Here is a 72,089-nt window from a genome sequence, read left to right as displayed (position 1 = left end):
GGGTTGGATGTCCTACTACACGACGTCCTACCACTGGCTACTGTGTCTTTCTTAGACGTAATCTCATCTCATAATGTGCTAAGAAACAATATACCATTTCACACTCGAGCACTAAAGCTGAATCATGCTATGACCAACACTATCGTAAAACTTAAATGGTTGACCATATCCTTCATGATATGCACATTCTAATTATATCTCTACATATGCTCTATTATGATAATCTTAGTGCTTTTCATATAACAATCACTTTCGTCTTCCATACCCACAACAAACATATTAAAATTGATTATCATTTTGTACACGAACATGTAGCTCTTGGAAAACTTATTACATATCATATTCCCACTTATAGTCAAATTGCTAATCTGTTTACTAAGCCGATGTCCAAAGCTACTCTTCTTTGTTTTTAGGGAAAACTTTGCCTATAGCCTCAACAATGTTTGAGGAAGGGTATTAACAATCATAGAACAATTGTAGCAAGCAACAACATCATTTCTCCTTCATCCTCATATAGCTCATTAACACCTCTACAACATCAATAAAAAATAGCAACAGAAGACAACATCAACACAACAACATGACATTACAACAACAATAACACAACACCTTTATCCTTGTCAGCAACCAATCTTAATTAACTCATATCATGCCAACATCCAGGATTGTAGGGATAATTACTCCAACGGTACTATTAAGAATGGTAATCAATCATACATGGAAACCATATCCGTGGTAGATCAATTACAAATCAATAAGGAATCAACACCTATCTCAAAGAAACCAACGACTACTTATCATACATGGAAACTACAGTTGTGGCAGATTAGAAACAAATCAATCTATATAAATAAAGCATCCTGTAATCATAAAAAGAAATAAAGTTATAGAAAGGAAATAGTTACCATCATCTACATGCTCCTTGCAAGAAAAAGTTAATATGATTTTAGATAAGGAGTAGTTTCAGATAATAGTTGCAGAGATTACACCACCTACCAGTCTGAAACTCTCATCAATTCAACACTCCATAGATTACACACTTGAATTCGAATTTGAGGATAAAGATTATGTTATGTCACCCTATAACAGCAAAAATAATGAGGTTGATAAAGTTAAACCTTTAGTTAAAAGGAAATTATAATTGGATGATGTGAGTATCATTTATCACTAATGTATTGCAGGCTAGCAATGAACGATGCTTTATCTCAAGATACTGACATGAATAGATCTTTGGATTTGTTTTTGGAAATAAAGGCTAATGATTCAATAGCTTTGTTATCTAGTTCAGATAAATAATAGATAAATGCTAGCCCTGGTTAAAGGAAAATTTGATAACAAAGCCATTTTTAGTTTGGCCTTTGGTATATTATAGGTATTTGGTTAGCTAGAAACAATATGGTGCTTTTGGAAGATTCTACTAATTAGGATATTGTCTTTAAGCTGGTTTTTTTACCGCCTGACACTTTAGCTGGAAACAATTGAAGGAAACTACCATTATATAGGAATGGACTTGCTCAGGAGTTTAGATGGGGTCCTTCTTTGGTCAAATTAGTAAGGCATTTCAGTGTTGTTCATTTGTATGTTTTTTTGGTATATAACTTATTCTATGTTTGTTTTTCTTTTATGTCTTCCTTTTCTTTTTGAATGAAACTGTTGTATTCTTTTTTTACTTGCTAGTTTGGCCATTGTCTTTTTGGCACTAGTAAAAATTAATAAAATCTTCTCATCTATTATAAAATAAAATGTCACTTCCCTTCCCTCTTGTTTAATTTAGACGCGCTAGTATATGGAAGGAACTACCATAATTAAGCGGCGTGTGGGGGCTCCTCCCACCTTTTTAGCCCAACTTCTTGATGTCGTTGAAATTATGATGGAATGCGATTTCTATGAACACAATGTGTGTAATCAATGAATCTTTAGCGTGTCTTTAGGGATCTATTTTTCTTTTCTCTCGTTTTCCTTTCTCCTTCCTTGATTCTTGTGCCTATTTCCTCTTTGTTACATAAAGGGTTTCCTTTTTAACCCAACTCAATCTTAGTTCCTTCATTTCCAATCATTTGTTAAATAAAAATTCAAAATAATTTTTGCAAATCAGGCGTGAACTCAATATCAGGATGTTTATCTGACATTATGAGAGTCCGCTATTAAACTGATTTAATTAAATTATAAAGTCAATTCTCAATCAAGATATTTGTGAATGGTCCAACTTAGAAAACAAAAACTATGATCATGCAAAAAAAAAAAAAGATGAAAAAAAAGCCATAAGTTTTAATCAAACTATAAAATTAATTCTCAATTAAGATATTTGTGAATGGTATGAACCGGAAAACAAAAACTATGGTCATGCAACAAAGAAAAAAAGGGAAAAAAAAAAGTTAATTGAGACAGTAAAATACCTATGCCAATTAGTTTTATTCTTGTAATGCACAATAATTTCATTTCAATTAAAGTTGTTGAACACCAAGAAGACTCCAAATCGATCTGACTGTATATTAGATAGAAACCAGTGTTAGTCCAAGGCTTTTTTATTCAATAGATCATAAGTTTTTCACAGAGAAAAATAGGGCCATTTTCCCGTCCAGCAAGGAGCAAAACTAGGATCATTTAATTTAAGATTTGCTTAAGACATAAGATTGTTGGGACCATTATACAAGATTGTAAACATCATATTCTTTTTTAAAAACATAATGTTTTTATAATTATTCCAGCCTAATATGTAATGTCCTTTTGATTTAAATTGGATTGCGTTGCTTTAAAAGAAACAAAAGGTAATTATCAAGCAAATTGTAGAATGGTGATTATAATTAATAACTATAGTTTATTCATATTTATCATATGTAATGAATAATCAACTTAGCTAATTTTTATGTATAATTTTTTTTATTAAACTCAGCTTATCAATTAGGTGACTATATAAACAAATTAGGTGGAAAAAATCAAAATCCCATCATATTCATGAGATCTTAATTAGATTCAATATACCTTCTTGGAAACAAAATCAAAAACCTACTTTTCAATCCGATGTTTAGAGTATGGAATTCATTACAAAGATTAGGGTTTAGAGTATGTTAATCAAAGATATTTCAAGTAAAAACTGTCTATTCAATTATAAGAAAAAAAATAAAAATTATTTGACATAGATTAAGCAGGAAAAACCTATTGGCAAAAAAATAAAAGGCATTTGAAAAAATAGAAAGATAAAAAGCTACAAAAAAAAAGCTTTCATAAAAATATCAAACTTAAATTATTTTAAGAAAAGTTATTAATTTTGGTTCAGTTCAAGGTTTGGATCATATATTAAATATTAATCCAAATTAACTTGGATCAATTTAAAATAATATTTTTTAAAAATAAAAAAAAAAAAATATTATTTTTTAAAAATATTTAAAATATTTAAATTAATTAATTTTTTGTTAAATTACAAGTTAAGCATATTAACTTTCATATAATTTAATTTAAAATCTAATCCAAATCCGTGTTATCCATTGCTGTATTACTGTTTGTTGATTTTTTCACTTTTAACTTTTTGGCATGGAGGTGTGAAAGTGGGGTGGAGTAGCAAGTTTTTCTCCTTCTAACGCTTCAAACTCAAGCAAAGAAAGGTTTGATGAGGCAGAGCTTTCTGACTAAGACAATCACACGTGTCGTACGTGTTGTCTTGAACAGTTGAACATCAACTCGAGTACACTATCCTACCCAAAGAAAAAAAAAAATGTATCACAACATTAATTAAATGAATTTTTTTTTAAAAAAAACTCTAAAGTCAAAATAAAATAAAATAATCCATGTAGCCAAAGTCCATCTGGGTTAGGGGAGGTCGAGTTGTATATAAATAAGTAGGTAGTGTCCATGATAGTTTAGCCTTGCTAGTTGCTTGTCTTTCAAAGAGGAAGAAGAGTCCCTCATTATCAGCTTTTCTTTCTGTCTTCGAGATCTTAAAATTAGTTTTCTACATATTGGTGTTTGTGATCTTGTGAAAGATGGGAAGGCAACCTTGTTGTGACAAAGTTGGATTGAAGAAAGGCCCTTGGACCTCCGATGAGGATAAGAAACTCATAAACTTCATCCTCGCTAATGGCCAATGTTGCTGGAGAGCTGTTCCTAAGCTTGCAGGTCTCTCCCCATCATCCTATATATACCTGAACATCTTTAGTTCTTGCTGCTCTCTCTCCTCTTCTCTTGGCAGAGGAAGGGAGAGTGGCTGCCGTGGTTTCTTGAATGCTTTTTATCCTTAATGAAAGGAAAATGAACGGTTAAAAAGATTTTTCATTAACTCACCACCGCTACATGGTTGTTGTCACTGCAGGATTGTTAAGGTGCGGGAAGAGTTGCAGGCTGAGATGGACAAACTATCTCCGGCCAGATTTGAAGAGAGGTCTTTTATCAGAATATGAGGAGAAAATGGTCATTGATCTTCATGCTCAACTTGGCAACAGGTTGTCTATCTCTTACAGTCTTCAGCAACTCTTCAGTTACAATCCCTCTTTCCCTCAGCATGATCTGATCTCCTGCTCAAGCTAAATTTGATCATTCTTCAGCATTAGGCTTTTTTAATTACTTTTTTCTGGTAAAGTTTTGTCTAATAACAGTACTTTCCATGAAAGCTTTGGACCAACTCCAAGCTAAGAAGATTTTCCCATTATTTGCTTCAAATAATAATATTCCCATAAGCCAGGATTAATATTCAACTTGCAGTGATCTTCTTGGACAGCAAAACTGTCACGATTTTGGACTCTGTTCCATTTCATTATTTATATGTCAGACTATATATGCAGGCTGTTAATGGGGTTTTTGTCAGCCACGAGTACTACTTTTTATAAAAATTGGTCTAAATTTCAAGAAGCATGATGTTCTTACGTAATTATTACTCAAGCTACGCGCTTGCTTCTCTGAAATGGACCATTAACAGTTGGTGTTTGGTGGCCATAAGAAATCACTATGCTTTGAAGTGGGTCCCTAATCATCATCATAGAGCTTACTACTACTACTTTTCCACATTTTACCTTTTCTGAACCTTTTGTTCTTATAATTGTGTAGATCTAACTTCATTTAATCTTTTTGATCAAGCCTAATTCTTGTTTTTCTTCTTGTTGCTTAACAGATGGTCTAAGATTGCATCACATCTACCAGGAAGAACTGATAATGAAATCAAGAACCATTGGAACACTCATATCAAGAAGAAGCTAAGGAAAATGGGAATTGATCCTCTCACTCACAAGCCACTCTCTACTATTGAAACACCTCCTCCACCGCCACCGCCACAGCAAGAAGTTCAAGTGCAGAATAGTATACAAGAACCAGAGCAGCAAGCTGGACGACAGTCTAGCTCCACCAGTGACATATCTGAACTGGGCCAAAATAATGAACCAGAGACATTATTACAACCAGCTAGAACTCAAGATGAAGAGAATAACATTGGTAGCACATATGACACAATGGAGCGAATGAGTAGTTTTTGCATAGATGAAGTTCCACTAATTGAACCCCATGAAATGCTAGTCCCTGGTGGACCTTCTCCTTCATCAACCTCAACCTCTTCATCAACATCAGCATCATCAGCATCATCATCTTCTTCGTATGGTTCAAACAATATCCTTGATGAGTTGCTATTGCCAGATTTTGAGTGGCCTCTCAACAATGTCGACATTGGCTTGTGGGACGATGACTTGAGTAGTTGGGATTTGCTAATCAGTGATGTGGACAGTGGCAGGAAGCAGGCAACCATGTTCGATCCTTTTCTGAATCAGTGCCCAAGAACGGTTTTGGATCAAGATTATTGGACATATGGGCTCTTGTGATCATTTGGAAAAAGAAAAAGAAAAATAAAAATCATGTGGGGCTTGTTTGTAATTTGGTCATTAGTTGTGACAGAAAATAAATAACTCAAGAAACCGGCAAAACCCCATCTTTGAGTTAGGTTTATTTTTTATTTTTATTAAATATTTTAGTTAAAAAAAATAATCATTATTGAACTTTTATTTATGAAAGAAATATATTGGGTTGTCATTCTTTTTCCCACTTGCGTACTTGGGATTGCCATCCTTTTTCGTCTTGTATATTGCGGTCCTGTTGGCTTCATTTTGCTTTTATTTATACTAAAGAATTTTACAAAACAAAATAAAAAATCCTTTGTTTATAAATTAATTATTAATATTTATATCATTTTGAAATGTTGATATAAAAAATAAATTTAAAAAAAAAATAAAAAATTTTATTTTAATATAAAAAAATACTTTTGAAAACGATTCCTATAACAATTTCAAACATTATACTAGTAGGACATGCAGCTATGATGTTAATTTATACAATAATAGTAAAAGAATTATACTCAGAAGTGATGTTTCCTACGGTTAACACGTTACGTTGATGATACTTTTTTTTTTTTCCATGTTATACACGCCTCGCATAAATTATGTTGACATGCAATATTTTTTCTTACAAATCTCTATAACCTCTTTCTTAAAGAATGATTAAGCACCTTGAAATTATATATATATATATATATATATATATATATATATATATATATATATAATAGAACAAAAGTGTATAAGAGAGGAAGAGAATAAGGATGCCCGTTGCAATTTACAGCCATTAAAAGGGTGGAAGCTCGCATGCCATGTCTCTTTTTTTTTTTTTTTTAGTTTAACGTGGGTGTTCGGGCCAGTTTGCGCGCACCTCGACTAATTCCACGGGCCCTGAAGTTAACGACAATGTAAGCCTCTAGTGGCCATTATAAAAGTAACCTAAGGCTCGAACCTGAGACCATAGAGAGAGCAAATATCTTGGTCCCAAGCTCTTATCACTAGGCCACCACCTAGATGGTTGCATGCCATATCTCTTTAATTTGTCCCCTCCTGGTTCTCTTTTTTTTTTTTTTTCCCCACCATAAAGGGAAGTCAAGGCAATACAGGTGTTTTTTAAAAAGAAAAAAAACTCGAGAATCGTATATTTGATTTGAGTTAATAAATTATTTATAATTTTAAACGATGTACTTTAACTAATCAGGTTTTAAATTTATTTTTTAAAGATCACTAGTTCGAGTTTTACAAACCTTAGGGTTACTAGAGGTTTAAATGGTCGTTAATTTCAGGACTTATGAGATTAGTCAAGGTACACGCAAGCTAATCCGAACATTTACGTTAATAATTTTGTATAATTTGGATGATATGAATAAAAAAAATAAAAAAATGTGAAAAAAAGTTAAAACAACCGATCTAAATACAATATTTAAATTTATAATATTGTGTTTTCTAACCGTTGATCTATTTAAAGTTTAAGAAAAAGTCTTTCTTAGTAAAGAAATCTTTATGTTATCATGTTTAAAGCTAGCAATTTTAATGCCAACATAAAAATAAAATAAAGTAGTTTTTTTTTTTTTATTTAATACCAGGAATATATCTTATAAGTTTATAATTCCACATAATAAAATAAACAAAATACTTTTTTTGTATTTTTAAAATGTAGGCCAAAATCCTTCGAAAATTTACAAACTTGTAAAATCCATGAAATATATTTTTTTAAAAACATGCCAAAGTATTTTAGATTGTTTTTTTTTTAAAAAAAAAAACAAATGCTTAAATAATTTTAGGATTTTTAGCCATACGCAATAAAAAAAAATATATTTATTTATTTAAGCTTTGTTTGGTAAAAACTCATTTTTTTTTATAATAAAACTACCAAAAGAAGGTCTAAGAGTTGTTTGTTAAACACATCCTTAAACTAAAAAAAACCTTAAATAATCGTATTTGAAATATTTAAATTCTAATTTTTTAGAATTAAAGTTAATATTTACAATATCAAAATTTAACAAGCTTCGATGAAAGCTTGTTTGGGAATATAGTTGTGGTTGTTTTTTAAAGTGCCTTTTCATTTAGAAATGTATTAAAATAATGTTTTTTTTATTATTATTTTTTATAACAACGTATTAAAATGATTGAAAAAAAATATTAATTTGAAGCAAATAAAAAAATAATTTTTTTTATAAACATTTTTAAAATATAAAAATAAACAGGACAAATCAGGTTACTTGAATTAAAATGTCTCTCAGTGAACAAATTATTTAACTAAATTCTACTTTGTCACAATAGTTGACTTTAACTAAAAAAAAGAAATGCATTATTGAATACTTGGTAATGCAATCACTATCAACTATACAAATTGACCTCGCAATTTTATTAACAAAGTACGCGCAAATCACACGAGTGGGAGGGATTAGCTTTTGTTAATCGAAAGACAATTAATAGATTCGTTTGGTATTCAATTATTTTTTAAATTGTATTTTATACTTGAAATAATATATTTTTTTATTTTTTAAAATTTATTTTTAATGTATAAAAATATTAATACATTTTCTAACCGCCAATAAATAAATGAGTCTAAATCACCCAGTTATATCAAAATCTCTTAATCTTTTGCCTGATTGTAATGATCAGAATATAAAATTTTATAATAATATCTTGCATCTTACTTCTCAACTTCCTTTATTTGAACAATATAAAATACGTTTTGCCATTTTTTTTTTTGGTTGAATGAATATGTTTTGCCAAAGTTTATGCAAATGTGTAACCATACGACTCTCTCAAATGGTGTGAGACTAGGTTTTATTTTACCATTTCCTTTTTGCGGGGCGCCATGGTGCACGCCATGTCGAGACTAAGCAAGCTTGTATGGGGAAGATGGGGGTTTTGCTATCATATATAGGATCATGTGGACTTTGTCAAGGAATTAAGCAGGCAGAGTTGGCAACATTTATCATTTCCACGAACCTCCATGGCCGTTGCCCACATACAGAGAATCTCACTTCATTATATAATTATATATTCATATACTACAAGTTTGTTTGAGAAATAACAATAAAACACGCACATCTACTAACAAAAATACATATACTAAAAAAACAATAAAATTGACATTTAAATATTAAAATTTAAATAGATAGAATTACTTACAAAAATTGATAAAATCCGTCGGTAAATCAAAACACAGATGTTGTCACCATAAAACTTCAAGAAATACAACTTGTTGTGCTGAGATGAGCAAAATTTTTATTTAGGGGAGAGGAGGGGCTGGTTATTTGCAGAAGGGAAGAGTTAGGATTAAAAAGAAGAAGGAGATATGGGGGAGGAGAGTGTCGACAGAGTGGCCATATATTTACTTTTTCCGACGAAATAAAACCGTCGGTGAATGCGTCGGCAACTCCGTCGATAATGCTGATGGGAAATTGACACGTCACTGCATGGACCTGCTTTTCAAATCCCTCGGTGATTTCGTCGGTATTTTTGACGGTGCACCAGTCACGTCACCACGTACGGATCTGTCATTTCAATTTCGTCGGTATTTTGAATGGTGAACTGGTCCCATCAGACGTACGGGTCACCCATTTTGAATTCGTCTGTGATTTTGTCAGAAAAATCACCCGCCAAAACCTCTATGTCAGTTACCTGTCTTTTTTTCATTAATTCTGAACTTTTCCATCTGTAAATTACGACCGAATGACCAACGGAATTTTGTCCGTCAGTAATTTCGAACCGAAAAAATACTAATAGAAATATTTATCGATAATTTCTTTGGTTTTATGCGAATTTCTAGCAGTGTTATCCAACAGCCGTTTTGTTGAACAATTAAACTCTAAGAAAATAATCACGACTGGGTTTTTTTAATGTAATTATGTCATGTACGTACGTGCTAAAAGAAGAACTCACGTATCCCTTTCGTTCAAATTTTTAAAATCAACTAACCATGAATCTATCAAACTACAAGGATCATGATAATCCGTTTGCCGTTTAAATCAATGATTTCGTATTTACCAACTCGACAAGGACTTGTGCTTATAACCAATTGAGAAAGATTCCATGAAAATTGAAAAAAGGAAAAAAAAAAAAAAAAGAAGCTTGCTTGATCAATTCTATGGATTTTACAGCACGTCACGTCTTACACTACTTCCGAGGAAAGCTTCGTGTATACTAGGTCGACAAACGATTGACAGTTTAAACTGTAATTTAAGTGTCTTAATTAATGTTTATGTTCCTCTCAAAATTTTGCCTTTACTTTCAAAGATAGTTGGTGTGTGTCTATATATATATATATATATATATATATATATATATATATATATATATATATCTGCCTTTACTTGGCAAGGATTCTGAAGGTTGCTTTGTCGTGCAAGTTAAAACCGTAGACTACTAGTAACAATGACAAGGGTCCAACCATACGTAATTTGATAAAATAACTGGATTGATAGGCACAAGGCCGTATGAATAAAAACAATGTATAGTAGCAATGGACGTTCATGTGATAATTTATCTTTTTTGCATAGAAAAGAAGAAAATATCATGGGACTTGTGTTGGAGTCCTGTTCTTGTTGCTTCAAGCATTAAACGTTTATTATGCATATAAATCAAATAACATGCACATCTGTTCGAAGTTCCATGAAATATAGAGTATGAAAAATATACGCAACTCAATTTGTTTTCACATTTATGCAGTCATAAGATTGTGTATTTTTTTTTTGTCGTAATCTAATTTTAGGAACCTAAAATTTCTCTAATTTTTAAAAGTTTTTTTCCTTTTAGAAAAATCCAAAAAAAAAATCATTTAAATAAAAAAAATTAAAATTCTTTTAGGTCCACAAATATGCAATTTAGGGGTCTTGTTGAAGAAAAAAAATTGAAATCAGTTATGATTGCACAAATTAGAAGACCAAAGGTCAAAACAGAAAAGATTTTAGAGTTCAAAAGCACAACTAAATCAATTGAAAGTTTAATTGAGAAGAAAATTTGGAATTAAGGGTAAAATTGGCTAATTTTACAAGCCAATGACCAAAATAAAGAAAATCAAAAAGTTTGGGATTTCAGTTAATTCAATTAGAGACTTAATTGAAAAGAAAATTGATTTTTAAGGTCGATTTAATTGAAATTACACAAATTGGAGAGGCAATGATGAAAGTATAAAGTACTCTAATATTAAAGACTTATTTGAATTCAATCAAGGTCTTAACTGTAGAGAAAATTTATTTTTAATGTCAATTTGATCAAAATTGCAGAAATTGAAGAGACAATGATGAAAGTGTAAAAGGAGTTAATATTGAGGGACTGATTTGAGTTCAATCAGGTACTTAATTAAAGAGAATTTATTTTTAAGATTAATCTTAACTGAAATTGCACAAATTAAAGGGTCAAGTATGAATGTGTAAAAAGCATCACTATTAAGTGACTGATTTGAGTTCAATCAGGGATTTAATTGTACAGAAAAATTAATTTTTAAGGTCAGTTTGACCAAAATTGCACAAATTAAAAAGACAAGGATGAAAGTGTAAAAGATGTCAATATTACGGGATTGAATTGAACTCAATCAACTACTTAATTGAAGATGATTTATTTTTATGGTTAATTTGACTGAAATTGCAGAAATTAGAGAGTCAAGGAAGAATGTGTAAAAGACGTCAATATTAAGGGTATTGATAATTTTTTTATAATGCTCACTAATACTAGAAGTGAGAGTATTATTTTCTATACAATACTTACAAATACCAGAATTTAAAGTATTATCCTTGGTTTAATATTTACTAACACCATATTCAAGAATATTTTATAGATAAACCATCAATAGTATAATACAATACACTATTAACAATTTAAGATAAGACCAACAATATAGCTTATCTTAGGTAAGATGTTTTAGAGATGAAAATATATTATTTTTAGTATAACATGCTATTTACCATAAAATCTATGTTGAACATTTATAATTTTCTAGTGACCATTATATTACTAGCGATTTTTTTCCACAAGTAATAACTTTTCCCCTTTAAGAATCAAATATCAGTTCTTTTTTTTTAAAGACCTTTTCATCATATTTTTAAAAAAGATAGTGGGTTGTTCTGATGTTGGAGGCAGCACTTTTGATTTACTGCTTATATGCTACAAAGCTTTTTTTTTTTTTTTTTGAAGTATAGGATTCAAGTATATGACAGATAATTTATTATAAAGGTATTAAATTATGTAAATAGTAAGAGTCATAAGCTTTAAAACAAAAGAAATCCTTATTTCTATAAATTTAAACTAGACTTATAGCCTGCACTCCACTGCGAGCCAAGCAAAATAATTTTTAATATAAAAAAAGAATGTTAAGGAAAACAAATCAGAGTACCGAATCATTGATTCAATTTGTAATTTAAACTACATAATTAAAAAAATAAATAAATAGAAAAAAATATTAGTGATTTTGGTTATGAACCTGAAACTAATCTCATACAAAGCAAACCATAAAAATATAATAAAGAAAACATAAAAAAAAACGTAAAAAAAAAAAAAAGCTTCTAAAAAGGACAAAAAAAAAACCAAGCCAACCAGTTCAAACCTTCTAAATCTAATTTAATCTTTAAAACTCATAACCCATGAAATTCTTGAACTGAGTTCAATCAAAAAGTTTAATTCCCAATAAATTTAATTTTGAAGAGTAAATCATGAAAAAAAATCAATTTAAGAATTTGCTAAAGAAAAAAAATAACAACAAAAATAATAAGGATCAAATTTGAAAGAAAAAAAAAAACACAAAGAGGAAGAAATTATAAAAAATAAAAACCTAAAAAAATGATCTCAAACAAAATAAAGAGCAATAAAAAAAAATCAAATTTAAAAGATAAAAAAATATGAAAGGAGGGTGAAATTGAAAAATAATTGTAATTTTATAGCCTATTAAAAATAAAAAATAGGGATCAAAATTGAAAGATTAAAAATTAAAATGGATAAAATTAAAAAATATTTGTAATTTCGTAGCTTATTCAAACTAAAAAATAATAATTAAAAGGATAAAGTCTATATATAAATGAGAAATAAATTTTAGGTGTTGGTCTCATTTTTTAAAAGTGTTTAAATAAAATTTTAGGGTGGGAGAGAGAAAAAGGAAGAAACAAAAAGAAAAAGTTATGGCTGCCTAATCCAATGCTTGTTAGGGGCACTTATCGTTTTATTATGTCAGGACCGTTGAAATCTTTTAAATAATATCCTAAAAAGCAATTTTTGATAACTACTCTGCCCCTCACACACTATTTAAACAGCTCGCCCGTCCATGTGCTTTGATTAAAATTTGAGCAAATATTTTTTTTTTATTTGAGAACAAAAAAATGTATCCTTTCCAGCTTTTATCACATGATACTTCCATGATTGAATTTTAAAAAAATATATATGGTCCATTATACACTAATCTTTATGATTGATTATAAGGTTTAAGATACTGTAATTTAGATATCCTTAAGATGGGTTTAAGATACTGTAATTTAGATATCTTTAAGATGCAATCCTCATTATTATTTATAAAATAGGAGAGAGTTACTTTTCTCATAAAACCCAAATTATATATAATATTTTTTTTAAATAAAAGCATGAAATAATTGAAACAAATAATTTTCTTCTTTTACACACGCATGGGATTGATTTTTCTCAGAAGAATAAAAAAAAAATTGATTTTTCACACACAAGAATTAAGATAAATTTATTTGATAGTCAAATAGGTAAACATCAAAGTCATTTTATGACTGATTAGTAAGGACAAAAAAAAATGAAAAAGGAAACTTAATTTCCACATGAATGACAAGGAAAACGCGGTTAGAGCATCAACTTGACTTGAAGTAAAAAATATTATCCAATCAAAAGCCATTCAAGGACAAAAAAGGGTGGAAATGGAATTACAACTTTGAATTCAAATCCTTTGTCTTTCTCACTTGTAATGTGAAACCGTGTTAAAATGATTCCCCACCTTTTGGTAGACCCACAATTGTCCTTCTTAATCTCTTCTTATTTCACATATAAAATCTCATAAAGATACCTAATTCTTTTTTATTCGGTAATAAGATGACATTTTGAGCAAAATATCCTCAATTTGGCGCCTCTGTTTATAATTCCAACACCATTATTGAATAGTTCAAAGGCAGAGTTCACATATCCTCAATTTGATAATTAAAAATTATTACATGATAAAGGAGAAAGGTTTGAAAAATTAAAGTATATTAATTATTGTGAGAAAAAAAAAAAAAAAAAGAAGAACAAGGAAAAATCAAAAGCATTCTTGTCCACCCTCTTTACCACGTTTTTTGCAACCCAAAGATAAATAACAATGTTTGATCATTAGTGATAAATAACAAAACATCTCATAAACATGAAAGAATAAATTTGAAAGTGATATGATACCTGAACCTCATAAAAAAAAAAAAAAAGAATTATGTAAGAGTGTCAACATGTTAAAACAATGTTTGATCATTAGTTGTTTCAAATCCATACAAACTTTCAAACCTTAATATTCTCACCTAAACTTCTCATATAATAATAATCGAAGTCATTACCATTATAACTACAACATATACTATTAATTTAAAGTTATGTGAAGAAGTTCCCCCACACTTAATAAATTTAAAACAAACATCATTACCACATAAAATTTATACAATGTTACATTATCTACATTTGAAATAAAGATACATCACATGTCTAGTAATAGAACAGTAACGGAGAAATGTCAAAATCAACAACAACAAGACATTCATATTTATCATAACAGTGGCAAACAGTAGACAAAAGCATCAAGTATCAACCAAATTGTTTTTAAAATAAAATAATTAAAATTAATATATGGTTCATAAAGAATTTTACACATATATAAACAATACAATTTATAACATGGAAAATAAATTGTAATTAATTATCTACGACAAGCAAAATTAATATATGGATATGGGCTTTAGGCCCAACCGGCTCAAATTATGTTTATTAAGGGTGTGTTTAGCAAAACACACCCTTATACTTTAGCCATAATTTTTATGTCTATTTTAGTTTGATATTTGGCCAAACGAGTCCTTTTTTTATATCAGAAAATTTCAAAAATATTTGGGCATATTTGTTGATTTATTTGTGGGCCTCTCGCACTTTGATTTATTTGTTTTTCTTTGTGTTTTGTGTTTTTTTAAAAGTTATATGCTTAATCTGTGGCCTATTATTGTTAAATACAAATCTTTTGTGCAATTTTTTTTTTATTTTATTTAAAAAGAGAAAATAATAATAAAGGATAAACACAAAAAAAAATTACATAGAAAATTTCTTCAAATTCAAAATTTGCAAAAATATTCACTGACGCCAGAGTTAGGAGTATAATATTTTTTGGATTTGTGCGATATTTATGTCGGAGTCAGGAAAATGAAAGGAATAATAAAAAAGGGAAAAAAAAGAACAAATTCTTAAGCAATTTTAGACAAAATAGCAATGCATTCTATCTTAGATAAGATGCTTAGGGGTGATAGCATCTTTCCTTTTATGTAACCAGTCTCATACCATAAAATCTTTGTTGGTCAGTTAGGGTTTCTAGTAACCATAATACTAAGTGGCAACTCCTTGAACAAGATATTATTTTTTCTAAGAACAAGATGTAAAATATCTATTTTTTTTCCACTCAATATTAACGATGTCCGGGTGTAATAACTTAGTTTGAAATTTGAATCAAAATATCATAGGAAAAACATAACCTCTTAACTATAAGAACAACTATCCTTAAATTTACATCCTGAATGTTTCATATGTGTGGTGCATTAATTCAAATTGATATTAATGCCTTTCTCTGTCACAATTTACGGTCAATTTTGTTCTATCAAAGAAGAAAATATGACTCAGTTTTTGGTAATGTAATTTGAATTGTTCTGAAAATTTAAGATTTCAAATAAATATCTAAATCAAGTTTAGTTACTTGCTTAAATTACTTTGAATCCAAGTACAAACATCTACTTAAATTATATTAAGAACTTGTGATTTACTGTATAAGGTCGCAGGAATTGATTTTTAACTCTCCCTAGCTTCTTTACTCAAATTAAAAATAAAAGATCGATTCAAGTCGGGATTAGTGATTTTTAACAATTATTTTCTATAACTTGGTTTCAAACTTAGAATTAATTAGATTTCACCAAGCTTAGATTAAAAAAAAAAAATTAGAAGATGCTTACATAATTTATAGCGTGGATGAAATCTATGGTTCTTAAGAGCAAATGTTACAATCCTAAATGATGGAAAAATTAGTAGAGAAAAACTCTAATATATTTTGAAAACTCTTTAATTTAATAATATGATAAAAAAATAACACATCAACTATTTATATAAAGATAAAAAGTGACGTAACCAAACAAAAATTCAAAGTTAACTCGAAAAAATACAAAGATCTGAGATTAATTAAAAAAAATAATTAAATCAGCAAAAACACAACTTCAAGGTCTAATTTGAGAGCCTTTCCCTAACACGATCGATTATAGCTAGTCGGTCCCCTATGGTAATGGGTTTGTAGAATCTCTTGACCAAGTTCGAGTATGATATAACAATGTTATTGTTGTTTTTGTAAGATTAATTATATGTTAGATGTGTTTAGATTATTCCATGGGCTTTACTTTATTTATCTAGTTTATAAATGCATCCGCAACACGTTTGACATCAAGGACACAAAAAGTTTTGATTTATTTATTCATAATAAATGAAAAATGGCTGGATTAATATATAAAGATTTATTTAATTAACCCAAACACTCTATGATACTATTCGTTAAAAATTATGAGGAGATTAAATTCTGGTCCAAATCCTGCATGCCATTATTTCATTGCCTTTAGAAAAGGAAAAGGAAAACTAGATATAGCATGTCCTTGGCATATGATTACATATGACAATAAAAATATAAATGTAAGCGTTACCAAAGATGGATGTCAAAAAGAGAGATTACTACAAAGCTCTATCAAAAAACATATATAAAGAGTACATGGAATAAAAACTATATGATAAATACTGATAAATACACATGTGAAAAGGGATGGACAACGCACCCTTAGCTATCATGGCACATTATATAGAATATTTTTTTATTATTATTATTAACGTGGATGTCTGGGTTAAATTATACGTACCTCAACTAATCTCACAGACCCTGAAATTAACGACCATATAATTTTTTAATGGTCATTATATGAGCAACCACGCGATAATTTTAGTTTGGTGGGATTGTTCATCATAACTAGAGAAATTTATCTTGGCAGAAAAAGGAGTTTTGAAATAAATTATCAATAGGATATGCATGATTTGTCAGCCATATTCTGCTCTTCAAGAGATAGAGTAATGTGGCAATGAATAAGGACACCATGCCCCATAAAAGAAATGAAGCATGCTACAATAGGCTGGTGGCTTTCTTAATTGCACAGTATGATCGTACTGGGGCGGTTGCCGAATCATAGGACGGTGTCTCCCCACGCTGGCCTCCTCTTTTGGGTCGTTTTAGTGGGACTTTGGGACCCTCTATGAGTTTGAGTATGTAGAGGTACGTATATCTGGCAATGTTTTTGTTGTATTTTTCATTATGAATCAATACTCCAATAATGAGTGCATATTGATTATTAGTTCAAACTTTGAAAGCTTTAATATGGTATCCGTTCGTTAGTTAATTCTGTATGTTTTACTCGGATTCGATTTAACACCTCAATAAATTCGCAATGCTTTTGTCATCTTTTCTTCTTTTATGCTGCTAGAAAGTTCTTTAAGATAGGGTTTATAATATTTTGCTCCCTTTTGTGAATATCCACATCACCCCTGTATGTTGTAACGAGGCAGTTCAAAGGAGATTCGGGTGTGTTTGAAATTGTAATAATGATTACAGTTTAAATATTTATAAATACTACTTGCAACAAGCTCATATAAAAATTGAATCAATGGAGTGAATTTTACGTTCAAAATTGATTAGAGCAATGTACTCAAATAAATTTCATAGTCTAAAACACATGATCAAGTTCATGACAATGACTACTCTTTTGTTTTAGTACATGGCATTACGACAAAATAAGTATGGGGTTATGTGAGAATAATGTTGTATAAACTAATTTCTTATAACATTATTACATATCCTTAATAAAATGACAGAAGCAACTCATCGAGATGACGCAATTGTGTCTTGCTAGCTAGCACTTGCTCTTCTTCTCCAATATTCTCACTCTTTTTCAGTAGATTTGATGAGTAAGTTGCACTCAAGTTGTTTGCATCTTGTTGAAAAAAAGAAGCTCAAATGATTAGCCTCTCTGCCTATTTTGGGATAAAGTGCTTTAAACTATTTATTGCCCATCTCCAATTGTCTATACGCGCAAAGGCATACACGGGCATCTTCTTAAGTGGAGCAAGGAGTCGTTCATGGCTTCAAAAGGAGTGATGACAACTGGAGTTCATTTGATTGGCCATGTTCTCTTCCAACTTCCAAGCTCTGCTTGCCACAATAGCAAATGAAAATGACAGGACGAGAATATTTTATAAAAAAAATAAATAACCCCACAAGAACACCAAATTCAGTAGAAAATATACCATCTTTCATAGTTTTATTTGCATCACTTTCTCTCATGATGATGATAGGGTATCTCATGATAAATATTCAAAAAGGCTTCATATTTATATTCTTTCCTCCTAGTAATGCCCTATCTGTCTATTTTTATATAGAAACCTTATCTTCTGCAACCACATAATGAATATGCTTACTAGGTTCTACATTGTTCGTGCACCGTGAGAAGGTAGCGTGTGCATTTCTAGGGCCTGGGGGCCATGAAAGGGAGATTGATCATCGATCTGTTCCATTTAACAAAATATATACTTCTTGGACGAGTATCATGAAGACACATAAGGGCTACAGCATTAGGGTTTCGATTCCCTTTCGGTCTATTAAATGATCATTTAGATTTTCCGGCAGGTCTATCTGTACCAATCACCTTGTAACACATCAGATTATAAGGATTATTTCGAGTTGGTCAGCAGTGAAGCTCTTAGGTGTCTGCCACTCTCTTGCAAAAAAATTCAAATGTCAATAATTCCAAAATTAAAGATGGGCTCTTACACCATCGTCATCCAGATTTGGAGGTCGATCGATTTGCTTCCAAATCCTCAGCTCTGTATTGGATGTGGTTGGAAACCTTTGTAGATTTTTTAATTACAGTGATGCAACACTTCACACAGTGTATTAGTGAATTGTCCTAATTACAAGCATCTCTCGAAACAGAGCACTAAATATATCATTTCTCACTTAATTCCTAAGTTCAAATGAATGATCAAAACATTTGTAGGGAACAGAAGCTCGAGCTATGGCTATGAGAGTTAGAGTTCGTGAGTAAGTTCAAATTATGGATTATTTCCAAAAACAAATATAGAAAAGAAAAGTCCTGTAAGTTTATTTTCTTGTGTTTAAATTAAAAATATGTGAGTCTCCTGGAATTAACATTTAGCAAGCATTTGGTTAACACATATATATATATGACCTATATTATTTTAAACAACATTAGCAAAACCATTTTCTGTGAGAAATAGAAATTAATCTCATGAATTCTCTCATTTCGATATGAATATGAAGTGGGATGCTATATTTTTTGAATTTATAGTATAATTATCTTTATTACAATATTTATTTAACGGTTAAGATCTACAAGAATTTATCTAGTTTAGTAACTCTAATGTTAATTGGATTTTATTAGTCATGTAAATCCTTTTTCTACAAGAATTTTAAATTTAAAACTAATATTAAATAGAGATATCTAGCTTAACTATTTTTAATTAAAAGTTAATGAAAAAATAACTTCTTGAACATATAGAATTTTTTTTTTTGAGCTTGATAACCTAATTTTTATTGATACTATATGCTATATCAGAATATCATGTGTATAAAAAGACCAAATGAAAATTTAATATTGAGATTAATTCAAGAAAATCTTACCATAACACTGTTAAAAATACGGCTTTTTAAAACATCATGGGAGTCATATTTAGCTTAGTCGATGTCATGTATAACGTTATCAAGACATAATTATATGTCATAATTGGGTTTTCAATCCTGCCGGGACCATGTTGTCTCCAAAATTATTTAATTTCCATGTAACTTGTGGCATTGCTTTATTTGCACTAGCATGGATAACGAGTTGGTGCTCTTTTGAGAAGGAAAGTGCAGGCTTCGAGCATGTTCCGCGTGTTGTTTAACTTTTTTGTATCAAAATTTAAATATTTTTATTTAAAATTATTATTTTATGTTATTGGATTGTTTTAATGGGTTAGTGTTAAAAATAATTTTTAAAAAATAAAAAGTATTATTTTAATATATTTCTAAAAGTAACCATTATTAAAAATAATTACTAATAATCACTTAAATATAAAGAAACATAAAGAAAACATCCCTGTAGATGTAGTGAATGAAACATCAGATTCGAGAAACATCTAGGTTCGAATCAATCAAATACAGAAGTGGGGGGGAACTGAACAAAAACCATTGGTGTCTGTAAACTATTGAAAGCTAATAACATGTAATGATTCCTTCTGGTATAAATAATGCATATCCAATGAAAAATTAAGTTTTTATTTGTTTTTTTGTTTTAAAAATATTTTTTAAAAAATTATTTTTTTTATTTTAAATTAATATATTTTTAGTAATTTTTAGTATTTTTAAATCATTTTAAGATGTTGATGTTAAAAATAATTTTTTTAAAATAAAAAATATTATTTTAATATATTTTAAAATAAAAAATACTTTAAAAATTATTAGATACCACACTACCAAATTCGCTTTAAAACATATAAAGCTATAAAAATATATCCATTTCTGATATAATTCCACTTAATCATGTGAGTTGTTTTTTAAGTGCCCGATGCTTTCTAGTTAGAGAAATAAAATAAAATCCACAAAGAAGTTTTTTTATTTTTTATTTTTTATTTTATAATTGTAATTGCACTGTAAAATGTGGCCCGATACAAGAACAGGAGTTTGGGCTTGTAGCCGCCTGCATTTATTTTTTTGGACTAAAAGCTCGTTTTCACACACCATTTAAACGCCACGAAGATGAATATGTCTTGTCCCATGTTTCCAGACTGACATTTTTGGGCTATTGAAGTTATAGCCCAATTAGTTTAATCAGCACTGGTAACTCGCAAAAATCTTATTTATTGTATTGGATTTTTATTTTTTTTTTGAGGAAATCATCATTTTAAGATCATGTGTTTGTGAGAAGTTAGAAATAAATTCGAGCCTATATTATTTTTATATATTTAGTGTCATAATCTAATTTTAACCCACATTTTTTTATTAAAAAAATAGAAAGAATTCAAGAAAAAAAAAACATATTTGGTTAATTTTAATCATTTAGTTATATTTTATCATTATATGTAAAATTAATTTATAAATAATCATAAAATTCATGAAAATAAAAAAAATATATAAGAAAAGTTTAAAAGATAAAAAGCAAAAAATATAGTTGAGAATGAAATTAGACAAATAATTAAATTTCACATATCAAAGATTAACTTTAGGAGTTCAATTAAATCCAAGAATGGTTTGGATTTCAATTTTAAACTTATTGGAAGATAAATTAAAAAATAATTACTTAATTTTACTTTAATTTAACCAAGATTAGAAAAGTTTAAAGAGTCAATGATGAATTTAAAACACATTGTCAAATTAAAGAAATCAATTAGGGGTTTATTTAAAAAGAAAAATTAAAATTAAAAATTATATTGATCAAAATTAAATAATTTTAAGAACTAAGAATGAATTTGTAACAAGTGGTTAAACATGAGAGTCTAAATTTATTCAATTTGGACACAATTGAAGAGAAAAATGTGAACTATGACAAATTTGGTAAAAATTGCATAATTCTGAGAACCAAGTGCTAGATCGGAAAAAATGTCAAATTTGAAGGTTCATTTAATCTAATTAAGAGTGAAATTAAAAATAAAATCAAAGATTAAAACCCTAATAGAATGAAAATTAAAAATCTAAAAGTCAAGGATTGCAATGAGAAGGCAAAAATATTATAGGGTCCAATTAAATTTTTATTCTACTTTGTTTTAGTCTAATGTTTTTCAATTCAATCAATTAACTCCAATTTAACTAGACATTTAATTTTAGATTTCAAGATTCCAGTTGATTGAGCTATAGTTAAAATCTAGATATTCAATCTCAAAACCTCAACAAATTCAATCTTAGAATTCTTATCCCTTTGTAAATAATTTTTTGCATTGATTCTAAACTTTGATTGATACTCAGATATTACACAAACATGTGGTGATCATTATTCAATATTTCCAACTATATTTCAACGTGGAACATGTTTTAACATCCCAAATTATTTTTTATATTCTTGCAAAGCATCAAACCTACAAATATTATTTTGAAATGTTTTATGGCTTTAATGTGATGATTCAAGTGATTGTAGCTTTAGATTTCTTCTCTTTTTGTGCCTTAAAGGTACCAACATTAAATTTTTCATGGCTAACCAAAATAATAAGTCTTCTTTTTATGTTCGACAGGATTACGTTTACTACTTCAAGGAGGATTAATTCAACATTCAATCCAAAACATCGTCATAGTTTTCTTCAAGCCAACAAAAAATATTTGTTTTCATTCCTCTTTATCATAGACTCAACTCATGATTTATGCTCGTATATCATATATAAAATCTTGACACATTCATCAATAGAAACCATGGGAAGATATAGGCTTATTTTTAAGGAATGCAACAAATTCACCTATAAATCCATTTTCACCAAACTACATAATTAAGGAACCAACATTATCTTTGGTTTCTTCACATAGAGCATGATCATAAATAAATACCATGCTTCTTTTATATCAATTGATACCTCGAAACCCTATCCCAAAATGTCTTTTGATTTTCTATTTGATCATGTGGAGATTATGGCATAAATTAATTAAGGTGTTTTACTTTATCATGCATACAATAAATCATGATATTATATGTGTAAGCCTACTACCAGAAAATGATAGAAAATCCTGAATCCAAAAACATGATACCATACTATAGAAATAGGTATAATGGTGGAAAGATTAAAACATTTGCACTATAAAATTGTGTGATTCTTGAAGCTCAAGTTTCACTAGCATGATAAAGAACTCTATATGTATCACTGCATTAAATATGAATCATTTAATTCAAAAACTTAAATATACAAGCAGTTGAAAGAAGTAAAGTTGTCATAAGATAAGTCATTTTGTTGCATAACAAAAGTATCTCGGAATGGTTCACTTTACTGACTTACTTGGAAAATAAATATATTTGCATTTGATATGAAGATTGAAAGCTATAACTTGTTTTCACCTCCCTCGCTAGTTTCTAAAGACAATAATAGCAAAGATATTGGGCTTATCAAATACAAAAAAAAAAAAAAAAAAAAAAAACCTTGTCATAACCTGCATTGATAGGAAAATCAGTTTAATGAAATTATAGGTCATGAATAATTATAACAAAAAAAGGAAAAATCTTGCTCATAATAATAAATTGTTTACAAAACAAAATTGAATGACTTAATGACATAAATGGTGATAAATGGCGTGTATTTGGACTGTGGTCCCACTGTATCTTCTTTGAAGTTAACTATCAAGTTTTCTTAAAATAAGGCTAACAATTATAGATGTAAGCAAGTTTGGATTTGAAATGAAATAAGATATTTTTTAACAATTCATTCACAATTATAAAAAGTATTCTTGTTGTCTCTATTTAAGTCATAAATAATTATTTCTTGAATAATAACTCTTGACTAGGATCACCCTTACACTTAGGGGTGATTTTTAAAATTCTCTAAGTACAAACTATTAAAAAAGGACAGAAATATCACAATAAAGAGAAAAAAAAATGAAAAATAATAAAATAGAATCTTCAAAGTGTCCCTAATTAAAGACAAAAATATCAACAGGGACAAGTGTTACAAGAGAGAGAGAGAGAGAGAGAGAAAGAGCTCTTCAAAATATCTCTAATTTGAAAGACAAATGTCAAATGAAAAAAACTTAAAGAATTAAGATCATAACATGGATTAATAGCTAAAAAAAAAAAAATTCAAGTTGCAAGCGTAAAAAATCTTTGCTTGAAACAAGTGGTCCTATATCCTTTAACCTTTAAACACTTATTAAAGCCTTATGTATATCCATTTTTTTATAGTCGTGAATCCATAGCCTACATTACATAGATTCAAAAGTCCTTTATAATAATAATAAAAAAAATGACTTGTTTGCATTGAAAGGTATTAGCCTTTATAAAGAGTATAAAACCATGACCTAAATGTACACCATAAGTCATTTTCATGTCATTGAATCATCCAATCTTTACCAAAAAATGGACAAGCTTAATGCGATATAAAGCAAGATGTTATCCCTTTTGAAAGCCAAAAAATTACCTTTGGAACCTTTTCTTACCAAATTTTTCATTCATTCAATAAAAACTCATTTGATCTAGATCATTATTTTTTCCTAGCCCAATTAACTCTTGCCTATATACCAAGAAAAACATTCAAAATACATCATAACATTGAATGATGTATTTGGATTCTTGACCAAAGAAGTTTAATCTTCATGAAAATACTTTTAAATTTACATCTCAATGATTTTTTTTTAATAATTAGATTTGAAAGATAAAGTTTTTAAAATTTATGGTCTATTCCCAAGATAAGAAAAATGATTTACAAAAAAAATAGCCATTGACCAAAGCTGTAAAGTTCTGGATAAAAAGAATGTTGATGCATCTTATGGTTGTTTATTAGAAAGTTAAGCATTCGAGTCAACTTGGAGGAAATTTTGTGAACCCTATAATGGCTAGTTGAAAATAGCTAGATCAGTTAGGGACAATCCAATTTGAGAAAACCTATTGCAATAACAATAGTTAAAAGATAATTTGGTAAAATCCATCAAAGCTATAAATGGTCTCTAACAATGATGAGTGCTTTTTAATTATAGCCAAAAGAATAAGCACAACCAAATCAACTAGGAGCAATATTGCTCGAAATAATCCATAACAGTGGATGATTTATTGAACTCCCTCAGCAATTGAGAGTAACACCACACTTTGAGAAACATGGTCCAACTAAGAGGCATTTATGGTAAAAGATAATTTTACCCTTTTGAAATATGGATATGATATCTGATAAAAATAATTTTACATTAGTGCTTTTTGATGATTATTGAAGGATACACATATCCAGATCAATTGGGGGCAATTCAAGACAATCATTGGGAGTAAAGGACTTAATGAACTCCTTTAAAAAATAAGAAAAATGAGCATATGCAAATCCTTGAGAAAAATATATGAAATTAATAAGAGGAAAATTATCCCAGATGATTTAGGTGAATATTTATCTTATGGGAAAGATGACAGATGGGATAAAATAAAATAAAAGGTTTATGTATGAGTTCTAAAAAAAAGAATTATGAAAAATAAAAAAACATAGAAACATGAATTAAAACAAGATGAAATAAATAACTAATGAAAGAATTATGGTGGAATGTAGTATAATGAAATTATACATGCCCTGGTTTAAGTTTAATAGAGAATAAGTTTCATGGTCACGTAAGAAATTTACCAGAAAAATAAAACGTATAAAAGAACATAAAAAGAATTAACTAAATTGTTGACCATATATTATGTGTATATGTGTGTGGCAGGCCAAGAAACATAAAGAAAGGAAGAGAGAATTCTAGAGAGAACATGAGGAATCCTTAAAAAAACCTTAGTTAAAAAACACAAATTTAAGAAAAACTCGTGAGGGTTTGCAAAGACAAACATAATAGACACCAAATTTGAGAGAATCAAGTGGAGAAAAGTGAAATTGGTAAGGGAAGGGGCAACAAAGAAGGAAGGAAAAAAGAAAGGGAAGAAAGTTATGAATTGGAGATATTCGAAGTTTTTGAAACTAATTGCTAAGTTATTTGGGTTCATTTTTTTACAAGCTTGAATTATGTATGGTTGTTTTTAAGCAAAGGGTGTTAAAATAATAAGTTTGGGTTCTTATATTATTCGAGAGTAATTGAATTTAATGACTAATTCTTGTATTAGATAAGGAAATAAGTTGAGAAAGTAAGAAATTTTGTTGTAATTAAAGTAAGAAAATTGGTGATGGATGTGATGGGTGGCCGACCAAAGAGGGAAGGAATTTGAAAATGTTGTGTTGTGTTTAAATTGTGTAATTTTATGTATATTTAAGGTGTATATTACTGTGATGATGTTTGATAATGAATTAGATTAAATATGTGAGAAATTTAGAATCTTGCATAGGATACATTGTTAAGTAAATGATGAATATAATAAAGAAATGTTAAATTGGTTATGTTTTGTTAGTTTGATGTAAGATAAGGAATTATGTATTAACTAAAGTAAATAAATGGCATGAAAATTTATGGAATTGTGTATATGAAATGTGTGGGGGTAAATATATGTGTTAGGATGATGATTTATGACTAAGTGGTATTGAAGTAAATGGAATTAATTCATATATAGTTGTGGTGTATTGGAATAATTATTATATAATTAAATGAAATTTTTATTTAATGTGGAATATATTGATTTATGGATAAGATCATGGCCTTGAGGAACTTCTTGATCAAGTCCATGTTGAGAAGGAAAGATATCAAAGATTAGTAGGTCAATTGATTTACTTATCATATATTTGACTGAATATTGCTTATGTTATTAGTGTGTTAAGTTGTTTTATACATAATCTAAATGAAGTTAATTTGAATGTTGTTTTTAGAATCTTGTGATATTTAAAGATCAGTACCTAGAAAAGATTTTATATCTTCTTTAGCATAATCATACGAGTATTACTAGATATTATGACTTAGATTTGGGTGCCAAAGGAGAAAGACGACGTTCAACAACTAGTACTTCACTTTTGTTAGAGATAATCTAGTTATTTGGAAAACTAAAAATATAGTGACTCACTTGTCAAGTTAGACATAAATGATATGTATGCGCAATCTCAAAAGAGAATGTTAGCAAAGTAATTTGATGATGCTTATGGAGTAATAGTGGCATGTTATTAGTTATTTTTTTGGTCCAATTATTTTTTTAAAAAAAAAAATAGACACAAGTAGGAGAGAAAATGCATAAGTAGAGATATTCTTATTATTTTTTCATGGGTCATGGATTTGATATTCTATCTCTTTCTTAAAATTAGGCCCATATAATAACTAATATGATTCTACTAGTTACTCTTTGAGTATCATAAAAACTTGCGTGTTAGTATAAGTCAAAAGTTTAAATTTTTCTAATTATAACAATTAATCATAGTTTCCTTGTATTATTATAGGGATTATAATTACTTTTCAATTTAGATAATTACCTATTATATTGTAACAATATAAAAGTCCTTTTTTAGAAAAGAAATAATACAGCTTTTACCCTAATTTATTACGAATTACTTAAATGTAACAAACATGAGATTAAGTTTGCAAAATTATTTATAAAAGTTTTAATTAGCCAAGTTGATACAAATACAATGCCTTAGAATAGTTTCTTATTTCCATTTCTCTTTCTTGATAAAAGTTTGCAAACTATTGTTTTAATTAACCAAGACTTTGGAGAATTTCATGTATTTTACTCCACTTCATATGTTAATAAACTTGTTCTTTCTTGTTTTTAATGCAAACCTAACAGGAGTATTAAATAATAACATTAGATTTGAAAAAAACCGCAAATTTAATAGCTAACATTTGATTTTTTTTTATTTGTATATCCGACCCAGTTGAATTTGTTCAATTTCAGTATCATGTATTATAGTTGTCAAACTTTGCCCAATATCAAATCTAAAAAAGGGCTAAAATCACTAAATTATTAAGTAAATTCTTGGATCATTGAGTTAACTCAATTCAATCATTTTTTTTTATGAAAACAATATTGTTTCTTTATTTATCTTATAAAAAATATCCTTTGCTATAACCGGGCTGCATTTGGTCTATTCATGCGCTAATAAACCGAATTAAAAACGTTTGCCGAACTAATCACTAGCCAAGTTTAACAATTATGTTTTGTACAATAAAAAAGATGAAACAATTAGTTTGAAACCTTGAAAACAGCTAAATTTATCAAATTCAAAACACTAGTTTATGTTTTGTTGAATATGACCAAGAACAAAAGTATTACCAAACTACTTGAGCTAGCATTGAAGCAAATTTTGACATTAAAACTATTGCCATAATTAGAGTCTAAGAAATCAATGGCCGTAGATAAAAAAGATTGTTAAGATTCCCCAAACATGTTGTATATATATGAGAGCAATTCTAATGTAGGAGCCAATGAGAAAACCAAAACTAAAAAGTTGTACCTTTACTTATTATTTTTAGTTTTAACAATTCCAACGGAATAGCTATATGAATAGCTAAAATGCCTTTTCTTGCTCTGAAATGTTATTTCTACACTTATATATAGAACAACAAAAAATAAGAGAAATTACATAAATTTGTTTGCTAATATCTCTTTCCTTTGCTTCCCTATTTACAAAACAGAACAAAAAGAAGAAAATAAATCTGTAAATCTCAAAACCTTGTGAAACTCAGCTTCAAAAATCAAAATTTTAACAATAACATGTAAAATTAAAAATTAAAATTATTTATATAAATAAATTTTAAATTTAAAAGTTTTAAATTTGAACTTAAAACTATATCTTTTAACTTTCATATTACTTCATTAATTTTATATTTAATTTTATAGGTTACTCATATTAATTGTATAATTAATAATATCATGATTATATTATATAAAAAATAACTAAATTAGTTATATAATTATATTAAAATTAGTTTAATATAAAATATTAAAATATAATTGGCTTTTCTAAATGGTTTTTTACCATTAGAATGCACATAAACAGAAAAAATATATATTTACACTATTTAAAAAAACTATTTTATCAATTTAGGCTTTTTAATATAACATCTTCCATTAAAGATGCTTTAATAACACAGATACCATCAAGTAATCCAACCTTAAAGTATCTTATTACATTTCCCCTTTGTATTCCTTTTCCATGCTTGTATGTTTGATCATTTATTTGAGAAGAAGAATTATTTAGGTGTGATTATATTTTGAATCTTCAAGAGTATGTGTTCAAAGTCTAAAGTAGTGTTTTGAAAATATAATAATGGTAGTTTTTCAAAGTATTTTTTGCTCGAAATGCATCACAATAATGTTTTTAATTTTTTTTAAAAAATTATTTTTGGCATTAATACATTAAAATCCAAAAATATAAAATAAATAATTTTAATAAAAAAATCAAAATTTAACTAAACTCCGTTTGGATCTAAGTATGAAAAGTTAATTACCAATTTTCATGAAGCTCATATAATTCTAATTTTGGTGGATATTTGTGGAGTTTCAACTATAGGCATGTGGCTCAGCCTCATTTAATTCTTCCTCAAGGCGCTGCCCTCCCTGTAATCGGGGGAAAAATGATCTATGATGATAATACTATATATGTTATTGTAGTTGTTATTATTATTATTATTAAAATGTTTAATTGAAATAATTTTTGTACAATTAAAAAACAAATCCGACATAGAGTCTCATAGAGATTGCGACGGATGTCAGGTCTTCAACAACCAACATAGAAAAAGGTGATGTGTTAAAGAAAAAAAAATCATATCAATTTTAATATAATATTAATTAGTATATATGATTTAATTTCAATGAATTAAGTATGAAATTATAGGTATTTTTAGAATAATGGAGTATTGTCCCGTGCTTAAGAAATACAAAAGAGATATAATTTTGATATAAGTTATTTTAATTTGTATCTAGTATTGTAATATAATTTATTTTAATTGAAAATATATTAAAATAATATTATTTTATTTTTAATATCAGCATATTAAAAATATATAAAAATATTAATTTAATATTTTTTTTCAAATAAAGAGTAATTTTAAAAAGTAAATTATAATGCAAAAGCTAAGTCAAGAAAACTTATTTATTTTGTTTAGAGACATTGGACATTTAAGCCTGGCCATGCCCAGACTCTTGTCTTGAGCTCCTCTTCGGGCTGATATTATTATTAAATATAATATAATAAGAAGCTATGACAAAGAAATTAATATAAATGTAAAAAAATAGTTTTAGTAGAGTTTCCTCCTTATACCAGTTGCATCATTAATTTGAAAGAGGATAGAAATTCAAGAATATTTAATAAATAAAACAAACATATTTTTAACCCAGTTAAAAAAAAAGACAGATTAATTAATTTCCTCTGTTATAGTAGTTCTCTCCAATTGCAAGCTGACAGATTCTAGACACAGTCGGTGAAGTTTCCTTTTTGTTTTATTACTTCCCTTCATTCTCTTGTTTCCTTCCCCTTTTCCTCAAGATAAAAAGGATTTATAGTCTGAAATTCTCTCTTTAAGATACATTTTCTACTTTTCGCCAAATGGGTCTCTTGGATTCCCTTCTAAACTGGCTCCGGAGGTAAATTTCCTTAGACTATCTTGATGTTTTTTTTTTTGGTGATTTTCTGCTTTTTATTTTGTGGGGTTTGTTGCTTTCAATTTTATTTGGTTGTTGAGAAAGTTTTGGATGAAGATGTGACCTTTTTATTGTTATATGCTGATTAGTTGAACTAAATTTAATTAATTTCTAGATAAATTATTGTGCCTAATATCCGTTTGGTTTGCTAATGATTTTGAGGTGATGAAAGTTTAGATTTTGATAGACCAGAAGTAGACTGTGATAAGAAAAAATGTATGCAACAAGAAATTATTCAAATCGGAAAGAAATTTGAAGGATTTTGTGCGTTTTTTTTTTTTTATTATTATTATTTTCTGCTATGGGCTGATATGTGGGTTGTGAACTTTACATTGATCTTTTTAGCTCTCTCAAGATTAAAATTCAAGACATGAATTTGTCACGGGAGAGCATTTCACTGCGGAGTTTCTTTCAAGCTTTTTTGTTTATTTCTTAAATAAAATTCAGAAACATGGATGGATGCTTGTTTGCAATATTTTAATAAAGAAAGAGGTGATTTTGGAAATTGGTATGCTAGATGTTGATGGTTCAAACACCTGCAGAAAAGGAATAAAAAGATGTTGGAAAATACAGATTGGTATAAATGAATAGAGGATTTGAGGTTTGTGCTTCAGCATATAAGAAGGAAGCATATGTATATAAAGCAGATGTCATACGAAGGGAATAACTAGTATATAATTTGCTGGATATGAATAAAAAAGAGGGGCTCTTTCACGTTGTACAACTTCATGAATTAGGAGTAGAAAGTCATTGCATAATAGAGTTACGGCCTGTTTTTCAAATGGATAGTTGTTCTTCGTCTGTGGTTAATGCTATTGATCTTATCAAGAAAATTAAGAGTAGCTGTTCTGAATATCAATAATATGCAAGAAAATACAGCATGACTGTGGTGGAGATAATATCTTTTTAATTTTATGTGAGTTTGTCTTGCATGTGATTAGATTACCGTCTCTTGAACCTGAGCAAAATTAGAAGCCATTGTAGGAAGAGGAGAGTGGGGGTTCATTTCTGTTCGTTTCTGGTTCTCTGCAACTTACTGTTTTGGCAATACTAGTAGAAATGATCTTTTTGATTGGTGTCATAGAACATTTTTGGCTTACAAAGAGCCAAACCCCTTCCTAGTATGAGAAAGCAACTGTGGTCAAATGATTATGTTATGAACTTCTAGAATGTTGGTTCACGTTCACTTGGGATGTTGTTGACTTATCCAAGTGTGCACAACTTCTTTTCATCCTTAATGCTGTTTGTAATCTGCTTGTAGTTTTTAACTGTTATAATCAATGCACATTACTTCTCCATTGATCTTGCATTCTACTTCTGACCCTGTGTCCATATTATCAGCTTATTCTTTAAACAAGAAATGGAGCTATCCCTTGTAGGCCTTCAGAATGCTGGAAAGACATCTCTTGTTAATTCCATTGCTGTAAGTTGACACATACCAAACACTTATTTTGGGGTATTAGTGAGTGGCTCTCTTTTAACATTTTTTCTTTTATGTTTACCAGACAGGTGGCTACAGTGAGGACATGATACCAACTGTAAGTATCTTTTCCTTGAACAAATCCCAAATAAAGCATTTGATGGTGTTTAAAAGATATAGACTTTTCCTACTATGAAAACCAGGTTGGATTCAACATGCGAAAAGTTACAAAAGGCAATGTAACGATAAAGCTTTGGGATCTCGGAGGGCAGCGGAGGTTTCGTACAATGTGGGAGCGTTATTGTCGTGGGGTCACTGCAATTCTGTAATACCACCCATTCTCTTATTCATCTTTGTTAGGCCATTATAACTTGTATTTTTGTTTAATCGAATGCCCTACCTATTAGGAACTAGCATGAAACGATATCTTTTAGTTCCAGGATGATAATCCAGAGTCAGAACCAGATTTCGTAATCTGCATTTACCATCAAATTTAATCCATGAAAACTCTAATTAACTCTTCTGTTGATCTTTCAACCAGGTTTTTTCTGTCTTTTTTTCAACTGCAATCGAATCTTCTACCCTGACAGAGCACTGGCTTGTGTTAGCTCAATTGATTATGATGCATTGTTTGAGATAGGTGTTGGTATAGACTATGTTTGGCTTTTTTCAATGCCTAGAGTAAATTACCCACAAAGCCACAACTCTTGTTTTTCGTTGTTGATTTTGCACTCATACACGTGCATGTATTTGACTGCATGAGAAGGAGGTCTTTTGCACTTCACTTTCCCCCTAGAAAAAAAGTACTAATAATAGACTGCATGCCTCGTTGCGTCCAAAATGCTTACTCTTGCTACATGGGAAAGCATCAATCCCTGAAAGAGAGAAGAAATCGGTCCCATCACACAAAATGAAATCCTCGTCATACAATTTACTGTTATGACAGAAATTTCATCTTCTCCTCAAATGTAAGAAGTCATGTTCCTTTCAGTAATGGAAAATAAGGGAAGATGATATATTTTTTAATTTAAAATAATTTCTCTTATCCCAATTGTTGTCAGATTTCATGTTTTCTTTTTCTATCACCTTCACTCCTTTAGTTTGTTAGAGCATCAGTGGATGATATCTGATGTTTTCTTCTCCTTGGTGTCTGTTTAATGGACTAACTCTTTTGTTTGTCTCCTGATTGATGCAAAGACAGGTATGTAGTTGATGCAGCTGATAGAGACAGCGTTCCCATTTCAAGAAGTGAGTTACATGACCTCCTAACAAAACCTTCTTTAAGTGGAATCCCTTTGCTTGTCGTTGGCAACAAAATTGACAAGTCAGAAGCTCTGTCCAAGCAAGCTTTGGTGGATCAGCTGTGAGTTAGTAAACCGTATTAGTCCTAGTATGCTATATATATTCCTTTTCAACTTTTGTCCCTCAATAGTCAAATGTAGACATAATTTCCTTTGTTTTTTGTTGGATGGTTTCAGCGGTCTTGAATCAATCGCAGATAGAGAGGTGTGCTGCTATATGATCTCATGCAAGGACTCCATAAACATAGGCATGGTCATCGACTGGCTTATCAAGCACTCAAAAACAGCAAATTCATCAGTAGTTTGACCTTCTCCTAGTCAATGCTTTCTTTTACAGAAGAGAAGGTGAAGAACTTAAGCATAGATGCAGGGTAGGCAATAGAGTGCGTCCTGCTGGAATTTGTTTATTGGTTTTTGATTCCTTGTTTCATTCTGAATATTCTGTACAGTACCATAATGATTGCAGCGAGTTATTCATGCAATTTCTTTTAATTTATTTCCTCTTGTATTCTTATTTTCTGAATTTGAGCAAGCCTGCTTGTTTGTTAGTTTTCTTCTATTTTGTCATGCCTGTATGTGTACTACTGTGCATATATTTATTGAAGCATGATGATCAATGCCCTAAAGAAACAAAAGCAGCACTTTATTGAAGGGCAGAGGGGTAGTATCATTTGAGCCCCTGTGTTTCATGCACTTCTGGAGGTTTGGAGAAAGCAGGAACTAAAAGAATTTTCAAACCCCTCTTTTCTTGAAGGGGAGGAACATGAAACACCTTTTCCTTTCTGCATCTCTTCCGGCCATACGAAGAATGCTTCATGGATAACATTCTTGATCTGCAGCTCCCTCTACCACTAAGAACACCCTCAATAATTGCAAATCAATGTGATAATTTATCCATATTTAGGCGTAACTGGTGAGTGGTGCCTTGGGATTGCAGAAAGCTGAAAGTTGTGAGCTGGGATCTGTTAAAACTTTGGCGAAAACAGGTTATGGTGTCAAGTAATTTGTAAACACAAGAAAACTTTGCTGGATTGAAAAGGTGAGCACCAAATAGGGTTTCTTTTTCTTATATTGGTCAATAATTAATTAATAATTGCAACCCACATGACAGTTGGGTGTGCCAACCATGTCCTAAACTCCCAACTAGATTATCATCCTTCTAATAATCAAAGTGCCACCCCATTACTAATCATGGCTGCCACTATGCATTGGAGACCTTGGTTCCTACAGATGGCAGACAACAGCTACTGGAATTTCGTTAATGGTAAGCATCAAATACTTTATGTTTGTCGTAGATTTGTTAACGAATGATTACAATAATGTTGAAAGGTCCACATTCTTGTGCCATTTCACCATCAATTTTCCACTTAATTCTTACTAAAATAACGGGAGCATATGTTAAACAAACATTGAAAGTACAAATTTGTGATCTGCATAGGTTGTTTCCACGTTAATTCCTAGATCATATAGGACATGTAAGGTATGATCCCAATTTCATGAGTGATTTCCAAGGTTGCATAATTGGTTCCAGTTGTGTGTATTTTAAACAAAAACTTCTAGGAAAATCAACGAAGATCTCGAGTTAGTTTCAAGAAAAATATGTTTGTTAATGGTCAAGTCTTTTCCCTAACTTGCCTCTATGGATTTGGTTCATCATGTCTTTAGTTAGGTCTTTTTCTGCTTTCATAGTGCTATATTTCTTCTTCTTCTTTAATAACTTTCTTGACTGGAATATTGGGTCTAAGAAAAAAACATCAAATAAAAAATCATTAATTTAAATAGATAATAAAACTATAGTTTCTTATATACAATACTTAGATCTAAGAGTGATATCAACTTTAGTCACATCAATTGTAACCAAAATTATTAAATTAATATCATTTAAAGAATTTTTTATTTTAAGAAACATAGTTAAGACAACGGATGCTATGATTTTTTTTTTAAAAAATTAATTTGAAATCTGAAAGGTATAAATTGCAATCGCTTATCTTTTCTTTTACCAAATCTAAGATTTCAAAAATCATTTTGAGACGTTGTAAAAGCTATTAGTTTTTCACAATCAATTTAGCAAGGACATCTGACCTAACATATTAATTCTCTTGTGGATTTCATATTGTCTTGACTTAGCATTTAATGATACCAGAAAGAAAAGGGACACAAGGATCTGAGCTGGGAATCTATAAATGACAAGCTCCATATGGCCCTACTCATGAAGCCAACTAATACAACTCAGTTTGAACAAATTAGATTTGTACCAGAAGCAATTACAATAGCGAAAGGCAACATAATGCAATTTGATTTGAACATCAAAGAGGATTTCATTCTTTGTAAAGCATCTTAATACAACTCAGTTTCAACAAACCAAAGCTAATCTACCAGAAGCTAAGGCAAAGGATTTTCTAAATTTGTTTAATCACAGGGTAGCTATAGTTCTGTCAATATGCAGAAAAAAGAGAAGGAAATGCTGGAGTTTCTTGCATTGTGTTTGGTTAGTGTTCTGGGATAGAAGAGATAGATTAAAAAAAAAAAAGCATTTTATCGAAGAGATAAAAGCAAGACACAAAATAAATATGTTTCTATGATAGTTTTGGTGTGAATTTCTGTGTTTTTAAAATAAAAAACGTAAGGAAATACATGTCTTTTCTATGTTTTTATCTCTGTCTTTTCTATCTCGAGACAGTAACTAAACGCTATAATATTGAATTTTGAAGAGGAACCCCATGAACAAGTCAAATCTTTGGCTCGATCTTGTAAAACCCTTTCCAGCTAATAGTAGATAGGGAGTTGCAACAGTGTAGAGAACACAAGGGGATAAAATCACAGACCATGAGGAAACATGCCATATTGTTGGATTGCTAGAAATAATGATAGGAAGTGACCGAAAATGGCAAGCATGAACCGAATTTTAATCTTAATTACGAAGTGATTTTGTTGAAACTAATCACCAAAAAGTTCAAAAAAGCTGAAGAAGGAGCAAAAGCCATATTTTCTGAAATGTTGTCAAGCGTTGTTTCCCATTAACACGAGTGGCAAGAAATTGGCGTGACCTCAAGAAGGATGCTTCTGTCTTGATCGATGTATCACAATGAGAAAGGCAAGAACAAGTCTTTGTCCGAATCAAACTATGAATGGACATGACCCTTGATTGATGTTCAACTTGACACAGCGCCTGCCTCTTAAATCATGATTATTTATTGCAGAATAATGCCTTGATCACTCATCTCCTATTAAAAAAGCCTATGGGTAACAAAATCTGACACAGCAAGAGCTTAACATCCATGGCCAAAAGCTTACAGAGGAAAATACCAAAGAAAAAGTAAATAATGATGTTTAAAGAATTACAGGACCATGTACTCAACTGAAATAATTTGCTGGTTATTCACACTTTCACACAGCCAAGTAAGAATAATACTGTTGGAGTTCTCCTATAAGAAACAGCATCAAAGGTAAAACAAAATGCAGAAGTAAACTGCAGCTATGAAAACAGGTAAAGGAAAAATGAACAGAAGGAAATGGGAAAGGAGTTCACAAACAAGATGAACCCAAGAACAAACAAACAAATGAAGCATTGCATTAAACAATGTATGAAAACCGGGAAACATGGAGAGATTTATGATTTTTTTTGTCATTTAAGAAGATGGTGGTGCATCTGAATCAACCCCATAAGTATGTTAAGAGGACTTGTCATCGATAATGTCATGTTCTTGTGAGCTAGAACGACAAAGGTCCTCCATTCGGCTTCTCACCTCGGACATTGAAGGGCGGTTGTCAGGATATTGAGCAGTGCAATCGCTTGCAAGCTGTAGGAGCTGAACCATATCCTCCTCTACAGTCTGGTATCGAAGAAGCTCAGGATCAAACACCTCAGCAGACCATTCTTCTCTGACAACAGATTGGACCCATCTTGGAAGGTCTACACCCTCATCATTCAATTGCGTATGTGTTGGAGCCTTCCCTGTGAGCAATTCCAACAGCAATATACCAAAGCTGTAGACATCAGCCTTTTGGGATACTTTACGAGCATCCGTCACCTCTGGTGCACGATAGCCATCGATGCGGTTGGGAGTGGGAGTAGGACCTGCTAGGTGTGCGAGGCCGAAGTCAGAGACACGGGCTTCAAACGAAGTGGTGAGGAGGATATTTGATGACTTAATGTTTCCATGAGAGTTTGCAGGGCCCTGAGAGTGGATGTACGCAATCCCTCTGGCAGCTCCAAGAGCAATTGCAGACCTTGTCTCCCAATTCAATGGAGTCCTGCCAGAACCTTTATTTCCTGCAGTTGAAACCAAATGTTATAACAAGCAAAAACAACATATATTTACCTTAATCTGCTGCTCATGTATCTCAATTCTCAAAATTCTCAAATAGTTTCAAGAGACAGATGCTAACATCTACACATAAAACCATGATTGAATGCTTTCAAGAGACCAGAATGCAACTAAACTGCAGTTGTCCATTTATAACTATTCTCTCATGGCAGTTTAAGAGGACTTCAATTGTCAATGATCCAATGAAACATGACTTCTATCAAATAAAAGCATAGTTTAGGATTTTAAATTACACGCGGTAAATCTCATTCTGCAAAATGCGATTTCCAGATAGGAATTACATGACAGAATTATACGAAAGTATCAGCAGTTTTATTACATGAAATAAGCATGTCAGAATACCCAAAATCAAGTAATTAGTCTTGAAAGATAACAGAATCATATACCAGACATATGAAAAATCCAACAATCAAGACGGTTAGGAAAGAAAAAGAACAGAAACTATAAGGAACCAAACGGGAATTAAACATTATGAAAGAAGAAGGCAGTGCTCACCATGCAAAAGTGCAGATAAGCTTCCCATGGGCATGTAATCATGAACAAGAAGCTTTTCATCCCGGCTGTAATAATAAGCCCTCAATGGAACCAAATTCTCATGATTCATTTTTCCAACCCCTTCAATCTTCTCTCTAAATTCCTTCTCCGGTACCGTTACTTCCTTCAGCCTCTTCACAGCCACCACCAACCCCACATCCAAAGTGGCCTTATAGGCAGTACCAAACGTTCCCTTCCCCAAAACCTCTGCGGAAGCTTTCAACAAGTCCTCCAAATCAAATGCCCTCACCGCGTTCCCGAAGAACACCAAATTCTTAGTTCCACTACTCTTAGCTTCACTTTTCACCACCGCCCCAGTTTGCCCTGCACTCACATTACCACTCCCCCCGGCCGCCTTCTCACCGGGGATCTCAACTTCTCTTTCCCTTTGCTGCTCAACATCTTTAGACCCTACTTCTTTTTTGTCTCTCTTTCGTCGACACAAGAAGATCAAGATCAATAAAATTAACAAAAATCCAATTACACATCCAATAACAATCCCAGCAATTGCTCCACCAGACAACTTATCACCACCATTTGAAGTGCCATTGCAAGAAACCAAAGGTCCCCCACAAAGCAAGGTCCCTTGAAAAGCACTTGCAGGCTTACTAGACAACTTCTGAGGAATAGGACCGGTCAAATTGTTAAAAGAAACATTGAATTGATCAAGTGGCAAATTCAAGTCAGGAATGGAACCAGTAAGCTGATTCCTCTCCAAATACAAAGTATCCAACCTAGTCAAGTTATTAAAACTTGGAGAGATCACACCAGAGAAGTTATTATTAGCCAAGTTTAACCTTACCAAGTTCTGTAACTTGAACAAGAATTCAGGAATCTCCCCAGAAAAGAAGTTCCCTTGCAAATAAAGATTACGTAGAGAAATAATATCGCCTATATCAGCTGGAATTTGCCCTGAAAGTGCATTGAACCTCAAAGACAGTGTTTGCAAACTTGTTAAATTTCCAAGTGCAACAGGCAGCTTCCCTGAAAATCCCATGGCAGGTAACCTTAACTCAACAACCGTACTGTTCTTTTGGTCACAAAACACTCCCACCCATTGACATGGATGCTCTGACAGGTTCCACAAAAGTGATCTGCCTCCAACTGCATCACGTAGAGTTACCAAAGCTGCCCTCTCGGAAGCTAGATCTGACTCCACGGTAGATAACGAATTCAATGAGAAAAACACAAAGAAAGCTATCGAGACTAAAAGAGTTGGTCTTGGCTTCATTTTTGGTGGCGAAACCAAAAATGAAAACCAACTAAGAATATAATATATATTAGTTAACTAACAGAACTGTTTTTTTTTTTTTTTTTTGTTTAAGGTTGCTCTTTGGTTTCTTCAAGTTTTGGACAGGATCAAAAAAAGTTTTATATTGGGATTTGAAGGTTCTCAAAAATGAAAATGGGGTGGTGTGAATTCTTGAATTTTAGACAGATGGTTTTTTCAACTCTTAGACAGATGGTTGTGCCCCTGTGGAGGGGGGAGGCAAAGAAAGACAGAGAGAAAATGATGCTGCTGTGTACTGTTAAAGCCCAAGCCAAGACATTGGAAGGTAGAACTCACTTCCTCTGCTGAGTTGTCTATTGTTATAGTTTAATAATATTTCCTATAAATTATACAGTCCTTCTAGGACGATGATGACTATTATTAACCCAAAAATTTTTGTCTAAATATTTATACATGTGTCTAAATTAATACATTTAAGAGAGTATAATGAAAAATAAAAACAAAAAAAGGTCATGAAATTAAAATGGGTTGCCAAATTCTATTATTAATTCTAAAATTACTAGGATTATTCTCAATAAATTAAACGGCTTTAGGTTCAATCATTAAAAAAAAAAAAAGGAAAAACAATATTCAACCAAATTTCAATCTATTTATTCCCCTGGAAACTTGCCAAGCTGTCTCTTTTCACTTTATATTGTTTAATATGCCGAGAAAGTAGCTCGTTTTTAATAATTTCGTGGACAGTTCATGAAAATAAAGCAGCAAGAAGTAACTGTCTTAGACATCATTTAATTTTTTTTTTTTATATTTTGAATTGTTTTGATATATTAATTTTAATTTTTTTAAAAAAAATAAAAAATATATTATTTTAATACATTTCGACACAAAAAATATTTTTAAAAATAATCGTAACTATACTCCAAAAAATATATTAATGTCTTTCATCAACTTTTTCCCTTTAAAACGATCGAGCATAAGGGGACAAATAACATTTTTTTTCTTGTTTGAAAGTGTGGTTGTAATTGTTTTTTAAAGTATTTTTTTATTTATTTAGAAATGTATTAAAATAATATTTTTTTTATTTTTTTAAAATTAATTTTGAAATTAATGCATCAAAATAATCTTAAAACACCAAAAACTATTAATTTAAAATAAAAAAAAATAAAAAATTTAATTTTTTTAAAAAATATATTTTAAATACAAAAACAAATAAAAACTTATGAAATGTAAGGACATATTAAAAATTTTCTAAGAAGTTAACGAATCCACGTTAGGCATGGACATCATGTTTAAGCTAGCAGAACTAGCTCATCCTTTGATAGATTAATTAAATGTTATTGACAGTTTATAAAAATCTTAATTTCAATTATTGAAATGAGATGGATTTAAATTTCATAATTGGTATCTAAAATTAAAAGAAAAATATGAAAATTCTAATAATAAATTCGAGGAATGATATCTCACTTTTTGTAAAGTATGTTTCTGAATAGATTCTCACCTTCTCCTTTGCTGGAGGCTTACCTTCTCAATTCTTAACCTATAATATATACACCGTCAGTTCAATATTAATTTTATTTTATTTATTTATTGATGAAAGCTTGATAGAATCTTAATTATTCAATAACAATAATTATTTTATAGCTATTAAACTTGGTTTACTTAATGAATCGATTCAGTAACTCACCAACTCATACAATGACACAATTAATTCTGTCAAATACGGGTAAAACTTATCCAAATCAACTTTAAGAGTTTTGTTCTCCAAAACATTATTATTTTATTTTAAAAAAAATATATACATACTAAAACGATATCATTTTAAGATTAATCCTATTAATTAGTATCTTAGATCTTGGATATATATATATATATATATATATATATATATATATATCTTAATTAAAAATCAAGAAAAGAAGAACTCCAACAAGGCATCATTAATCAATTCAATTTTATTAGGACGATGTAATAATGTAAGAAGAAAAGAAGAGAGATTCCTTGACAACTGTCATGATCGTATGCTACAGATTCGGGACCACTTTCTTCGTTTTTACAAATTTAGTCAAAAAGCTACCATTGGTCGGTCACGAATACAAAAATACAGCTTTGTGGATTTATCAATCAAAATTACATTGCTCTTTTTTTTTTTTTTAGGTTATTACGCTGGCCAATACAAAGTAGGCGATTTGACGTGGCAACAGATGGCTGGACAAATGTCACGGTACTGTGATACTTTTGATTTTGATTGGATCGTCAATAGCGGTTCAACCTTCGACAAATAATCCTTAGGGGGACCGCTCGGCACATGATGGTCGTGCAACAATGAGGGTGAAGAGTAGAGTTATTGTTGGTTTGGTAACGTGATCCACGGAGTCTTTACAAAGAAAAAATATATTAAAATAATATATATATATATATTTTTTTTTAACATTGTTATGTCAAAATCATGGAAAAACATCATTAAAAGCATTAATTTGATAATTTTTAGAGGAAAACAATATGAAAAACATGTTTAACAATATTACCAAATAAAGTATTGGACAGAATTCATTGATAATGAGTAAATAACTCAAGAATTGAATTAATAAGAAATCAACTTGAAAAATGGAATAATTTTTTTTAAAAAACATTAAATCCATACAATTTTATTAAATTAAAAAAAATTAGATTTGAGAAACCGAGAAAAGAATTAAGCTAAATTAAGTTTTTTTTTTTAAAAAATAAAAATCCAAAGTTTATTATATCAAAGGTTGTAAAAAAAAAAAACTAATAAAAAAAAAACAATGGACTAATTCAGTTTTTTAATTAGAAAACCAAACCGTACTATTTGTTTTGAATAGATTATTCGAATTAGTTCGAACCGAGTCAAATCAATTGCCCACGTTAGAGTGCTTCCCCACACAATTCTTTTCCCTTTCCCTTTTTAATTTTTTAAATTTTTAGTGATGATACCCTACACGAAATCAATTTTTTTTTTCTTCTTTCGACGAGTGGAAGTCCTTGTAGCTCAATAATCTTGACACATTCTATCCTCCACTTTCGTAAATAACAAATAGATCCTTGAAATTTTGGATTTGTTATTGTTGGAAGAGTTGATTTTTCTCACAATTCTATCAAAGTCCAAGTTATGAACTTCGATCGTTAACTTTCATGAGAACCACCTGGATGAAGAGACTACTAATTTTGTTCCAAGTTTGGAATATTAAAAATCTAACTTATCATTTTTTATATTGGAAACTTGAAATAAAACCGATGAAGTTACAATTAAAAAAATATAATAAAAAAAATATGATAGCATGTTATTTTTAAGTTCAATGAAAAAATTTATGTTAATAAATTGTGAGTATAAATATTGATAAAAAAATTTATTTGTAAATCTAAAAATTCTGGTTATGAAAGTTTAAGTCTCACAATTGACATAAAATAGTGGATTATTTCAAAGGAATAATATTCACAATTCAAAAGATAGAAAGAGACAACATTGTCGTCATCTTGCATCTTAAAGAAATTAATAGAAGTGCTATTAGCAAAAAGAAGAGTATCAATAGAGGCAACCAAAGTTATCCCAACGGCATTCTTGAAGGACCATTCGCTTTCAGAGTTTTACAACATTAAAAGGAACACCGAGCAGCATTAATTGAATGTTGCCATTAATTATCACACCTATCCAAATTTAAATACCATTGTTATATATATATAAACGTTGTTGTTCAAGCCAGCTTGCATGTATCTCGATTAATTTTTTAGGTTTTAAAATTAATGATTATGTAAGTTTTTAGTGACACTAAGATTTATGAAACTCGAACTGGTGACCTCTAAGAAACAAATCTACAGGCTGACCAATTGAGTTATACCTCTCAGTGTTCCAATTGTTTTTACATCTGATAAGTGTTTTTGAAAAACAAAATATTTTTAGATTATTTTGATATGCGATGTTAAAAATAAATTAAAAAAATATTATTTTGATATATTTTTAAATAAAAAAATATTTTAAAAAATAATAATTATTACAATATCAAATTAATAAGCTTTTAGAAGATGTTCGAGAGTATGACAATGGTTGTAGTTTAAAATAATTTTAGCTCATAAATGCATTAAAAAATATTTTTTATTTAAAAATATTTTTTATGATATCAACACATCAAAAAAAATTTTAAAATATAAAAAAATAAATTTAAAACAAAATAAATTAAATTTTTAAAAATCATAATTTTAACCAAGTTTCAAAATACTCTGGTATTAACACGAGGTTGATATTCCACGTTTCAAAATACTCTGGTATTAACACGAGGTTGACAAACGGATCATGGAGATTAATGTTATCATCAAAGTTGCTTTCACTGTCTTCCTTAGGTCCGGACGAATTTTTGAGTTCACACAATGAAAGATCGCTGTATACTTACTTTGCTGGCAAGTAATATTTACGCAAAGAATATATACTCGAAGACATGAACACTTAATTGACAATCTTGTATAATTCCACATTCAAGACGCAGACAAAATTAATTCATCTTGATAATGTGAAAGATTGATAATTTTTTGTTCGTTAACATACACTTTTCTTATAAAAGAAGAAAGGGATATTAAATCTTTAATTTGAATACTCTCCTTGCTGCATGGTCAATATTAAGGATCTGTTTGGAAGTGTTCTTGTAGTTTTTTTTAAAGTGCTTTTCATACTAAAATGCAACAAAAAAAATATTTTTATTATTTTAAAAAAATTATTTTTGAGATCAACGTATCAAAATAATTCAAAATATATAAAAAATTATTGAAAACACAAGTTGACCCGTGTTTTCCAAACGTTGCCTTAATGTATTTGAGGTGGGATGATAGAGCTTCTTCATTGGTCTACTCAAAATTTTAGTAAAATAGTTGATTTGATCAAATCTTAATCAAGTCTATATTAAAAAAAAATTAAAATTATATTGTTTTAATAAAAACAATTGACAAATGAGTCTAATAATTATAATCACAAGTATACTACAAGGATAACTTAAAAGACAAGAATATATAATTAATATATGTTATAGACGCAAATAAAATCCAGTGTCTTTTGGTATTGTTTTGGATCCATTAAAAGATGTGTGAAGACACTCTATTTTCCACTCTATATGTTGCATGACCCTCATGAAAATTTCATATGAAAAGTATGATGAACGACATATTTCAAATATTCTTTTTATTAAGAGAGAAAAAGTGAAGGATGGGAGAGGATATGGTGATATTATGTTAATGTTGCATGTGTAATCTTTGAGGTTCTGACTCTTATCATAAATGATTTTGTTTTTATTGTTATCATTTTATATATAAATTTAGAGAGAGATCACGAGGAAGAGATTTTTTTTTTAATGAATACATTAATTCATGTATAGGTGGCATATATATTTAGCATTCAACTACTTATTGGTTGCGATCTCAGTAGGATTTGAGTAAAAAAAAATCAAATATCAAAAAATAATATTTAAAATATCAAAAACATGAGTTCAGGTAAAATTAATAAAATCCCCAAGGTATCATGCTCAGCATGAGCTCAGGCCACCATGCACGAGCTAGAACATCATGGTAGCAGTTGGGCTTATGCATGGTGGCCTGTCCAAAAAGCATGCTTGCTAGTTTTTATTTTTAGGTTTTTTTGGGATTGTTAGGGCTCGTTAAATTTAAATCAATCAATAGCCCTCAAGTTAATATATAGTTATCATAATGAGTTCGTCAAAACTTGTAAAAATTCGAGGGACTCACGTGGAATCTTAAAAAAATTATTAAAAAAAAATTAGGTTTAAAGTACGTGCTTGAACCCATAAAATTATTGAGATGTATGCCCAAGCCTAAAAATTAATTGAATTCAAGCATTATACATCGACCTAGTAAGGGGTGTTGGCGCCCCAACATCCACATGTTATTGGATCCATGCATAACACCTAAACCCAATAAAAGGTGTTAAGCGCTAACACCCCTAACTCTTGTTTGGCGTGACATGCTTGAGAAGGTGTCATGCCCAACAAGATTTTATAAGTGTGATAGCATACTCAAGATGGACTGAGATGTAGTAGCTCGAGGCTAATAAAAATGCTTTGTAAGTTTGAGGGTTTTTTTGTATTTTTTATACTTGTTAAATTTGGATACACCATTAGTCCAATAATATTATCTAAAAAGAAATTTTATTATATAAGCATATTTTAGATAAAAGCACATATTAAATTTCTCATTTTATGGTATACAAAATTATTCAAGTTCACATCTATGCATACTTGTATTGGGGAAGACACAATCTAACATTACAAATAATTTATCCCAAACACTAATTAAAGTATATAAACCAACTATGATTGTAGCTTTTTATTTTTTTCGAGTTGAAAACAAATGGCTTTAACCCGATCACGTCTTTAAATTCACACACACACACACACATATATATATATAGCAGAAGATTTTATACCTTTTAAATAGACAACTAATCTTACATCATAACATCTTACAAGGTTTAATTTCTTACCAAGCAACGATGGAAGAAAACGAGTAATCAAGTAATTTTATTTTTTAGAGGCATTAGCTATAAATACAAGTCATAACAAACTTGAAATGGGCTTTAAGGAAAAGAAAGCAATCAATAGGAATCATGGATATGGTGCTAACTACTATTACTGTGCGAACAAGCTTGCCAACAACCTTATGATAGGTCTTAAGAAACAATACTACCTTATAAGAAGCATTTTAATTAGCTGAAAGGTTATTTTTCTTTTCTTATTTTTTTTTAACTCGATCTGATTTTAGTTTTGGATTGACTAGGTTTCTGGTTGATCTGTTGAGCCGAGCCGGTTACAAAATTATAAAAAATCCTTAGGCCTCAACAAGAAAGCTTTTCATTAATTTAGCAGGGATCTTGTCCTGAGATTACTGATCCTAAAGCACACTCAGAGGAATACTCATGGCTGGATAGAGATATAAGGGCTATGGCCTTAGGCTTAGAATACGGTACTTGAAACAAAGCCTAGCCCAAGACACAATGCTTCCCCAGGCCTAGAAAAGAAACATAAGATCTTATGCAAGTTATAATTACTTCTTGTTCTTTTTTTTTATTTCTCATGAAAAAATAATTTGGAGAGTAATAAATCATCCATGTGAGAAGTGTTCTGCTTTATTAGCAATGTTAAATGTCAATTGGAACACAACCTTTAAAGAGCAGGGCTCACAGTTGTTGCTGGCTGCTGACCAAAATACAGTTAAGCTTTCAAATTATTCAATAATAACTGGATTTGTCTTAATATATCCTTTTATAAACCCAGATGTGCTATGTAGTTGCAAGAGGTGGGTTTTTTTTTTTTTTTTTACCATATAATCATGTAGAAGATATATCCTTAAAAAGGACTTAATTTCAATTGAGTTGTAAGTTCAAATTTAAAAAATGGAGAGAGCGTGAAGGGAAAAGAAGGGGTTTTGGCATGTAGAAAAGTTTCAATCTTTTACATCTTCAGAACTCAAGCATGAACAGGTAAAATTTCCCATGTCAGTTTCTTAATTCTTTGTTGGTATAATTCGATCTCCCAGTTGAGAAGAGTAGAAAAATTTGTTGAAAGTTCAAATCTTGGTGATAGAAAAGTAGTGGAAAGGTTGAAAGTTCAGTAATTTTGTGTTAGAACTATGAACACCAAAGAAATGCAATCAATCCATTTTTCAGCTCAAACCATTGGTAAATACCAAGATATTGTTACTGAACTTCTACTTCTAATTCCTGCAAAACCATTTCTCCAATTCAAAAGTGTGTCAAAAACAATAACTTGTGCGATTTCTGACCCTGAATTCTGCCTCTCTCAAACACAACCCTCAAGGACACTACAAAAGGCTCTCTCTTGGATTATCTCGATGTACCTCGGATCAAAATAGAGCATTTTTGCAATGGCTTTCTGCTTTGTTCTTCCGCTTACTTGCTAAAACCCATGGAGCAAATAAAGAACAAGTCAGGTGCTAGGGGGGTTCCCATGCCTCCTGCAAATCTTGTAGACTATTGTAGCTATGTGATCAATGATGACGATAATTTGGAAATGCCCCAAGACACGGATTCAGTAATTTGGGGAGTCTCGTGGCCGTTTGAACATGGCAGGTGCCGATGAGCTCTCCAATTTTTCACAATTCTATGTCTTGGAGATGCCATCTAATCATTCTGGTTGGTTTGTAAGATACCATGTGGATCTTCACTAGAGAAATTAGAGAGCCTTGCGCGCTTTCAGTGTTAAGGGTGCTTCGCACTGAAAAGGAAGAAGAGTCGAAGCTTGTTTACTCATGAATGGTGGTAGAGTTATATTTCATAATACTTGTGACGGGACACCTAACAATATATGTGATTTGGAGCCTAAGCCAAGAGATAACAGTAGCAGTGGCGAATTGGATTATAGAAGTTGCGGTGTCTATCAATACTTTGAGACACTCTTTCGCGTTTGAGAATATATAGCACTTTTATTCATTAGTCAATTATCAACTCGCATAAATCTAACGCCTGCATAGCTGATCAAATTTTGTGTTTTTGCACAAAATGTCTGCTTAGTTGAGAATAACAAAATAACTTAGGTAGGCTTTAGCCAACCTTTTTTATTTATATATATATCGGGTAGAATATAACAGTAACTATGGGGATTACAATATTGAATTAATCCTACATTAATTTTCTATTCAGAGATATACATTCTATAATATGTCCTCTCAAGTTGAGGGTGGAGGATCGATTCAAAGCTTCAACCTTAAAGTAGTAAAGGACGCAGCGGAGAGTGGTTTGGTGAAGACATCAGTAAGTTGATCCCGAGAGGGGATAAAGTGAATCTGAATTTCCTTCTTCACAACCTGGTCACGGACAAAATGATAATTTACCTTAACATGCTTAGTACGGGCATGAAAGATAGGATTTGCCGAGAGATAAGTCGTACCAAGATTATCACACCAAATAGTAGAAGCAGAGATGGAGGGAACCTGAAGATTTGTTAACAAATATTGAAGCCAGATGATCTCAGCAGTACCATCTGCTAAGGCTTTATACTCAGCCTCAGTGGAGGAGCGGGTAACTGTACGTTGCTTGCCGGATTTCCATGAAATCGGTGTTTGATAAAAAAAAACCAAGATAGCCACTTGCCACCGAAAGATACTTGCTATACATTTTATAATATGCTTGAACATTCCAGCCTTTCTGATTGCTAGTGGAATGATCCCTTCATCTAAAGAACTGCTTTCCATGCACAAGTCCACATCACCTGAATATTTTGCTCTTGTATTGCATTGAACTATTGTTAGGGCAATCAGCTGGCAAGAAGAATGATGCAAAGCACCAGAAATACATGAGCATCAATCAGTCAAGAGACCATGGTGACCTGCTAGCAAGAGTCATCAGGCATCACACACATCTCACTTTCAAGAAAGAAGAGAACCCTCTCAGCTTTTCTGCTTGACAAACCGAAGGAGGCAGATGTCTCATATTTGTGTGAGACATTAATGGGGATTTGGACGTTAGACTAATGCTGGTCTTCATTATTGAAAAAAGAGAAGAAAAAAGATGAGAGCCGGAAGAGAAATTTTCTTTGGGTTTGAGGAGCAGAGAAGGCATTTTCAACCTTGCCACCTTTTTAAGCATAAACAGGAGATAATCCCCATTAAAGCTTGATACCTTTTATGTTTGTGCTGCTGAAATTTGAAGACAATGCCTTCATCATCAAGGATTGAGAAAGTTTAATTAGGACAACACATTGCACAGCAGAGAAAACACCAGCACACTTCCAATTATTTGTTCGTACAGATTCTTAAGCCAATCCCAGAACATATTGAACTCTAGATTTATTCATTTCAAAGCTTGCTAGTGATATTGTCGTCGAATCACCATAAACAATAATGCCACTTGATTTTTTAATTAAATAGAAAAGTTAAATGATTTTTTTTTTTTTTGCTTTTAAGATATATTTAGTAATTCTACTATGTAATTAAAATATGAGATGACTCATATATTCCTGATTAATTTGTTAATGACAATTGAATTACATGGAAAAGATCATTATGGTTTTGTGTAAAAAGAATAAAATAGTTATTTACTTTGCAAATCCATAATAAAATATGAATACACGTATAGTGAATTCCTGAATCCTTTTGGCTTTTTTTTTTTTTAATTACTCGTGAGTTGTGTGCTTAATTCTCTCATCTCATTTCTATACATAATCCAATGGTATAGACCTTTTCGAGAACACATTCAAATGGAGACTTGATATTTCTATTTAAAGGCCTTAAAATCCATCCTGAAAAAAAAAAAAAAAAAAAAAAAAAAACAGAGGATTTAAGATGAGAAGGGATAGCTTTATTATGTGATTCAAGGTAGTTGGGCTTTATATACATGTAAAATCCTATACATAAACTTGTTTTAATGGTTGTCTATCAATTATTTTTTTTAATAAAGTAAGATTCTAGTTTCAGCTTTATAGTCTCAAAAGCTTATTAATTTACAAGCATTTAATGGGAAAAAAAGAAAAAGAAAAAAGAAGAAATAAAAGAGAATGACACTACCCAATTCTCTATGTGGTCTCTTGGCAATCCTCTGGAGGTCACAATGTCTTGCTAGCCTTTACAGGAGAGAAACTTTTGATTCACGAGCACACTATATTCATTCATTCTCTCTCTTTTGTTTCCATCACTTCAGTTTCTTCACCTGTAAGTTCCTATCACCTTACGGGCCCCATTGTTAGATTCAAAACAATCGCATGATTGCTCATTTGGATAATGTCTTCAATTATAAAGTTATGGCTATGGAAACCGAAGGGTTTGCTGCCTTACAGGATGTCGAGCTACGCTTTCAGCAATATGACTAGTCGAAGTCCCATGCATCTAAATGAAAGAAACCTCTTAACATTCTTGATTAATTATATGATCTTTATGATAATGCATGGCTAAAAAGCAGTAGTGGATGATGGATTTCAGTATATTCTGCATGATTCTTGCCTTTGTTTGTCTCCAAATTATGCCTACATGCATGTAGTCCACTATGGTGCTAGCTATCATGCATTGCAATGTAGTTGATAATGATGGGATTTTCATATTCTTTGGTCTAATTAAGAGAGTTTCCTCTCCAACACATGAAGGTTTGACCTATATTTTTAAACCCCAACAGTGTTCTTTCGTACATAGTTGAGTTGAGTAAAATGAGGCATTGATTCATAGCTATTCTTTTAAGCAATCATAAGATTTTTTTATTTTTTATTTTTTATTTTTATGGATCTTTCCTTTGAAATTCTTGAGGTGGACATTTTGGTGAAATTGGGAAAAAAGTTTCGTGGACTGGAGTGGATTTATGTAGATCAAATTATTGGATTGGTTGATGCAACAAACAAACTTCAAAATTACTAATGTGATTAGTTAAATGTACATTAACTAAATTCATGTAATGATTCTTCATGGAATTAATTAAAACTTGGTTGAAAAGGTACTCTCTTCTTTCTTATAATTAATTCAACTAAATATCTTTAGATATACATCACTTGGCGTTATGGTTGAAGAATAATTATCCTAATTTTAATTATACCCACATGAATTTGTATAGAGACTTAAAGAGCATTCTAATATGGTCCAATTAAATTATATTTTTTTATTAATGTGGATATTCGGACCGGCCAGCTTGCGTGTATCTCGACTAATCCTACGAACCTTGAAATTAATGACTATGTAAGTTTGTAGTGGCTCTGAGATTTATAAAATTTAAACTAGTAATTTTTTAAAAATAAATTTAGAATTTGACCAGTTAATATATACCTTTCAGGGTTATATTTATTTATGCTTCTTTACACTAAACTTTTATTTAAGAGTTATTTGTCAGTATGGCTCCAGTTTTCATACTAATAAATATTATCTTCAATATTATAAATGATGATGATATCATTGGGTTTTTTTTCACATGATCAAATCAAATTAAAGTGTAAAAGGGGTCTTTCTCAAGGAAAAAAAAGTGTACTGGGGTCTGGATTTTATTTTATAGTAATTTTTAAACAAGTAATTTTTTTCAACTTTTCTTTTGAGAAATTCTTTAAAGTTGCTTAGTTTGGAGAAAAAGGTGAAAGCTTTTAGCTCGAGATCCAATTTTCCCTAAAATCACACACACACAAATCTTCTTTCTATGGAAGCAAGAAGGTAAATTACTTGAAAGTAAAGAGACAGATTTGAAAAGAAGAGCTGCGTCCACAGAAGTTCAAAAGAATGATGCCCGCAGCAGGACTTGCCATAAGGTATGGTGAACATTAATGGAGGGAACAAATTACTTGGGGCCTAGAGAAAGTAAGAATAAGTTCTGAGTACATGTGAATAGCTCAGATTATGAAATAAATCTCAGTTTTATTCTGTTAGATTGCCTTCATACTTTAAGCAGCCAGCACTTACCGAATTCATCTGAAACCTTTTTTTTTATATAGTTTTTTTTTTTTTGCATCGATATTTCATGTCCATGGAAGGGTAACAGTGTCCAATTTCTAATAGATTGGGGTGAAATTGAAAACATTAGGAATGATAATGAAGTTTTGCCTTTTTTGAGTACAAAAGTGAAAACTGATATGTTCTGGCTTAGGAACAACAGAGTTAAGTATTCTCAATCACCTGAATCTGTCAAAATTCAAAGTTGTGTTGACTCCAGATTTTAAGAAGCATCAAATTCAATAAAAAAAATCCAAACTTCGTTCTTGAATCTTGAATATAGAGCTAAAACTGTCTGTTCTTCGAGATGAACATGGTTTTCTTTCTCACGCTTGACATTCAAAGCAGCACAAATTAACAAGACTTGCCCTTCTGTAATTGATAGACAATCACAAATGAATCATGGAAAGGACTTATTCAAAGTTCTAAAAAGATAGTCATAATTTTCAACTTTACAAAAGGAATATGCCAATCTTTTCACATCAGGACAATACAACTTTATCAAAAGTGGGAGAGGAGAGTGGAATCTTAGCTTCCCTTTCACCCTTTTTCCCAACTTTGTTTTTTTTGGATACATGCCACTCCCCCTCTAAACCTCTTTTGCTCAATCCTTCCTTTTGAGAGTAAAATCAAAGAAAATCTTGAAAAGGGAACATAGAGAGAGAGGGGAAAGTCGACATCATGAAGAAAGGAAAGGAAAGCAAAAGAAGCACCAGGAGTAGATCGGCTGAGATTGAGTGCTATGCCAAGGTCTTTGAAATAATTGGGCTAATTTATTTACCTGCATGCATGGGAAACAATATTGGCAGTCAGGAAAAAAAAAAGAGAAAAATTGAAGGCAAGAAAAGTTGGGATTTTACCATTTCCTCCGAACACCTTTCGAAGGAAAGAAAGAAAAATAATGAGCAAAGCTACTCCAGCCAATAGCCCAATAATTATTGCAAATGTCTTCTCCCCTTCACTGGTAGATTTATCTGCATTTGGAAATTGTAAATAAAAAACAAAATTGCAATCCAATCACTTCTCTCGTCTCAAAACATTCTAGTCTTTCACTTCTCCCATAGACATTTTGTACTTTCCTCGAAGAAATTTATAGCATGTGTTTATCTATACATTATAAACTATGGTTGACCACAGAAAACATCCTTTTATGCTTATTGTGGCTAACTACAGTTTGAAATGAGGTTAAATACGTAGAAAAACTAGCCCTTAATTAGTCATGATTTGAAACTATGCTTACCACTATGAGACTTGGTATACACATGAGGGCCACCGGTGGTGTACCTAGCGTAGCACTTAGCCAAGAACATATCACCATAATCCGCCGTGCCGCAGTCGGATTTCAGCCGCATGATCGCCTCCGACAAACAATCCTGACATTCTCCGGTACTCAAGTCACCGATGCATTGGGCCACACCCTGGACATCACCTGATCCGCCAACCCGATAAGCCCCACCAGTTCTAGCCAGCCCCCCTAAAACTGCATCCCTAAGGTTCATAGCATCCGTATCATACCCAACCGAAGGTCCACATTTCTTCAGTACCACACTCTTATCTTCCACGCCCAAAAACGTTGTATTATCATACTTTACATAGCAACCTTGCAGCTGCAATGCTCCGCCACATGTCTGAGCACACAGAACACCGAGTTGGCTCACGGCACGGGCGACACATGTGGCACAATCAGGCATTGACAGGTCACCACGGCACTGGTAAAGCCCGTAAACAAGATCTTGTGGGCTTGACCCCATAATGGTATAGTTGTTGTAAGAAGAGTATGTAGCTGAGTTGACAAGAGAAGTAAGGAGAGAATTAAGGTTGGACTCAAAAGGTGAGTCTTGTACATATTTTTGTGGAGTGCAACCGCCAAAGACAAATGCATCTGTGGAAGCTGAAAGTGAAGGACAAGTGAGAGATGAGAAAGAGACGATGAATGTGAAGGTTAAGAGAAGTGAAGAGCTTGCTGTTCTTCCCATGTCTAGACAAGCTCTCAGAGAGAGACAAAGAGAGGCAAGGGATATATATGGAGGCAAATCTAAGCCCTTGGTTATGAAATTAACGGGAGCTTAAAACAAGACTCTTGTCTCTCTCATCTCAACGAGTCTATGAAGGGCTGTTTCTTTCTATATATGTGGGAGAATAGGCCTTTTCTCTATTAACAAACACGAACAAATTTCGTGGGGTCATTCATGTAAGACGATGCAACATGATTAAAGAATTTTTAGTGACGTTGTAATTAACGAATAATTATTTAATAGTTTAATTTAAAAATGAAAACTTCATGATATTCTAGCTATAATTCTATATATATATATATATATATAAGAGGAAATTACATAGGTTTTAAATCTAACTTGGAGGTTGATAAACGAAGTTCCCAGTCACAAAAGTTCCAAGTCAGAGACCACGTGAATCACCTTGTTACCTCGGTAAATTTATTTTTTATTTTATAAAAAATGCAAAAGAAAACACTAAAAAAATTTAAAAAGAAAAAAAAATTAATGAATTTTGATTGTTTTTTCCTGAAGCTGATTTTGTCAAGTTAACCTTAATTTTTTACTAGGTTTTATTGGACTAATTTTTTTCTTATTTTTATTGAAATCTAGCCCAACTTAGATCTTAGATTATTTGAATTACGGGTCAATCTGTCGTATTATATTTCAAAACAATGAGAAATTAACAAAATAATTTTTGAAAAGATAAATATTTTATCATTTTGTTTTTGTGAACTTGGATGTAATTTTGTGTCTATCTCTCTCTCTCATATATATATATATATATATAGTTTGAATATTATAATTTTTTTTTTCAAAAGTTGATAGGTTGATTTTTTTTAGTATTTTTGTTTGAAATTAAATTTAATTACACTTAATAACTAGATTGCCAAATTAGTTTCTCTTTATTTATACAGGGGTTAGGTTAATTCTATTTTTATTTGAAATATAATTTATTTACACTTAATTTTTAAATTATTAACCGCTTTTTGAATTCTTTTTAATGAATGTTTACACTCTAGAATTTTTCATAATTATTGATGTATTGTTTCATCTATATTTAAACATTGATTCTATTAAAAAAAATATTTACCACCAGAATTATAAACGGTACTATTAGTCAAAAAACCAATGATCGATGATTTTTATATAGTTAGTCATTTTATTGGTAATATAATCACCAATGAATTTACAGATAGAAAAGACAAGCCAAACTAAAAAATTTAGATTCATCATTTTGTCTGTAATTCGATTGATGAGAATGTCATATTACCGACATATAAAACCGTTTATAATTTCATCAATGATTTATTTCATATTACAAATGGATTGAAATCGTTAATGATTTACATATTATATGCAGTAAGGTCATGTAATTGTTTTCAAACTCTCTCAAACTTTCCTATAAAATTAGTTCGTGGATGATATTATCCGTAATGATGAGTGACATTCATGTAATTTCTTAAACTCTTTGGAACAATCCAACGGACCTATTCTACAAGTAATTCTATCATTAATGTATATAATATTTTTCTTTAAAAAATCAATTAAGACTATAAAAAATCAAAATAAACAGACTATAAAAAATTAAAAGAAATAAATCTAAATTAAAAAACCAAATATTTATTGTAAATTTAGAAATTATTAGTTTGAATATAATTCATCTATAGGGCAGGTGCTAAAGAGGAGGAGGCGAAGATGGATCTTTATCAGGATTGGATGAGGGATGAGGTGGACCACATGTACCACGAACATTTGCCAAAAACTCTATTTACAATCATCAAAATTCAGTCGTCTCAGCACTAAGCTGCTCTATCTTAGTAGTAAGCTAGGTCGTTGGAGCTTGAACTTGTTCTTGAACAAGCTCCCGGAACTTTGTAGATTAAAAGCTTGAAGTCAATTGGAAGGACCCAATAGTTGATACACTACGTCCTGTAAGAAGATCCTTGGTTATAGTGTTTGAGATATCATAAATTTGATTTTTATTGGGTCCATTGGATAATCCAGCCTCCAACCACAAATTCGCATCAAGTTTTGAATGGGTTGAAGAATCGTCCTTATATATCTTTTATAATTGAGTTGTATATGTTTCCTGAAAAAAAAATAGTAAGTTAATTTTAAAAAATAATAACTTAAGAAAACAATTATTAAAATCCAACTTACAATAAACTTTTGAGCTCGGTTAATCACAAGTTATTGCATCCCTTTTTGACGGTCATCATTTCGTATATGAGTTTCTACAAAAAGCTCAATCGGTCTTGGTTTGCCTCCAATAACCGTAATTTACAAAAGAAAACTATTGTTAGTTAAATATTTTCATATAAAACAATATTTTTTAAAAATAAATCTAATAAAAAAAAAACTTACCATTCATTTTGTATGCGAACCGAACATAATGGATCCGCTGGTGTATGTGGTAATTGAACCATAAATCTCCATGTTTTGGTTCTCCACCCCTAACCATGACTGCCGCATGAAATGCTCAGACATCAAGTGCAAATATAAGTTTCCTATATAGCCTCCAAGATGTGTGGAGGCCTAAAATTCCTCCAAAATATCATGTCTTCCTAGCTTGGAAAACCTCTTTCTTTAGCATTTTTTTTTGTTTTACGCCTCATACCAAAAATCACATAGAAAATAAATTATCATTTAAATTAAAAAAATATTAAAAATTAAAAATCTAACATTTAAATAAACAATCTAACATTGATAGTTCAATCTTACTTGGTTGTGCTGTGAATCTCCCAAACACTACTAGCAACAACATTGTCAGCCTTATTCTAGTAAAAATTTTCCTTGCACATCAAATTTGTAAGAGAATTAGTTCATTAATATTAAAAAAAATCAAATAAAAATAATAATAAAAAAAATTATTTAAGTATATATTAACCTTGAACTTTTCGAACCATACATCAATCATTGGTTTTCATTTAAGATTTTTAAAAACTTGACTCCACATAAATAATGACACTTTTATTAATGATTTCATCGCTAATGTTATCATAACCTCCACATTTGTATACTTAAGATTTCATTCATTAAGTGAACTAATTATTCAAAACTTATGCACTATTGTTTATTTTCTTTAATTGTATAGGATAAAAAAAATAAACTTACATTAAGTGGTCGAACTTCCATTATGCAATGTACTTCCCAACATATACATCTCGCTTAGAACATACAACCCTCTATGAGGTGGTACTGCACACAACAAACTTATATTGATAAATATTGCGTAACCTAAAATGTATGGTATTCCTGATTCTAACGTCAGTGAATAAATTTGTAAAAATTGGATTAAAAAAAATGAAACTATTTCTTTCTTTTTTTATTATCCCTTTTTTAGAAAAAAAAAAAAACAAAAGAAAAGAAAAAGAAAAGAAAAGGAGATGTATTGCATATCATATTTGCATTTCAAAGTAAAATTCTACAAATCGAATAAACAACAAAATGACAAAACAATACAAAAAGAGTGCGATGGACCCATAAATAAATTGACAAAGATGCCCAATTTTTTCTGGAATTTTCTGATAAAAAAAAAATGTTTGGTCAGATATCAAAATAAAAGGAAATAAAATAAAAGGAAAAGAAATAAAAGTGTATCTTCCCAGACCCATTTTTTTTTAACTGAATCTACCCCAGTAAGGTTACTAGCCAAACCAGTGACCTGGCTTGGCCAACAGGAGTAAATAAAAAAAAAAGAAAAAACATTCAAGGGGAGGGAAAGATAAATGACTTCCTTGGTGATGGGGTGCATGGTTGTTGGAGTTCTAGAAGAAGCTTGGTATACATTGGGATTCGTCCATCTGCTTTTGGCTACCTCCCCTCTGTTTTTTTTTTTTTGTTTTGCTTTCTCCTTCTCTCGTCTTTCTCTGCTTTGTGCTTTTATTCCCCAGTTTCTCTATTTTTTTTCCTTTAGTTTCCTGCCTCTGCCTTTTATTGGCTTTCTTTCTTGAGATTTGCTCCTTATCTTCCCAGGATATTGATAAGGTCTGGGACTTTGTGTTTCGGTTGGATTAGAACACCAATGTCATTGCTGGACTGTTAGTGGTGGTTTCCTCAGCCTGCTGGCACCTTGTGGCGGTGGAGGAAATTCAGCTGGATAGGGGTCAGATGGTAGACCATTCGGTCTACGTCCAAGTCTGTCTAAGGGCAATGAGACCTGGCTAGAGGTTATGGTTTTTGCAGGCAAGCTTTCCCCAGTTTGAGACGAAGAAGAAGATGTACAGTGTTTTTAAAACGATGTCCTTTTGGGATGGGAATGGCCATCTTTCAGTTTGGTCACTAACTCTTTGCAATTTTGCAAACAAGCCTCTTATTCAGAAAATTCCCTCTTTTGTTTTTTTAATTTCACCCCTATATTAATTGCAATTGGACCCTTGGATTTTAGCATCATTTACAAAATGGTCATTGGTTTCCAATTTAACCAAATCAGTCCTTAATTGACTTTTCAACTTTTAATTCCTTTAAAATTACCCCTGAAAAAATCAATTAACATCCCTATAGTACCCTTTCCTCTCAACTATGATCCTTATACTTTAATTTCTTGCAACTTTGACTCAAATCAGCCTTGAATTTTAATATTTCTTCACTTAAGCTATTGATTTCATTAATTAAACTAATTCAAAGCTTAATTAAGTCTTCAAATTTATCAATTCTTTAATTAAGCTATCGTTTTCATTAATTAAACTAATTCAAAGTTTAATTAAGTCCCCAAACTTATCAATTCTTTCAATTTCTACCAAAATTGACTTCCAATTCCATCCTGATTAGTCTTCAAAACTTTTAATTTGTGTTATCTTGACCCAAACTTCAAATTATTCTTCATTCATTTTCATTTTTCTTTTTTGGTGAATTTATGTTGTCAAAAATTAGATTATGACACTGACAGATAGTAGCGACAAGTTAATTTTATTGGTAATATCATCCGTAATAATGACATGTTATTTTTTTATCTTTTTTTCATTCCATCATTTCCCATTATAATTTCCTTGGTATACACTAATGGAAATCTTTCATCAATGTATATCAAGGGACATTGTAAGGAAATAGTTTGTTGAGAAATATCATTGTAATTTATCGATGGTAAAAAATTCATCGATATTTTTTTATATATTGCTAATTTTCTAGTCATGATCATCATGAGATGCCCTCCTCTTTTTATTTGGTGAAGGATCCATTATTCCCTTAACCATTTATAAAGTTGTTTGCATTTTAATGATGACATGTTAATGATATTTAAATGATGCATTAAAAAGGATCGATGAATGCATGAACTAAAAGCAATTATTTTGAAATTGGATAGCCTTGCCATATTGATATTGTTAAAATATAAACAGTTAAACTTGGCTATCATGAGCCACAAAAACCCTGCCCAACAGAACGGCTAACTAGTTGCTAAATTTGCTTTTGCAATTAGGCCAACGAGCAATAAGGCACATCTTTGCCTCTATGTATAATTTGGATTCATTTACAGGACTTCATTGCAGCACTTTAGTAGTGTTTGGCTTGATATATAAGATAATGAATGAGACAGAAATCTAACTTATTTGATTTAAAAATGTTGAGATAAAATACATTTTTGTTTTCAAAATTTAAATCAATAAAATCTTAATTATGGTATGGTCTCTCTCTCACTCACAAATCACACGCAGCTTTCCCTGGTTACATCGGAATTTAGCCACCATGAACTAGGTTTTTGTTGTTTTTTTCTCAGAAGAGGAGGAGGAAAGAGATGGTAGATGAAAGATGTCATCTTCAATAATGTCGTTTAAGATTTATGGTAGCACTACAGTTGTGGTGTAACACTTCACCAACTGATGTTTGGTCATTTGCTCCCTCGTAACAAGTTCTTGGGATAATTGCACTAAAAGAATTGCTAATTTTTAATAATTTTCTCAATCAAATATTTTGTTTTCCTTTCAATATACTATTTTTTTTCAAAATAGTTAATCAGAGATATTTTCCATCCAACTATTCGAACTAAGTATAAGATAACAAAGCGATATTTTTTTATTTGTCTTTTCATTCATAGAGGAAACTTTTTCTCTCAAATTATTTTACTATGTAAAAAGTTAGAGTATAGTTGTACTGTAATTATTCCCAACAAGTTCTCATGGGCAGACCACATCTTTTTGCTCCTCTCTCTTCTCCCAGCTTGAAGAAGCTTGTACTGATCCAGCTCTTGAAATTATATGATCGGTTTATGGTTGTGGAGTAATTATACCAGTGGGATTTTTTGGTGTTAATTTATAATAATTATAAATCGTATTATATGGGTCAAAGCGCAACCAATATGCACTTTGGTTTTAAAATCTACCATTTCAGAAAGTTAAATCAACCCTAAAAAAAATAAATTAAGGACAAATCGCCAACTCTATATAAATCTCAATAATTTGTCTAAATAATGGGTTGCTTAATATCCGATCCAAGAGATAATTAGGTTCAGTTTTCGAAGATCATTGGTGGAAAATTAAAAAATGTAACAAAATACAAATTGGGTTCTGAAATAAAATATAAAAAGTCATTATCTTTATTTCGTTCAATTAAATGACCTATGACCTAGCCCAAGATTACAACATCACACCAAACATTAGGCAGAGGTGCCTACGAGGTCCATAGCTAAGGGCCCAAACACTAGCAGTAAATGGAGCAAACTGAAAATACACAACACAGGCTCAAGTCGGAGTACAAATTGCCACTTCAAGTTTATGCTTTATTTATTTTTATTTTTTTTCAATCATCAATTCTTTGTTTTATTAACTATCACTTGACAAAAAAGAAAAATGACACTCCGACTTAAAACCCTGTTTATCTTACTTTTACACGAAAGCAGCACTAAACTTCAGTCTCGTTAATAGAGTTTTTGCTACTTCATAATTAAAATGAATATATATACCACCACAAGTTGCTAGGAAAAAAAAAAATATGGGAAAAAATAAAATAACTGAACTAATGGAGCTAATGTGTAATTACCTAGAGTTAATACTATAAGAACCCCAAATCTTTCTCTTTTAGAGACGGCTGCATAGAGAAGAAAGGAGGGGGAAGGTTTCAAATCTTCTCACTAAAAATTGAGAGAAAATGCATCCAAACTGAATGGTAATTGAGTGAGATTAGCCTAGGTAGTGGGGAAACAACATCAATGCAAGAATTAAAAATAAAATAAGAGAAGAAATTTGAAAAATAAAAGAGGTTTAGAACCGGTCAGAAAAAAAAAAAAAAAAAAAAAAGAGAGAGTGCTGAAAATTTTTGATTGGTTAAGATTCGCAACTTACTTTATCACAAAGTGAAGGATTTTAACCTTGATTTCATAATTTATATTCAATTCAATCTAGAATTCATGAGAAAAATTAGGGGGAATGAGGAATTTTCCTTCTTTGATGAAATTGGAATGAGAAATGATGAAAACAACTTGAAACAATAAGTAATTGAAAAAACAAATCTTAGTGTTGTAAAGAATTTGATACCTGCATATAGAGAAAATTGAGAAATTTGAAAAAAAAAATGCATGAATATTGTTTTATCATGATTATTATAGCTTGTATTGAAACATTATTAATGATTGAACAGAAATAGGAATTTTATGTTTAATGGTCATGAAAAGACTTAATTAAGCTTGAATTATGAATATTTAAGTTATGAGAATTATGGAATTTTGCACACAAAACACAACTTGCAATATTATGATGAAGGAATTTATTAAATTTGGGTAGGAAAAATAATTGTATTGAATGGTGAGAAATATGAAAAAAAATAATACTTCATCACATGTTAAAACAAAAAAAAATTAAAAAATTGGACAGATTCATTGTTCAACTTCAGGTTAGATTTAGGACTCAATAATAATTAAAATTTGGAATAATTTCTATATGAAAATTAAAGTAAGGGATGATATCCTTCTAACAAAATTAACCTCGCTTAAATCGAAGTTATGATATTTCATATATAAATTAAAAATAAAAGAAAGGTCAGACTAAACTTTACTAAATTTCTATGATGTTGCAATTAAAAATAATCTTGTACATGTCAAAGAAAAGAATTGAGTTCCTTCCTTTTATGGAGTTATAGCCTGTAACTCAGTTTTAAAAAGAAATGAACTATATATGAAATTAGAATTTTAGTCTTAGTTATGTTTTAAATAAGAATTAGCTTGAAAATATGAAATAGTATTGAATTATATTAAGTCATCAAATAAAATGATAGTCTATTGAGTTAGAATATGAAGTAACTGAGGATGAAATAGTAAATGAGATTGTTCTTATTGGTACATGAGAGACTGTAGAATCCACTCGGCAACAAGGAATTGGTTCACGCACCCAAATTTTAGGTAAAAACTCGACACCTTATAACTAAAACTTTATTTAATTGTGTTTATAATACTTAAATGAAAAACAATCCTAGTTGATAAGCGATAAATTGTTGAAGAAACTAGTTATCTTGGTAATTAAGATTAGTGCCCCGATTAATGGACAATAAAAAAACTAGTTATCCTAATAAATGGAATTAGTGCCCTAATTATTGGGCAAATAAAAAATTAGTTACTCTAGTAAATAAAATTAATACCCTGATTAATGGACAAATGAGAAACTAGTTACTCTCGTAAATAAAACTCATAATCAATTCTTAATATAGTAATACTTTGTCTAGGCGAACAACCCATCTTCCAGCTCAAAAAGCTCTACATGTTTTTTTAAGTTTTAGAATAATTTTGGCTTAAAATAATATTTAAACAATTATATAATTATTTCATAGGTTTTTTTAACAAGATTAAAGCTTTTTATGATAATATTAATAATTATATTATGATTAATTATATATTAAACTAATATGCAAAAATATTAATACTTTTTGAATAAGAATATATTAATCACTTACGCATTATATGAACATTTACTGGATATATCATTTTCTAGAATTATAAACAATTACTATTAGTATCCAATATTTGCAAAAATACCAAAAAAAACTAAAACCATCCACGCAAAGCAAACATTTCGAGGAACAGAAGTAAAATCCAGATGCACACACAAATTTATAACAAAATCTATTTCATCATTCCATAAATGAGCTGTTCTTGGCAAATTATGGGCTTTGAAAAAGCATATAGTGAGACTCTAAGAATTTAAAACTTGTGAATAAACTCGAACTCGTTATTTAAGAGTCATTTTAATTTAATAAATTAAATTTTGAAATAAATTAATAAGATATCCACTCACGCTGCTGAAGAGTCCGTCTACTCACGCAGCTGGAAAGTCCCTCAACTTTCATAATTTTTCTAGTATGATATAATTGTCAATTGATTCTATCAGAATGGACGTCCTCCTTATCCTTCATTTCTTGAGGAAGTCTTTTCGTATGAATATTAAACACTGAGGTGGTCTGACAAGTTATAATTTAGCTGTTGATTATTGCTCCATTGGTTTGATGTTAGCTACGTCGAACATTTATAATTTAAAATTATTTTTAAATAAAAAATAAAAAATTCTAAAAAGACATGGCCACCTGCGTTTCCAAATAAGTTTTTAGACTATGAAAAGAATGAAGGAAGTTCTACAGCTATATTACGTATTACGAATAAAATATGTGTTCATTGCCTAGGTTGCCTTACAGACATCCATGGATGAACCCGGGATCTTGGGCCTGATCAACTCTGAGTTGGTTCTTATAAACATGTATTTATCTCACTGTCAAATTTCTACTCTTTTTTTAATCTTTTCAAAGCATAATTTTTATTTATTCCTCCTTAATTAGAAACCATGATGTGTCTTCTTATGAACTTTTTTTTGAGTTGCCTTACCGACCCATACCCATAGGTGAACCGGTATCTTGGACCGGATTAACTCGACTCAAGTTGGTTTTTTTAAGTATGCAACTAACTTGGTTACAATTTTCAACTTCTTTTTTCAGAACATAATTTTCATTGATTCCTCCTCAATTAGAAACCATGTTGTGTCTTCTTGATGAACTTTTCTGATGTTCCCACTAAACATTTACCTAACAAGAAATTGATCAGAGAATCGAAACTTCAAGAAAGGGACACCAAAATAAACGCAAAACTGCCTAATTCTTGCTTCTCGTCACTCTTTCCTTGCTTGTTTCAATTCCTGCTATGGCCCTCACTGTATTCCTCACAATTACTCTTATTTACAAGTTAGATTTTGCCTGGTAGCTTAAAGAACAAGATCCTACTTCATCCTCATCGAGTTGTTGCTGACCTGCGAGACGGTCAACTAGTACAGTTAAGGCTTCCTTCATCCACCAATGCTGGCAGCATTCTCTTGCTTCTGTCACACTCATCTGTATATAACATCCATGGACACTTATCAGCAATCGCACCGATGGTTCAGATACCAAGTCAAAATATAGATAAAAACGTTAAGACATGGAATGCAGCATGCGCATACCCATTTTCTCAGGCGATTGGTTTTCTCTGGCCAGAAATCTAATTCCTCCTTAACTCGTAAAGGAAACATGTATCCTTCATAATCAGTGCCATGAGTTCTGCTCTGGAAGGTCCACTCACCTAATTGGGGCTGCAGAGAAAAGGTAAAACGTTTAATCAAATGTGGGAGAAATAAACTTAAATTGAACTACAGTCACGCCATTAACGAAAACTACCTCAAGAACGCCTTTCACCCCGGCTTCCTCGTATGTCTCTCGCAGAGCTCCTTGTTTTATGGTTTCATCCGACTCCCAACCTCCCTGGAAATCAATGAGCCATACTGGTTTAGGTTATGTGAGCAATAATGGTCTAAATTCTGTACTCTGCATTGAGTTTTCAAGTGTTAATTTCATTAGTGACAATTGAATTAGGTACCTTAGGAAACAACATCCCCTTTCCTTTCTGTGAACTAATGACAAGAACTTGTAACCCATCTTCACCCTTTCCTTTCGTGTATCTGTATGGTATACATCTGCAATGTTTTGAAACAAGAAGACAGAAAATTCAGTAACCAAGAACCTGAGTATCGAGTCAGTAAAACCTAGTGACAAAAAAACTGAACTACTTAGAATCTATGTGTTGAATTCCAGCAAAGTTGGACACCAAAACTACTGGCTAATCAGAAAGCAGAACAGAAATTGCATTGCCCCTTCTCCACAAGAAGATTTGGGAAAAGTTTTGGATAATAATCTATGTACGGGAGCCAATCGTGTCCACCCATCATGGATAAGCCCACCATGACGGGACTAACAAGTGGCTTCAAGTGCCTGCGACCAACCATTCATCACACTCATCAAAGGTTTTGTACTTCACCCACAACCTCTAGGCATACCAGAATCAAGTTCTGCTCCAAAAGAAAACCTGCTAGATTATGCTTTTCTAGTATTACTTACAAGACATCATTTAAGACAAATCCTGTTTCATTAAAAGACATGACTAAATTTTACAAAACCTTAAACAAATAATGATTGTTTTTTTAAGCCCGTCAAGCAAATCTGCAGGCCTAAGAAGAGTTGCCCCCAGAAAGAATTGTGAAAAACAGTCAAGCCCCACAAGGCAAAATAAAGAATTGAGTAGAGGAGGAGGGTGGTAAGGAAAGAGGAACCCACCCTACAACTTGACGACGACCTTTGTTATACCGCTGCAAATGCCTCCCTGTACGAGACACCAAAGAAGCTACAACATTTTCTTGAGATACCACAGCAGCAGCCATTTTCTTTCTTTCAAAACTCAAGACACCAATTTACTCAAGAAAACTTGATTGGATGGTTCAAAAACAAGAAACCAACTAAGCTTAGCTAGAGAGGGGGGGGGGGGGAGACGGTGCAAAATAAGGAAGTCGACAAATCTTTCAAGGGATCGATCTATTTCTGTTAGTGGTTATGATTATGAGAAAAAAGGACAGGTTAGCTCCTTGCTACCCCTCCTATAAATAAACAATGGCGAGAAAGAGAGGGAAGGGAACTTTGATAGAGCTGTGGGACCTTTTTCTTTTGGAATTGTCATCGATTTTGTATGCTCTTAAACAGGACGTGCAGCGGACGCGTCACTACTGACTCCTTCTTCTTCATTATATTATTTTTATTGAGTGGAAGGGAGGACGAAAATAAATCAAAATTTCCTTTACACTTACCCGTCGGTTAAGGGCTCCGATCATTAAGTTGCAGGGTCAGATCATTGGATTAATTTAAGTTATTATTTTTATTTAAAATAATATGGTTTTAATTTCTTAAAAAAGATTATTTAAATTTTAAATTGATCTGTTAAGCAAGTCATAAATCATTAAATTATATAAATTTATTAAAATATTCAAATAAAACTTGGTTTAAATTAAAATTTAAATATAACGATGTACACTCTTTGCTGTAAATACTCTTTTTTTTTTTTTTTTTTAAAAAAGAAATTATCATATAGTATAATCTAACAAGTAGAATCTGTGGCATTATAAGGAAAAAAGATCTTTAAAAAAAATATTGAAATTCATATGGATCTTTCGAAAATGAACCCTAAGCAAACGTTAATATATATCTTTGAAGAGTTTTATTTCTTTGTTGCATCAAAGATAGAATTGTCTTAATCCAACAGCTGAAATAGATATACAATCACTATCACTGTTGCGTGTTAAACAACTTATTATAATACAAATTTTGGTATAATATCTACTTGTAAAAGTGGGAAGTGACGAATAATGAGGAAAAGAAATGAGTACTATAAAATTAATTCCTCAAAAAACAAAAGAATATTATAAAATTGTGTTTTTACAAAAAGAACTTTGAAATATTGTATATTTATATCCAATCGTTGTGTTCATATACGTAATTCTTGTGGCAATAATTTGCTGCTAGCAATGGGTTGATTTATTCTCCAATTAAGATGCCTTATGGCTATATGCAATATATACATGTCATTATCATAGCTCAACATTAATGGAAACTCCATATTGCTTATGACATGTCACTATTTGGGAACGGAGTTTGAACCGCGTTTCATAAAAATTCAAAAATTAATTTTGTTAAAAATTAATTTTTTGTGTATATTTTGGATTATTTTGATGCGCTGATCTCAAAAAAAATTTAAAAAAACAAAAAAAAATATCATTTTAATATATTTCAACATGAAAAACACTTTAAAAAACAACCACAATCATACTGTCAAATAGATACTAAATGTGTTTTCCTCCCATTTACACATCAAAATAAAATATAGCACAAGATTGTTAGTGTTAGGTTTTCCAAATATTTTAAGTTCAATTAAAAATAATTCTCCTGCTAAAAACTCTTGATCAAGACAAAGAGAGACGACTTTGTATCGTTAATTGATGTAACATTTACTTTCATGGAATCTTTCAAGGTTTTATTCAATGTTATTGATTTTGTAAGAGATACTTTCATTTGATTTCAAAGTTGACGCATCAAAAAAAATGCGTCGATTTTTTCCAAGTCTTCTCTAATTGTATTATTTTATTGTAATTGTTGGCGGTGTCTACACAAGATTCATACAAGTAAATTAATGGCTTGTTTTTGTAAGAAATAAAAAAATAGAAAACAAAGAAAGAGGCAAATGTTTCGATGATGGGCCACTTAATTAAATTTTTTAATATATATATTTTTTATTTTATTTTTAACCAAACATGTTTGTTCTTTTTGTTTTTCGTATCATCCATGATACATTAACTAAACATGAGTAAAAAAACTAATGTGCAAACTCTCATTGTTAATTCATGTATAAAAATAAAACCATCACTTTTTTTTATAATAGTAACCTAATTTCTCCTTTTCAGTCTATTAATTAAGTATATAAAATCCATTTCAATTGACAATCAGAACGAACTAACTACACTCTTATTTAAAATTAATTATTGAACTTCCATTCTCGTATGCATATCAATTTTTATATCATTAAAAAAAAACAATGCTTAACTCAATAAATTAGATGCGATTATGTTGTCATTAAATAAAAAAAAAGTGCAGGCAGGTGCACATAAACAAATTAATTTATGATGTTTAGGAAATAACTAGTGATATCCTATTAGTTATTTCTAAGCTTGCTTTTTTTAAAAAAATAGATATAACTAGAAGAGAGAAATCAAGTGGAGATATTCTTATCATTTTTTATGTATTATGAGTTCTATTTTTTCTTTCCTTTTTGTATGTCTTTTTCTCTAAGGTGGTTTTAAAAGATAACCAATATGATGTTACTAGTTACTTCATGAGTAAAATAAAATTTTCTGCACATAAATGACAGTTGATATTGTTAAGAAATATAGAGTTATTTTGTTTGGCTACATTGGAGTGGCTGACTGTTAAGAAAATGTTAGAAATCAAGGTTTTTATGTGGAGAGACTGAACAATTTTAAGAGGGTATTCATTGAGTTTGTCAGATTCTATTTTATATCATACTATTATTGGAAGCTTGGTATATCTCAATATTACTCATTCAGATATTGTCTTTGTTGTTCATGTTGTTAGTCAGTTTGCTACTTTTCCTAATATTGTTCATTTGGTAGTTGTTTTTCGTATTATGTGATATCTTTGAAATATAGTCTTTCAGAGTCTTTTACTTTCATCAACCTCTTTCTTGGAGTTGCGTTCATATTTTGATGCTGATCATAGCAGTAATCCCATGGATCGCAAGTCTTTTACTAGTTTTTATATCTTTTGTTTGATTCTCTTATTTCTTGGAAGAACAAGAAACAATTGATTGTTTCTCATTCTTCAACCAAAACAGAATATCATGTTATGACATCTACTACCAAAGAGATTGTTTGCTATATTGGTTACTTACAGATATAGGAGTTTTTCTTTTTCATCTCAATCCTATGTGACAACCAAAGTTCTATTTAGATTCCTCACAACTCAGTTTTTTTTTTTAAATGAACTAAGCATATTGAAATTGATTGTCATCTTACCCGTCATCATTTCAAGCATGACACCATTACTTTTTCATTTATTCCTTCTACTTGCAAATTGCATATTTCTTTACCAAGTTGCATTCTATTTCCTGTTTTTGTTTTCTAGTTGGCGAACTCTCGATACTTATAATTGTCGCATCGTTAGTTTAAGGGGATCAATTAAGAAATATCGGGTTATTTTATTTTATTTTATTTTTTATTAAGGGTAGAATAGTCTTTACATTTTCTTTTTATCTTCCTTTGTTTAGCCTATATATATTAGTATATTTGTATTTAGATTAAACTTATTCCTTTTGATTATTTTAATTACATTATGCAATATCAATGAGACTCTAATCGCCTCCTTTTCTTCTTCTTCTTTTTTTTTGTATTTCCTTTTATTTACTTGAATTGTTTATCAGAAGCCATCCTAATCACATTAACTATAACTAAAAGGCATCAGCCTTTTACTGTGGATTGCACTGTGCAATCCATAGTGAAAAGGTTGATGCCTTTATTTTTTATTTTATTTTTTTTGCTTTTGTTTTTTTTTTCTTTTTAATTAATTTTTTTTTTTAATTTAGTTTGTTAATATTGATTTTTTTTTTTCTATTTAGTTATCAAACTTTCATGACACGAATCTCTGATTTGACAGGTTAACCTAGTTAATTCAAAAAAAAAAAACTTTTTTTTCTTCATTAGTTTTTTTCTTCCTATAGGTTTTTTTTTCTTTGTTTTTTTCTTTTTAATTAATCTTTTTTTTTGTTTAATTTATTTCATTAATATTATTTATTTTATATAGTTATTACACTCTCATGACACGAATATTAGGTTTGACTGGTTAACCTGACTTGGCAGATTAACCTAGTTGATTCTGTTTTTTCTTCATTAGTTTTTTTTCTTTCAATTCCATCTTTTAATATTATAACTATAACAAAAAGAGATCAACCTTTCACTATGAATTGCACTATGCAAATCCACAGTGAAAGGCAAATCCCTTTTAGTTATAGGTTTTTTTTTGTTTTTTTTTTTCTTTTTCATTAATATTTTTTTGTTTGATTTAGTTCGTTAATATTAATTTTTTTTTTCTATTTAGTTATCACAGTCTCATGACACAGATCCCAGGTTTAACTGATTAACTTGGTTTGGCGGATTAACCTAGTTGATTCAGTTTTTTTTTCTTTTTCTTAATTATTTTTTTTCTTCTAATTTCATATTTTAATATCAATTTGTTGGGAATTAAAATTCATGATTTATTTTGTTTGTTTTTCATTAGATTATCGTAATCTCATGAGAGGATTTTATTATACCCCTCCTCACAAAACAATATTTATTGGAATAGTGCTTTTCTTTGTTTTTTTCTTTTCAATTAACTTTTTTTAATTTAATTCTTTAATATTAATTTTTTTTATTTAGTTGTCACACTTTCATGATACTACCTTGCAGCCAGACCCACATCCAAGGCTTATGGGTTTGGTATTGTAGCCAAACCCAAGGCACTTGGACTTGGTGTTGCAACAAGACCCACTTAAACTTGGGTAATGCAAGTTTAATATTATTATTAATAATAAAAATATTATTATTTGTATTAAAAATATCATTATTTTTATTATAATGAATATTGCTAATATAATAATTAATAAATCTGAAAAAAAAAGTATTAGTAGTTATAGGGTTTTTTTTTTTTTTTTTTGCTTTTTTTCTTTTTAATTAATCTCTTTTGTTTTGTTTAATTTAGTTTGTTAATATTATTTTTTTTTTCTATTTAGTTATCACACTCTTATGACATGAATTCCAAGTTTGACACGTTAACCCGTTTTGGCAGGTAAAAACCAGTTGATTAGGGATTTTTTTTCTTCTTAAGAAGTTTTTTTTTTTTTCAATTTCATCTTTTAATATCGATTTTATTAAGAATTAAACTTTATAATTTGTTTTGTTTACTTTTCATTAAATTATTGTAATCTCATGAGGGGATTTTACTATACCCCTTCTCGCAAAGTACTATTCATTGGAATAGTGCTCTACTTTGTTGTTTTTTTTCTTTTCAATTAATTTTTTTTGTTTAATTTTATTTTGTAATATTAAATTTTTTTCTATTTAATTATCATATTTTTATGACACGACCTTGCAGCCAGATGCACATCTAAGGCTCATGAGGCTAGTGTTGTAGTCAGACCTACTTAAATTTAAATCATGCAAGTTTAATATTATTATTAATATTATAAATATTACTCTTGAGCCAGGCATTGCAACCAGACCTAAGGCTCTTGGGTATAATTTTACAGAAAAACCTAATACTCTTAAATCTTAATTTTTTTGATATTTTTTATGGAAAAAAATTATCTGCGGTGTAGCACGGGCACGTAACTAATAAAAACTAAAATTTATTTACACTATCTGCTGTATTTACACTAACTCTTTTTTTTAGGTCCTATCTACCATTTAATCAATGTAAACGTTCTTGTTTTGGGATCTTAGTTGTAGCCATGGTATTAAAAGAATAAATAAAAGAAGCAGAGTAGAATTCTGCAGATATGTATTTTAAAGTAGAATCACTTTACTTGATTACATCTTTCTTATTCTCACGTGTATATATAGGTTTACACAGATTTGTATTCTAAACAAATATTTTAGTATTTGAAGGAGGATAAACTAGAGATTTGAATTTTAAAGCTAGCTAGTATCCTGCAGAGTCTTTGAAATACTCTCCTCATCTTATGGCAATCTTGATCCTGCACCAACTGTGGAGATATTCTCTCCTGATCTGTTGGTAGTAGTTGTCAATACTCTAACACCCCCTCTCAAACTGTTGGGGAGAATACATACAGACAGGTTGCCTCACAGAAGCGTAAAATGAGTGGCAGAGTGACCTTTTGTAAAAACATCTGCAATCTGATCTTTCATGGAAATGTGTTTAACTTAGATATCATGATTAATTACCTTCTCGCTGATGAAATGATAATCAATCTCTATGTGTTTCATTCGTGCATGGAAAACAGGATTAGAAGCCAAGGCAATTGCACCTATGTTGTCACACCATAAATTCAGTGCTGCAGGCAGCGTGATTTTCAAATCATGAAAAATCATACGAAGCCAATACAAACTCAGCAGTTGTATGAGCCATACTTCTGTATTCAACCTCAGTGTTGGATCTAGAGACAACCCCTTGCTTTTTACTACTCCAGGAAATGAGATTTGTGCCTACAAATACTCCATAACCAGTGGTGCTGCGTCTGTTATCTGGATCTCTTGTCCAATCAGAATCACAATCAACATTTAGTTTGATGTCTCCTGGAACATAATAAAGACCAACATCGATAGTGCCCTTCAAATATCGTAGTACATGCTTCACAGCTTTCCAGTGGACATCACGAGAACAGTGCATAAATTGGCATAACTGGTTAACTGAATATGCAATATTTGGTCTGGTGATGGTGCAATATTGAAGAGCACCTACAACTCTTCGATAGTCAGTGGGATCAGGTAATAAATTACCAGTAACAGATGACAGCTTTGGTCCTGAAGAAGATATACAGTTCAAAGGTTTCACACCAATCATATATGTGCTGTGTAGTAAATCAGTGATGTATTTAGCTTGTCGCAGATGTAAGCCTTCTTGATTTCAGAGTGCTTGAATTCCAAGGAAGTAGCTCAATTCACCCAAATCTTTAACTTGAAACTCTGTTTTCAGTGAGTCAA

General features: G+C 30.5%; 5 protein-coding genes across 5 annotated transcripts; 2 read left to right on the top strand and 3 right to left on the bottom strand.

The window, feature by feature from the left end:
* Nucleotides 1–3,857: 3,857 nt before the first annotated feature.
* On the top strand, nt 3,858–6,013 carry LOC118049158 (uncharacterized). The gene is made up of 3 exons (XM_035059077.2): nt 3,858–4,113; nt 4,307–4,436; nt 5,102–6,013. Exons 1-3 carry the CDS (start codon nt 3,981–3,983, stop codon nt 5,796–5,798), a joined length of 960 nt encoding a protein of 319 aa, XP_034914968.1. The 5' UTR covers nt 3,858–3,980; the 3' UTR covers nt 5,799–6,013.
* Nucleotides 6,014–29,999: 23,986 nt separating this feature from the next.
* LOC118049275 (ADP-ribosylation factor-like protein 8c) lies at nt 30,000–33,569 on the top strand. The gene is made up of 6 exons (XM_035059225.2): nt 30,000–30,268; nt 31,667–31,748; nt 31,831–31,863; nt 31,949–32,070; nt 32,947–33,108; nt 33,224–33,569. The coding sequence occupies exons 1-6, from the start codon at nt 30,231–30,233 to the stop codon at nt 33,351–33,353; spliced, it is 567 nt and encodes a 188-aa protein (XP_034915116.1). The 5' UTR covers nt 30,000–30,230; the 3' UTR covers nt 33,354–33,569.
* A 3,027-nt stretch (nt 33,570–36,596) lies between these two features.
* Nucleotides 36,597–39,479, bottom strand: LOC118048815 (probable inactive receptor kinase At1g48480). The gene is made up of 2 exons (XM_035058638.2): nt 37,870–39,479; nt 36,597–37,319 (listed from the first exon to the last, which is right to left on the bottom strand). The coding sequence occupies exons 1-2, from the start codon at nt 39,137–39,139 to the stop codon at nt 36,718–36,720; spliced, it is 1,872 nt and encodes a 623-aa protein (XP_034914529.1). The 5' UTR covers nt 39,140–39,479; the 3' UTR covers nt 36,597–36,717.
* Nucleotides 39,480–51,940: 12,461 nt separating this feature from the next.
* On the bottom strand, nt 51,941–53,672 carry LOC118049186 (plasmodesmata-located protein 7). The gene is made up of 3 exons (XM_035059115.2): nt 52,803–53,672; nt 52,423–52,536; nt 51,941–52,343 (listed from the first exon to the last, which is right to left on the bottom strand). Exons 1-3 carry the CDS (start codon nt 53,536–53,538, stop codon nt 52,336–52,338), a joined length of 858 nt encoding a protein of 285 aa, XP_034915006.1. The 5' UTR covers nt 53,539–53,672; the 3' UTR covers nt 51,941–52,335.
* A 9,781-nt stretch (nt 53,673–63,453) lies between these two features.
* On the bottom strand, nt 63,454–65,464 carry LOC118049202 (nudix hydrolase 18, mitochondrial). The gene is made up of 5 exons (XM_035059141.2): nt 65,110–65,464; nt 64,376–64,472; nt 64,177–64,260; nt 63,963–64,091; nt 63,454–63,855 (listed from the first exon to the last, which is right to left on the bottom strand). The coding sequence occupies exons 1-5, from the start codon at nt 65,211–65,213 to the stop codon at nt 63,703–63,705; spliced, it is 567 nt and encodes a 188-aa protein (XP_034915032.1). The 5' UTR covers nt 65,214–65,464; the 3' UTR covers nt 63,454–63,702.
* Nucleotides 65,465–72,089: the final 6,625 nt, after the last annotated feature.

Source organism: Populus alba, chromosome 4, assembly GCF_005239225.2.
Source record: "Populus alba chromosome 4, ASM523922v2, whole genome shotgun sequence".
NCBI lineage: Eukaryota > Viridiplantae > Streptophyta > Magnoliopsida > Malpighiales > Salicaceae > Populus > Populus alba.
The sequence above is the reverse complement of the archived record's forward strand: the minus strand, read 5'-3'. Positions and strand labels throughout refer to the sequence as shown.

Bases quoted from the DNA above. Each gene is read 5' to 3' on its own strand.
- LOC118048815 (XM_035058638.2), bottom strand. From the start codon at position 39,139: ATGAAGCCAAGACCAACTCTTTTAGTCTCGATAGCTTTCTTTGTGTTT. The intron at 37,320-37,869 runs GTGAGCACTGCC...TTTCAACTGCAG, and splicing joins CTTATCTGCACTTTTGCATG to GAAATAAAGGTTCTGGCAGG.
- LOC118049186 (XM_035059115.2), bottom strand. From the start codon at position 53,538: ATGGGAAGAACAGCAAGCTCTTCACTTCTCTTAACCTTCACATTCATC. The intron at 52,537-52,802 runs GTAAGCATAGTT...TTCCAAATGCAG, and splicing joins GTATACCAAGTCTCATAGTG to ATAAATCTACCAGTGAAGGG.
- LOC118049158 (XM_035059077.2), top strand. From the start codon at position 3,981: ATGGGAAGGCAACCTTGTTGTGACAAAGTTGGATTGAAGAAAGGCCCT. The intron at 4,114-4,306 runs GTCTCTCCCCAT...TTGTCACTGCAG, and splicing joins AGCTGTTCCTAAGCTTGCAG to GATTGTTAAGGTGCGGGAAG. The intron at 4,437-5,101 runs GTTGTCTATCTC...GTTGCTTAACAG, and splicing joins CATGCTCAACTTGGCAACAG to ATGGTCTAAGATTGCATCAC.
- LOC118049202 (XM_035059141.2), bottom strand. From the start codon at position 65,213: ATGGCTGCTGCTGTGGTATCTCAAGAAAATGTTGTAGCTTCTTTGGTG. The intron at 64,473-65,109 runs GTGGGTTCCTCT...AAAACATTGCAG, and splicing joins GGTCGTCGTCAAGTTGTAGG to ATGTATACCATACAGATACA. The intron at 64,092-64,176 runs GTAGTTTTCGTT...TTTTCTCTGCAG, and splicing joins GGGTGAAAGGCGTTCTTGAG to CCCCAATTAGGTGAGTGGAC.
- LOC118049275 (XM_035059225.2), top strand. From the start codon at position 30,231: ATGGGTCTCTTGGATTCCCTTCTAAACTGGCTCCGGAG. The intron at 30,269-31,666 runs GTAAATTTCCTT...CCATATTATCAG, and splicing joins CTTCTAAACTGGCTCCGGAG to CTTATTCTTTAAACAAGAAA. The intron at 33,109-33,223 runs GTGAGTTAGTAA...GGATGGTTTCAG, and splicing joins CAAGCTTTGGTGGATCAGCT to CGGTCTTGAATCAATCGCAG.